Source organism: Somniosus microcephalus, chromosome 9 (assembly GCF_052327205.1).
Source record: "Somniosus microcephalus isolate GS21.2 chromosome 9, FLI_Smic_1.0, whole genome shotgun sequence".
Taxonomy (NCBI): domain Eukaryota; kingdom Metazoa; phylum Chordata; class Chondrichthyes; order Squaliformes; family Somniosidae; genus Somniosus; species Somniosus microcephalus.
Window position 1 is genome coordinate 30,085,774 of NC_140995.1, and position 72,089 is coordinate 30,157,862.

The window sequence follows — 72,089 nt, forward strand, 5'->3', positions numbered from 1 at the left end:
CACCTTAAAGTCCCCACAGATGCGAATTTTTTTCTGTTCCTCACAGTTATTTTTCAATGTTTTTTTCATGATTGGAACGATGGGTGTTGCCCATTCGCTCCAACCTATTTTGGATAATACGCCTGCCTTTTCCAAATTCTTCAGCTCTGCCTCGACTGCCGGACGTATTGCGTATGGCACCGGTCTTGCCTTAAAAAATTTTGGAATTGCTGTATCTTCCACTTTTATTGAGGCGGTGATGCCTTTCAAGGTTCCTAGTTTCTCTTGAAACACTTCTTTGGCGTTGGCCAAGATGTCTTTTAATTGTTCAGGTATGATGTCATCATTGTTTTTTTCCTTACTGGTCACCGTCAGTGCCTGAATGGAGTGCCAGTCTAAACGTATCTTCCTTATCCATTCACGTCCCAACAACGGTGGACCACCATCTTGTAGAATTTATAAATACAACTTTTGTATTTCTTTGCCGTTGTATACCACAGGCACCCTTATTTTTCCTTTGGGGTAGACTTTCTGCCCCGTATATGTTTTTAAGATAATGGATGTGTCTTTTAGAGGTATATGCGAAAATAGCCTCTCGTAATCTCGTCGATTTATTACGGTTAGAGCTGATCCTGTATCTAGCTCCATTTTAACTGGGGACCCTGCTATTGTGAGGGTAACCCAAATGGTTTGGTAATCCTCTTTGGCAAGTACATTATGTAGTTTGAGACAGCTTAGTCTCTTGTTTCCGGAGTCGCTATCGCTATTCTGGTCTTCGGAGCTATTGTCCGTCATCATTTGTACCTTCCTGTACTTTTCTTTATTGATTTTTTGTTTTCTGTCAGTGGATTTATTTTGTCCAGATTGGCATACCCGTGCAATGTGTCCAATCTTACCACATTGCCTGCATGCTTTGCCCTTGAACCAGCAGTCCCTCTTGTTATGGGTGGATCTGCCGCAGCGATAACATCTTCCGAACTCCTGTGTCATTTTATGGGTGCCGAAGTCCTGTGTCTCTTGTTGTATCTCTGCAGCTCCTTTTGCTGCTGCTTCGTATGATACAGCCATACTGAAAGCTTTGTCCAATGTTAAATCTTTTTCAGAAAGCAGTCTTTTTTGTGTTCCTTCACTTAAGAGACCGCAAACAAATTTGTCTCGAAGATAATCCAATAGTCCTGCTCTGAATTGGCAGTACTTTGATAGCTTTCTTAATTCGGTTAGGTAATCAGCATTACTTTCATTCTTGTGTTGATTTCTCTTGAAGAACTTGAATCGTTCCGCTATCAGCAGCGGTGTTGGGTTTAAATGCTCCTGCAGGGTATCAACAATTTCTTTAAAAGTCTTGTCCTTTGGTTTGGCTGGAGTGATTAAATTTTGTAACAGCCCGTATGTCTTCGCGCCCATTAAGTTCAGAAGTACTGAAGCTTTTTTTTCATCTGTTATTCCATTTGCAGTGCAATAAACCTCTACTCTTTCCATGTATGTGGTCCAATCTTCTATTTCGCCATCAAAAGCCTCAATATTACCAGATTTAGGCATTTCAGAAAAGATATGGCACTTCCCGCGCTTTTTTTTTCTCCCTGTAGCAACGATATGGCGCTTCCCGCGCTTTCCCGCCGCTGCTACCGATAACAACGCTGTTTTACTGTGGTTTCCGTTTATTCACTGTTGGAGACTCGTTCCCGACGGAGGTCTAAACGCTGACCTGCTTGCCGCGCCGGCCATCTCTCGAGTGCACCCTCCCAGTCCGTTATTGCTTGCCTCCGATTTCGCTGCCTGTCTCAGCTGTAGAGCCCGCCGCTGGAGCTCCAGCCTGACACCCAGGAAGGATTAGCGCAGTACCTGTCACCAGCTTGGCCAGCTGGTGAAACCACAGTTTCTCTTACTTCCTTGAGTCTTCTGGACGCTGGAGGAATCGATGTCCTTGAGGTGCTGCCGAATTGCAGGTAAGTCCGTTTCCACTTCGTCGCCACTGTAGTGTCCGTGTGTAGATAAAGACACTGAAGACAGGAATTGGTTCATAGGTATTTACTAAGCAAGTCTGGGGGGGGGTTTCTAAAGGATATACACAATACACAGGCTTATATAGCCCAAGTGGCAATTACCGGCATTACGCACACCTGGGGCTCTTAAAGGCACATACACCATAATTGCTCTTAAAGGCACATACACCACACACGGGTTTCCCAGGTTTCCTGAAACTCGCCAGTGAAAGTAAGGAGAGTACACAATGGCAATTGAGGGGGTTAATTCATCTCTTGGAAATAAGGCAATAAATACTCAGTACTCACAGCTACTTTCTAACCTGTTAGTGGGGAAGGTACTTTTGCTGAGAGTTTAATTTCTACACTTTGGAGATTTGTGCCATCGTATCAGGATGGGTGGCGCTTTGGCTGTCTTAGATTGGACCTCAGATGAGGAACAGCATGACCAGCACCAGCACCAGCAGCCTGCTGGTCATAGTCCTGTGGCTGCACCACATAGAAGGAAGAAGCAGAGAGGGAAGCAGTAGAGGGGTGCAGATCGCAGGAGGCACTACCCGTGAAACAGGGTCTACAGGCAGAGGCTGAATTTCCTTGACATGTCTGAACAGCAGCATCTCAGGAGGCTCAGGTTGTTGCATCAGGTGGTGGCAGATATCTGCAGCCCCCTAGAAGTAGACCTGCTCCCTGCTGGACCTGGTGGCCAAGTGTTGCCAGTGATACACACTTCAATCTTGGCTGATGGCACCCATCGGAAACCTGACCAATACAACGCAACAGCGCTGCAATGAATTCCATATGACCACCTGATGTGTGATCAAACAAGCCATCGGCATGCTGAAAATGTGCTTCAGGTGCCTAGGCAGATCTGGAGGTGCCCTACAGTACACATCAGCCAGGGTCACCAGAATGGTTGTGGTTTGCTGTGCTCTGCTCAATATTGCCCAGCTGTGAGGTTTGGACCTGCAGGAGGAGCAAGGCGAAGAGAGAAAATCCTCTTCGGATGATTCAGAGGGTGGAGGGTGAGGAGGAGAAAGACGAGGAGGAGGAAGATAATGAGGGCAATGCACCCGCAGCTGTTCATATTGCTGCCCGGGATGCCAAGGATCACTTATTCATGCAAGGTTCACTAAGGTTGCACCAGTGGACCCATGTCACAAGCACATGCAACAACCACTCTTCCTGCTCCCCCCACCCATCCCCCACCCATTCCCCCCCCTCAAATGCCACTGACACAAAGCGGTCCTGAAAACAACCAGCCACCCCTTCAACGTCCCCACCCCTACCCTTCCACATTGGTCCCCATCAATTCATGTCTTCCCATTCATCATCAAACAAGTTAAAAAAGCAACATGCCACTGAACACCCATGAATGGCCAAGACAAGAAAGTGCTGCAAAAGAATAATATTTATGTGATCTAACTAAAGAACAGAAACTTAACAATACAACATTTTCTCATACACCCATGTCCATACCCTTGTGCAACTACAAAGCCTTAATCTTCCTTTTCCTACAACTCCTACGTGGTGCAACCTCTGAGCAGAGCTTGGAGAGGGCTGCGCCCTCCGACACTGTCTCTCCACAGCTGCCCCAGCCGCCGCCTGCTCTTGCTCACTTGTGAAGTGTGAGACACCAGGTGAAAACCCAAATATCTGTATATGAGCTCCCACCGAAGTGCGAGTATCTGAACTGGTACACAGTATGCATGAGGCTTGTGACAGCACATCCTCAGAAGGACTCTGCTGCTCTGAGGAATTGTCAACTGTGACCTTCAGCAATGAACTCTGCATACGTGAAGGCCCTATGGGAGATAAAAGACATGAATTAGTCCTGGCAAGGTAGTTATCATTATGAAGATTATCATATTTCACTCACTGTTGAAATCAAGTCAACATGACTGAGTGTTGTATGACATGTGGATGGCTGATATTTAATTCTGTCACCAGGTAGCTGGAAGGTCCCAATCTCCCCATCTCCAAGGCCAGGCACACCAAGACTCCACTGATTTCCAACGCCTCCTCATCTATGCTTGTAAATTGGGAAATGTGTAGACGGCCACCTCCAGTTCACCCCATCTCCCTGGTGTTCTGTACTCTCTTCTCCTGTAAAGAGGGAAAGAAAAGACCTATGAGTGGGTGTAATGGCATGTGTTCATCCGATGAATGGGCTGCATTTGTTGAGGGTGAATATGAGGGAGAGGCATGAAATTGCATGCGGGTGAGTGGGAGTGGTGGATGGATAGATGGGGATTTGAGGAAATGCATAGAAAGAGAAGGATGGGTGGGTGTGCAAAGTAAGTGGGTGTGAGGAGTAATGTGATGGAGTAGGCTTGAGATGGCAGAGTGAACAGTTGGAGTGATGCACACCGCAGGATGTAGGTGAATGTGCAAGTGTACTCACCTTTACTGACCTGGTGAGGTCATTAAAACACTTCCTGCACTGAATTCAGGAGTGTGGCAACTTGGTGTCAGCAGTAGGTTTCTTCCTCCTGTTGCTGGTGAATAGTATCCCTCTCCAACTCCTCACTGTCCCCCGCAGCACATCAAGGGGGGCATCATTAAAGAGGGGCACAGCCTTTGAGCATCCTGATTCCATACTGATACTGCCTCCTCTGTTACTCCCATCTCCAAGCTCCTGAAAATTGCATCTTTGGATTGGCCATTTAAATACTGGACTTGAGATCACGTCATGCGGGTCCTCATCACGCCTGCTGTTGCTGATTGGACGGGAAATTAAAAGTAAAATGGTAATGAAGTGGCTGCATTAAAAAGCCATTGACAGACGCACTGAACATACTTCCGGGTTTTCCACGCGATATCGGAACCATCCTCCCGTCTGCTCCAAGCGCGTCTCCCAGTTAATATTGGGGCCGTAAAATCTGTAACAAAAACCAATCAAAGGAGATACAGCTATCACTAAAGATCCCCAGCTACCTGACATAGCTAGCAAAGTAATGCTCAATTAGATGATGCACACTATCCTTACAGATACAAGGGTAACTGGCCATATAATTGGTGGTTTCTTAATTAGAGCGACAATTTAGTTAATTATTCCCCGACTAATGCTGTAAAATTGTAAGTGATGTGCTGCAGTTATATTTAACATGCCTAGTGAATGTTTACAACATGTGTAGAAATGTGACGCAATGAACTTGGTAGATCAAACCAATTTTATCAGAGTACAGGGTATTATAAATATGCCGGAATATAATTACTGCAGGTATTTTTCAAGGGAGTAGAAAAATGAGGGCTTTGCACCAAGGCAAGAAAGTAAAAATGGACTAAATTAATTCTGTACAGAGACATAAACAGTAGGTAAGCTGAGAGGACTGGACTGCCCTTTCTCAGTCCCACCTTTTTATGGCCTTACACCCAATTGGCTTGAAAACTGTAATGATGCATTATGATGATTAATTGCACGAAGTGTTAGCAAAATTGTTGTATTTCTAATGCAGCTGTAGGTTATACTAGTGCAACTGAGCCAGACATTTGGGCTTGACACAACAGCAATGAGGCATTGGGCTCAGGCACCATAGGTAGGCTGTTACTAAGCTCTGCAATTTGACTGCACCATTTCACCACAGCTAAGGAGCAAGAGCCGACAGAAGAGCTGGTGTGAGAGGAGCCAATGGATTCCTGGAAGTTACATTGCTGGATATAACTAGCTCGTGGGACATGTTTGTACAAACTTGAAAACATGAACTGTATCTGTTCCTTTGATGGAGTGAACTGCATTTATACTTCAAGCTGTACATCACATAGATTTACATAGAATTTTACAGTGCAGAAACAGGCCATTCTGTAAGCCTTTCTCTTACTGCTGTTTGGACTTCGAGAATTACGAATAAGCGTAACAATGACAGACAAGTATGTGATCAATAAAATTGGTCTTTATTCACACTATAGTTCAATATTCAAGTGTATAATCACAATCAATATGCGCCCAATTTACCCGTACGTAAAAGTACCCCCAGTAACTCATATGCTACCCCCTGGCAATTTATATCCCAAGTCAACTGTACATAAAAGTACCCTTTTAACAATATCTAAGCTTTATGTCCGACTTTCATACCTACTCCTTTATCTCTGGGCGATCGGTCCAGGGAGAGTTGCAAGTTGAAACATAGACGGGCCAGCTTTCTCTGTTTGTCTATTCTTCCATTCTGTCTCCTTTGTTCCTTCTGTGTTCTGAATTTACCGCCCCTGGGTCACTCTTTATAGTGCCTTTCTGCCGGCCTCCCTCGTATATCACTGTCTGCCTCCCTCTGATAGGTCAGTTCCACTCCAAACCTTCCCTGATTGGAGTTCCTTCCGCATGACACATTCATGTTCCTGTGAGGGGGCAGGACTTCCTTGTCACTCCTGTTCCTTCCTGTCCATGTGGCCTTTCAAACAAAGGACCATATTCTGACCACCAGGCAAAGGACCCCCTGCTGACTTCCACCATTTTATGTCTTCACAAACAAAGGACCATGCTGATCACCAGGCAAAGGACCCCCTGTTGACTTCCACCATTTTGTGTCTTCACAAAGAAAGAACACATGCTGATTTCCTACATTTTGAATCCGTCTGTAACCATATCACAATGCATTCTGAACTTCGATCTCCACATGGTAGCAGCGATTTTATTACAATTTTGAGAATCTTACAATTCGATCCAACAGATCTGTGCGGGGGTTTATGCTCCACACGAGCCTCCTCCCATCTTATTTCATCTAACCCTATCAACATAACCTTCTATTCATTTCTCCCTCATCTACTTATCGAGCTGCCCCTTAAATGCATCTATGCTATTCACCTCAACCTCTCCATGTGGTAGCGAGTTCTGCATTCTCACCACTCTCTGAGTAAAATGTTTCTCCTGAATTCCCTATTGGATTTATTAGTGACTATCTTATATTTATGGCCCCTAATTTTGGACTCCCCACAAGTGGAAACATCTTCTCCACCTCTACCCTATCGAAACGCTTCATAATTGTAAAGACCACTATCAGGTCACCTCACAGTCTTCACTTTTCTAGAGAAAAAAATTGCAGTTCAATTTTTGCCCCTGATTTTGGACAATGATCACACAAGCTTATTGGCCTGGATGTTAATGTGCAGGAGCACGTGGGTTTGGGAGTGGGTGGGTGGTTAAAACCAGCGAAATTGACAGAATGTCGGGAAGCCGGTTCCAACCCGTTGACTTCCACATTTGATTGCAGTGCGTTAGGCTGCATGCGAGCAACCCTCTCGGGAGAGGCGGGTTGCCAACTAACATATGATAATCGCTTAATTAGAGCGATATTGACATTGATTTTACAGTATAACTTTGGGTCTCACAGGTTTCCTGGGCTTCCTGGAACTCGCCAGTGAAAGCAAGGTGAGTGCACCGCAGCAGTTGGGGGGCTGAAGCAATATGCCAGGGAAATATGCCAATAAATACTCAGTGCACACAGCTGCTTTCTCACCTGCTTGTGGGAAAGGGTTTGTTCACAGTGCTTGAGCTGAGAGGTTACTTTACACACTTTGGAGGTTTCTTCAACAATTTGGAGGATTGGAGGTCTGACCTGTACTTTGGCGCTCTGATCTATCAGATCAGCATCGGTGCTGCTAATACTGCCTTAGATTGGAAGTCAGATGAGGACCAAGATGACCAGCAACCGCAGCAGCAGCAGTTTGCTGCTCACAGACCTGAAGCTCCACATGAGAGAGGGAATCAGCGGAGAGGTGCAGCTCGCAGGAGGCCATACCTGTCACACAGGGTCTACAGGCAGAGGATACGCTTCCTCGACATGTCTGAACAACAGTGTCTCAGGAGGCTCAGGGTGTCCAGTCAGGTGGCGGCAGGCATTTGCAGCCTGCTGGAACAAGACCTGCTGCCAGCTGGACCTGGTGACCATGCTTTACCAGTGGCTGCCAAAGACACCACCTCCCTCAACTCTTTTGCCTCTGGATCCTTGCAAGGCTCTGCCGGAGATATTTGCAGGATCTCCCAGTCGGCGGCACACAAACGAATAAGGCAGGTGACTGATGGCTTGTTTGCCAGGGCCACCAATTATGTAAACTTTGCCTGTGATGATGCCAGTCAGAATGAGCTGGAGCTTATCTTTGCAGCTCTGGCTGGTTTCCCACAGGTGCAGGTATCATCGACTATACACACGTGGCAATTAAGGTACCCATAGATCATCCAGGAGTGTTTGTCAACCGCAAGGGCTTCCACTCCATCAATGTGCAGCTGGTGTGCAACCACAAAAAGATCTTTATGCAGGTGCGCTCAAGATTCCTGGGCAGCTGCCATGATGCTTTCACCCTGCGGTAGTCCACCCTCCCAGACGTCTTAGCTCCTGTGACGGTGCACCCTCAGAGGGATTGAACTCTGAGGAGAATGCTTGCTGCATGCGTGAGGGTCCTGTGGGAGATAAAAGGCATGAATGAACTGGCAAGGTAAGAATGTTGCAAGTTATCATTATGAAGATGATCATATTTCTCTCGCTGTTGACTGTCTGATATTTAATTCTGTCACCAGGTAGCTGGGAGGCCCCCATCTCCCCATCTCTGATTGCCAGGCACGTAGAGACTCTGCTGATCTCCAGTGCCTCCTCCTCTGTAGTTGTTAATTGTGAGATGGCTGGAGGGCCACCTCTGATTCTCTCCCTCTCCCTGATGTTCTCTGCTCTCTTATCCTGCAAGGAGGGAAGGAAGAGACTTATGAGTAAGAGTAATGGCATGTATTCCCCCGATGAATGGAGAGCATTTGTTGAAGGTGACTATGAGGGAGAGGCATGTCATTGCATAAGGACCAGGGTGAGTGTTAGTGGTGGATGGATAGATGGGGATGTGAGGAAGTGCATAGACAGAGAGATGGGTGCACCTGCAAGGTAAGTTGGTGAGAGGAGTGATGTGCTGCAGTAAGCTTGAGAAGGCAGAGTGAGGAGGTTGGGGTGATACGCACATCAGGATATAGGTGAATGTGCCACCTTTCCTGCCCTGGTTAGGTCATTGAACCATTTCCTGCATTGGATCCAGGAGAGTGGCACCACACTCCTGCTGTTGACCTCTTCTGCCACCACCAACCACACCTTCTTGGTTTCCCCAGCAGGCTTCTTCCTCCCGTTGCTAGGGAAGAGTATCTCCCTCTGGGTCCTCACATCCCCCAGCAGTACATCCAGGGAGGTGTCTGTGAAGTGGGGAACAGCCTTTGGATGTCTCACTACTTCCATTTCTGACTTTCCTTCTCTTTCTTGCCAATTCCAACTCCTTCAATTCGAATGTTTGGATTGTCCCTTTAAATACTGGAGTTGAGATCGCGTAATGTGGGTCGTCATCACGTCCACTGATGCTGATTGGACAGGAAACTTGGAAATAAAATGCTAATGGAGTGACTGCGTGAAAAGTCCACCGACAGACGCGCTTAACATATTTCTGGGTTTCCCACGAGCTATCCACCCTTTCCGCCCCGCCCCCTCCCAAACGCTTGCACATTCAAATCCAGCCCATTGTTCAGAAGTGATTATATGTTAATTATTTAATCTCTGTGTGAGTGTGCTTGGTGTTCAGTGACGTTGTCCAGCCATAGAGTCAGGTCTATCAGTGTACACAAATGTGTATAATGTTGATTCTCTATTGCAGATCTAAGGCATAAATGATAAAGAATGAAATAACTTGCAGCTACAGAACACCTTTCATACCTCAGTATGTCCCGAGGTTATTCACACCCAATTCATTACTTTTGAAGTGTAGCCACTGTTTCAAAGTAGGGTAACACTGCAGCCAATTTGTGCACAGGAAGATTCCACAAACAGCAACGAGATAAATGATCAGTGTAAGAAGTCACACAACACCAGGTTATAGTCCAACAGCTTTATTTGAAATCACAAGCTTGCGGAGCGCTGCTCCTTCTTCAGGTGAAGTGGAGAAATGCATAAAGACACTGGATATGTCGAGGGCATCCTGAAACCCATCGTACAGGGAACCCCCAGCTTCTGTCGCGACACTACAGACTTCTTACAGAAGCTCAGCACCCACGGACCAGTTGAACCAGGAACACTCCTCGCCACGATGGACGTCTCGGCACTCTACACCAGTATCCCCCACGATGACGGCATCGCTGCGACAGCCTCAGTACTCGACACCAACAACAGCCAATCTCCAGACGCCATCCTACAACTCATCCGCTTCATCCTTGACCACAATGTCTTCACCTTCGACAACCAGTTCTTTACCCAAACACACGGAACAGCCATGGGGACCAAATTCGCACCCCAATACGCAAACATCTTCATGCACAAGTTCGAGCAAGACTTCTTCGCTGCACAGGATCTCCAACCAACACTATACACCAGATACATCGACGACATTTTCTTCCTATGGACCCACGGCGAAGAATCACTGAAAAGACTACACGATAACATCAACAAGTTCCATCCCATCATCAAACTCACCATGGACTACTCCTCAGAATCAGTCTCATTCCTGGACACACGAATCTCCATCAAAGACGGACACCTCAGCACTTCACTCTACCGCAAGCCCACGGACAACCTCACGATGCTTCACTTCTCCAGCTTCCACCCTAACCACGTTAAAGAAGCCATCCCCTATGGACAAGCCCTGCGAATACACAGGATCTGCTCAGACGAGGAGGAACGCGATGGACACCTACAGACACTGAAAGACGCCCTTGTAAGAACGGGATATGACGCTCGACTCGTCGATCGACAGTTCCGACGGGCCACAGCGAAAAATTGCATAGACCTCCTCAGAAGACAAACACAGGACACAACCAACAGAGTACCCTTCGTCGTCCAGTACTTCCCTGGAGCGGAGAAACTACGCCATGTTCTTCGCAGCCTTCAACATGTCATCGATGACGACGAACACCTCGCTAAGGCCATCCCCACGCCTCCACTACTCGCTTTCAAACAGCCGCCTAACCTCAAACAGACCATCGTTCGCAGCAAATTACCCAGCCTTCAGGAGAACAGCGACCACGACACCACACAACCCTGCCACAGCAACCTTTGCAAGACATGCCAGATCATCAACACAGATACCATCATCACACGTGAGGACACCACCCACCAGGTACATGGTACATACTCATGTGACTCGGCCAACGTTGTCTACCTCATACGTTGCAGGAAAGGATGCCCCGGAGCATGGTACATCGGCGAGACCATGCAGACACTGCGACAACGGATGAACGGACACCGCGCAACAATCACCAGGCAGGAGTGTTCCCTCCCAGTCGGGGAACACTTCAGCAGTCAAGGACATTCAGCCTCCGATCTTCGGGTAAGCATTCTCCAAGGTGGCCTTCGAGACACACGACAACGCAAAATCGTCGAGCAGAAACTGATAGCTAAGTTCCGCACCCATGAGGACGGCCTAAACCGAGATCTTGGGTTCATGTCACGCTACATGTAACCCCACCTGATGCAGGGTCATCCAGACTCGAGTCGACATTGGCTTGTTCTCTCTACACAGATGCGGCCGGACCTGCTGTGATTTCCAGCCAAAAAAAATGTTTTTTGTCTGTTTTTTTGTTTTTCATACAGACCCCAGCATCTGCAATATTTGACCCCTTGTGACCCCACCTCATTGTTCTTTGATGTAATGTTTCCCTGACTGACCTGTTTGGACACCATTCACACCTTTGACTGCTGTGATTATCTCTCTGCCGAGGTGTGATAAATGGCAGTTGGAAAGGTTACCTGTAAACATCTGACATGATTCTCTGACTATATAAGCTGTGTCTTTATGCATTTCTCCACTTCACCTGAAGAAGGAGCAGCGCTCCGAAAGCTTGTGATTTCAAATAAAGCTGTTGGACTATAACCTGGTGTTGTGTGACTTCTTACATTTGTCCACCCCAGTCCAACTCCGGCATCTCCACACCATAAATGATCAGATAATGGGGGGGGCGGAATTTTAATGCCCCAAGAATGAGTGGGTTGGGAGCGGGTGGGGGTTGATTATTAGAGCAGGAGCGCAGCCCAGCTCCAATGTGCCCATATCTGGGTTTAACGGACGCACGTTTGGATGCCGGCGAGAAATCTACACGCCAAAGTCAGGGATTTCCTAATTGGATGCGGGCGGGAACCGATTGGCTCAATTAAAGTCCTTGGGAGGCATTAATGAGCTCTTTACAAATTGTTTTTAAATTGGCTCAAAGTTAACTTGAGCAGCATGTGATTCCCGGGGCTCAGGAAACTGAACAGGGAAATGGAGGCGAGTTTAAGCAGCAGTTCAAGTGAGTATTTAAACTTGCCATTGTCCCATCTGAATAAATGTTCACTTATTGCAGATGGTGCCTCAGTTCCCTCTTTCAAAAGTATGCCAGAGAGTGCTTGTGTGGATACAGTTGTTTTCAAATTGAGGATTTCAAATTGATAAAAGTAGGATGGGAGGCGCATTGGGTGCGTCTGACAGCACATCAGAAGAGGAAGACCATCACCATCCACGGCAGCAACGACATGCTATTGTGCGATCAGCATGTGAACAGGAGAGAGGTGCACAGGAGGGAGGGGCACAGGAGGGAGGGGCACAGGAGGGAGGAGCACAGAAAGGAAGTGCACAGGAGGGAGGGGCACAGGAGGGAGGTACACAGGAGGGAGGAGCACAGGAGGGAGGGGCACAGGAGGGAGGTGCAAAGGAGGGAGGAGCACAGAAAGGAAGTGCACAGGAGGGAGGTGCACAGGAGGGAGTGCACAGGAGGGAGGGGCACAGGAGAGAAGTGCACAGGAGGGAGGTGCACAGGAGGGAGTGCACAGGAAGGAGGGGCACAGGAGGGAGGGGCACAGGAGGGAGGGGCACAGGAGTGAGGGGCACAGGAGGGAGTGCACAGGAGGGCGTGCACAGGAGGGAGTGCACAGGAGGGAGTGCACAAGATGGAGGGGCACAAGAGGCCAGGAGGGAAGTGCACAGGAGGGAGTGCACAGGTGGGGGGTGCACAGGCAGGAGGGGCACAGGAGGGAGGGGCACAGGAGGGAGGGGCACAGGAGAGAGGTGTTATGTATTGTGTGTTCTCCTCCCACCTGTGGTGGCGCTGTCACAGGAGATAAATGGTTGGGTGTTCTCTGTTAAGTTTTAGCTCTCTTTGTTCGGAACTTTCCAGAACTTCCTTTCCTTCCAATAAAGCACTTCATGTTTGAATCTCTGAGTTCTGAGTCCTAAATTGTGTCTAGGTAGAAAGGTACCAACACAACAAGTGGCAACGAGGAGCGGATGAATCTGCGTACGTTACGGGTGCAATGAGTAAACAGAAAATTTAATTTGAAACGTGAGATGGCTACTATATTAGGAAACATCGGTGATTTTGATGAAAATGTGGAGCAATGGAGCGCATATACGGAACGTTTTGACTATTTTGTATTGGCGAATGCAGTGGCAAATGAAAAGGTCGTGCCTACCTTTTTGAGTGTAATCGGGCCGAAGACTTTCAATTTACTTCGCAGCCTCGTGCAGCCAGATAAGCCAGGAACTAAAACATATAAGCAACTAGTGGAAATTCTTGGAGCACATTTTTCACCAAAACCTCTGGTTATTGCTGAGAGATTTAGATTTCACAAACGGAATCAAGAGGAGGGGAATCAGTGACGATGTTTATTGCTGCTTTAAAAAGGTTGTCGGAACACTGCCAGTTCAAGGAGGTGCTGAAGGACACCATTAGAGACAGATTTGTGTGTGGTCTGCAAAATGCAGCCACACAGAAGCGCCTTCTTACTGAGGACAACTTTACTCTTGAAAAGGCCATTGAAGTTAGTGTCTCCATGGAGATGGCGGAAAAGGAGGCTCACCAGTTGAGTTCAACAGGGAGAGTTCACAAGGTGTCGTCTGAGCCTAAAGGTGTGCGGAACAGCACATGTTACCGTTGTGGGAAAACGGGCCATCACGCTAATGACTGCTGGTGTACGGAGCTGGAATGCCGAAATTGTGGCAAAAAGGGTCACATTGAATGTGCCTGTAGAGGTAAAAAAAAGAACAGACAGAGCTGGGAAGCATGGAAGCAAAATGTCTGTATTTGGACAAGAGAGGAAAAAGAGTGTTCATTCAGTGCAGTATGATGGAACAAGCAAAACAGAGGGGAGCGACACCTCTGAGGAGGAAGAGGTGCACATACTGACGGTTGCAGGTGGTTCAAATGGCTACTGGGTGTCACCACTGGTGGAGGGACAATCAGTGCGGATGGAGGTGGACACAGGTGCGGCTGTGTCCCTTGTTTCAGACACTGTCTACAACAAAATGCTAAAGCATCTTACCCTTCAGCCAACAAACATTGTGCTAAAGACGTATACCGGCGAACCTGTGGCCATGAGAGGCGTCATTGAGGTGACAGTTAAATTGAACGGACAGACTGCAAAACTGCCACTATATGTGGTAAAGGGAAATTACCCATCGCTACTGGGACGTGCGTGGCTAGAGAGAATCACGCTGGACTGGCCTGCAGTCCGCATGATGTCAAAAGGGGAGTCAGGTCTGACTGCAGTGTTAAACAAACATGCAGAACTCTTCAATGGGGAACTTGGGAGCATGAAAAAGATCAGCGTGAGACTGGACATTAAACCTGACAGCAAGCCGAAGTTTCACAAAGCCCGACCTGTACCCTATGCAATTAGACCAAAAGTTGAGGCTAACTTGGAGGCCTTAGTCGAGAATGGAGTCCTGGAGCCTGTGAGCGTGAGCAAATGGGCCACACCCATTGTTCCTGTCCTGAAAAAGGATGGATCTGTTCGAATCTGCGGGGATTTTAAAGTGACTATTAACCCGGTGCTGTCTGTGGAACAGTACCCTCTTCCCCTCATTGATCTTTTTACGGGCCTGGACGGAGGGCAAAAGTTCAGCAAAATAGACTTATGCTAGGCTTATCTACAAATGCATGTCGATGACAAATCAAAGGAGCTGCTGACAATTGTGACACACAAGGGGCTATACAGGTACTGCCGCCTTCCGTTTGGAATTACTTCGGCCCCTGCTCTATTCCATAGGGCAATGGATCAGATTTTGAGTGGACTGCCAGAAGTCCAGTGCTACCTGGACGACATCCTTGTCACTGGGACAAATGAGGAGAATCATCTTCTGAACTTGGATGCGACACTACAACGACTGAAAGAGTACGGACTCAGAGTTCGTAAAGACAAATGTGAATTCTTTCAGTCTTCAGTTGAGTACCTGGGGCATGTGATTGACGCTACTGGCCTGCATAAGGCGCCGCCAAAGGTCAAGGCGATCGTGGAGGCCCCAGCACCCCAGAATGTGAGCCAGTTACGTTCATTTCTGGGGCTACTTAACTACTATGGGAAGTTTATTCCAGACTTAGCAACATTGCTGAAGCCGTTACATCAGTTGCTATGTCAAGGCAAAACATGGAAATGGACTGAACTGTGCAACGAAGCTTTCGCCCAAGCAAAGAAAGCATTGCTGAATTCGGAGGTCCTGACACACTTCGACCCAAAGCTACCCATGCAGCTAGCATGTGATGCATCACCATATGGTGTGGGAGCAGTCATATCCCACATCATGCCTTCGGGTGAAGAGAAACCTATCGCCTTCGCATCACGCACCTTGAACAAGGCCGAGAGTAACTATGCGCAGATCGAGCACGAGGCCTTGGGAATCGTTTTTGGAATTCGAAAATTTCATCAGTACCTGTTTGGGAGAAGGTTCACACTCCTGACGGACCACCGTCCGTTGACTTCAATCTTCGGGCCCCACACCGGAATTCCATCTCTCGCTGCAAGCAGGATGCAAAGGTGGGCTTTACTGTTGTCAGGACACACATACGACATCAAATATCGCAAATCAGACTTGCACGGCAACGCAGACGGTCTCTCGAGGCTACTCTTGCCTGTTACTCCCCCAGAGCCTTGTCAGATAGACATCTTCTACTTTAGACAATTGGAGGGAGCACCTGTCACTGCAGTTCAGGTGTGAAGGTACACCCGCAACGATCCAGTCCTGTCTGAGGTAATGGACGATGTCATTCGAGGGAGAGCGATAGGAGATTCTCCTAGTTTGAAACCTTACGTTTCAAAAAGAAGTGAGCTCTCTGTCCAGGCAGGTTGTCTTCTTTGGGGACGCTGTGTCATCATTCCGCCACCTCTGAGGGAACCTATACTGCAACAACTTCATACAGGCCACAGTGGAATGGTTCGGATGAAGGAAATGGCAAGAAGCTACTTCTGGTGGCCAGGTCTCGATGGGAATATTGAGGAGAAAGCCAAAACATGTTCCCCATGTCAAAGGGTCCGGAATGTTCCACAGCTGGCAACCCTACACCCCTGGGATTGGCCTGCAGAAGTGTGGCAGCGAGTACATGTGGACTTCGCCGGTCCTTTCGAAGGGAAGATATTTATGGTGGTTGTGGACGCTCGTAGCAAGTGGCCGGAGGTCGCTGTGATGAGGCCTACCACGGCAGAGAAAACAGTTGAGAAACTTGGTGAGATGTTCAGCCGTTATGGCTCACCAGAACAACTCGTAAGTGACAACGGTCCACAATTTGTGTCACAGGAGTTTGCCACCTTCCTGCATGTGAATCGTGTCCAACACATCAGGTCTGCGCCCTATCATCCCTCTACTAACGGCCTGGCAGAAAGGTTTGTGCAAACTTTGAAGCATGCCTTGAAGGCATCGCAAGGTCAGGGCTCAATCCACCAATGTCTGAACAGCTTCCTGTTGTCCTACAGGAACGAGCCGCATGCCACAACCAAAACTGCCCCCGCTTCGGTCATGATGAAGAGGCAGTTGCGGACAAGTTTTGACTTACTCAAACCTCCAAGGGCAGAACAGGTTGTCCATTGTCAACAACAAGCTCAAGTTGAAAAGAGAGAGAAAAGAGCCATGGAGAGACGGTTTCATCCGGGAGAGCACGTCCTAGCTCGAAACTACAACACTGGACCGAAATGGGTTCCTGCTACAGTGATCGCGCAGACGGGCCCTGTGTCTTACACGGTTGAGACTGCTGAGGACGTCGTCTGGAGAAGACACACAGATCAACTGTTGCTAGGAGCAGAGACAGCCACAGAGGCTCCAACGGCTGGTTGGCCTGAACTGTTTCCGGATGATACCGCAAACCAGCATCCTTTGCCACAGTGCTCTTCTCCAACACAGGAAGTCAAAGAGACTGTTCCACCTGTGCAAACTGCTGACTTTCAACTGACACAGGCACCTTCTCCATCCAGGCCTGTGTCAATGCCTACTGCTGTGGAAGCCAGCGATGACCGCCGGTATCCTGTCAGAGAGCGGCGGCCTCCAAGACACTTGGATCTGTAGGCTTAGTGACTTACCCACAAGACTGGGGCAGAATAAACCCCAAGGTAAAGTCAGGGTTTGAGGCAGTCTACCTCTACCCTAGGTTCGTTGAGTGCATTGAAAGTAACTTACCTGTTGAGGAATAATGTGGACCTTCCATTTAAGAGGGTAGGAAATGTTATGTATTGTGTGTTCTCCTCCCACCTGTGGTAGCGCTGTCACAGGAGATAAATGGTTGGGTGTTCTCTGTTAAGTTTTAGCTCTCTTTGTTCGGAACTTTCCAGAACTTCCTTTCCTTCCAATAAAGCACTTCATGTTTGAATCTCTGAGTTCTGAGTCCTAAATTGTGTCTAGGTAGAAAGGTACCAACACAACAAGAGGGGCACAGGAGGGAGCTGCACAGGAGGGAGATACACAGTAGAGGGGTGCACAGGCGGGAGGGGCACAGGCGGGAGGGGCACAGGAAAGAGGTGAACAGGAGGGAGGTAAACAGGAGGGAGGTGAACAGGAGGGAGATACACAGTAGAGGGGTGCACAGGAGGGAGGTGCACAGGAGAGAGGTGCACAGGAGAGAGGTGCACAGGAGGGAGGTGCACAGGAGGGGCACAGGAGAGAGGTGCACAGGAGAGAGGTGCACAGGAGGGAGGTGCACAGGAGAGAGGTGCACAGGAGGGAGGTGCACAGGAGAGAGGTGCACAGGAGGGAGGTGCACAGGAGGGAGGTGCACAGGAGAGAGGTGCACAGGAGAGAGGTGCACAGGAGAGAGGTGCACAGAAGGGAGGTGCACAGGAGAGAGGTGCACAGGAGAGAGGTGCACAGGAGGGAGGTGCACAGGAGAGAGGTGCACAGGAGGGAGGTGCACAGGAGGGAGGGGCACAGGAGGGAGGGGCACAGGAGAGAGGGGCACAGGAGAGAGGTGCACAGGAGTGAGGTGCACAGGAGAGAGGGGCACAGGAGAGAGGGGCACAGGAGAGAGGGGCACAGGAGGGAGGTGAACAGGAGGGAGATACACAGAAGAGAGGTGCACAGGAGGGAGGTACACAGAAGGGAGTTGCACATTAGAGAGGTGAACAGAAGAGGGGCGAAGTCACAGGAGGCCCTACCCATGTCACAGTGTTTACAGACAACAGGTGAGAAGTGGGACCGCTTTGAGTGGAGTTCCCACTCTCATATTTCCTTTTGCTATCATTCCTCTGCTGGGTCAGCGCCACATCACTTTTCCCACACTGCTGCTGACCATTTGGTGTACAGTGACGCATTGCAAGTTATTTGTCATCCTGTTTAAGACGGCAGACAAGTTGGTCGTGGTTATGGCCTGCATGGAATCATTTGAGAGCTGTGCTTAAAGCTCCATGGAGGCAGCTATTCTCTCCATGGCAGACAATCTCGCAATTCTCTGCAAGTTGGACTCCTCCATCCGCTCCACTTTGTAGTGAGTATGCGTGGCACCTCTGTCAGAACCTGACTAATTTGCTGATGCATCTCTAGCATTCTCCTTCTCAATCTTTTGCCCCTGGGGTTCAGCATCTGTGTCCAGCTGAGCAGAGCTTGGAGAGGATTTCTCACCCCCTGATGGGGACTCTCCACAGCTGTCCCTGCCACCAGTGTCTGCTCCTGCTCACTTCTGAGGTGTGAATCTCCAGATGAAAACCCAACTAACTCTCTAACTGAACCCACCAAAGTGTGAGTATCTGGACTGGTGCATAGCTGTACGTCCTGTGATGGTGCACCCTCAGAGGGAATGAGCTCCTCTGAGGAATCATCCTCATGGATGTCCTGTGACACTTGCTGTACATGTGACGGCCCTAGAAGACAAAAGAAAAGAAAGGGGCATGATTTTGCCATGGCAAAGTCACAATCTTTACAATCACCATACTCAGTCTTCTCATAGTTCAGTCATTGATGAAATAAAGTCAGCATATGTGCATCAGAGATATTTGTAATTCTGTCACCGGCTATCATGTAAGATCCCTGTCTCTCCATTTCTGATGTGTCATTTATCCCAGGGTGTTCTCCTCTGCATCGGTGAGCTGGACTATTTGTGATGGGCCACCTCCAGTCCTGTCCCGCTCCCTTGCATTTTGCTCTCTCTTCTCCTACAAGGGGCAAAAAAAAGACCTGTGAGTGAGTGAAGGTCGTGTATTCACCCAATGGATGCAATGCATTCGGTGACGGTGACTATGAGACACATCCATAAGGATTGGGGCGAGTGTCAATGGTGGATGGATAAATGAGGAAGTGATGAAGTGCATAGGAAGTGAAGGCTGGATGCTGCTGAAAGTTGAGTAGGTGTGAGGAGTGATGTGATGGAGAATGCTTAGCAAGACAGAATGAAAGGGGACAGGGGCTTAAATCACAGGATGTAGGTGAATCAGCAAATGCACTCACTTTTCCTGACCTGGTTAGGTCATTAAACCAGTTTCTACATTGCATCCAAGGTCGGGGCACAATGCTCCTGTTGCTGACCTTCTCAGCCTCCTCCAGCCACGCCTTCTTGGTGAGAGCTGCAGGTTTCTTCCTCCCATTGCTGGGGATTCTTATATCCCTCCTCCTCCCCCTACTGCGGCCAGCAATAATTCCAGGGAAGCATCATTGAATCTGGGTGCTGCCCTTGCTCTCTGTCCACCATCCATCCTGAGCCCCTCCAATCTCCATTTGTGCACAATCCCTTTAAATACATCTGAGATTGCATCATGTGGGTGCGCATGACGCCCACTGCGAAGCTTGGAGACGCAAAACCCGGAATTCAAAATTAATTGGCACAATTCAGTTGCAATCTCAAATTCTGTCCTGCTCAGTTGACTTCTGGGTTTCACACACAGAATCACACAGAAACCCCACAGTGCAGATAGAGGCCATTTCGGCCCATCGAGCCCGCACCGACACATATCCCACCCGATCCCCGTAACCCCTACACCAACACATATCCCACCCTATCCCTGTAACCCCACATATTTTAATCCCCCTAACACTAAGGGTCAATTTATCATAGCCAATCATCCTAACCCGCACATCTTTGGACTGTGGGAGGAAACCGGAGCACCCGGAGGAAACCCACGCAAACACGGGGAGAATGTGCAAACTCCACACAGACAGTCACCCGAGGCCGGATTCGAACCCGGGTCCCTGGCGCTGTGAGGCAACAGTGCTAACCACTATGCCACCGTGCTGCCCAAGCAATTCTCCCAAGCAATTCCATCCCACTGCTCAGAAGTCGCCTTCATATTAATATCAGGGCCAATCTCGCTCTAATGTTGCTGCTTGAGCGAAAGTGATGGTGTTCCCCTGCACCTGCTGCTCTTGTCCTTCTAGGTTGATGGGTTTTGGAGGTGCTGCCAAAGAAGTCTTGGCAATATGCTGCTGTGCATTTTATAAATGGTACACGCTGCAGCCACAGTGCAGCAGTAGTGGAGGGAGTGAATGTTTAAGCTGGTGGATGATGTGCCGATCAAGCGGACTACTTTGTCCTGGATTATGTTGAGCTTCTTCAGTATTGTTGCAACTGCAACCATTCAGGCAAGTGGAGGGTATTCCATCACACTCCTGCGCATTCTGGGAGTTTATTTTTGGAATATAAGGAGGAAATGTTGGCTTAAGCACCATGGTACCATTTTTCTTTTGAATTGCATCAGGCTGCAGCTTCTTCCTAGGATTGGATTCTGTTCTGCAACTGGTAATTCCTGGTCTTGCTATAAATCAGAAATTCTATGGCATCGAACCAGATCCTGAAGTGAAACTAATGTAAAGTGGCAGATAATTTTCCAAGAAAGAAACTTTAAATCACATAAGCTCATACTTTTAAAATGGGTATTCATTAAGTTTTATTAAACAATACTAAACTCCCAATTTGGAATCAATGTGGATCTAATTTGACTTAATTTCTAGCTGGCCTTCCTGAAACAAGACACCAGTGACTAAGCTCCGAATGATGTGGGGCATAAAGGTTGATGAAGAATCAAAATATTGGCAACCATAACTCCAGTAGAACCCCTCTCATGTGCTAAAAGGCCCTGAGCATCCACCCCCCCACACCACTCCACCCAGTGCAATGTTGCTCGCATCAGTTTTATTTTCCCTCATCCCTTTCCCTGCTCCTTATGCCAGGATTGTTTATTAAAGTAGCCTATCTTTATTACATACTATGTCAGACAGAAAAAGAGTATCATTGGTTTATTTATACAAGCGCAGTGCAAAAGGAAAGCATTTACACTTCAGTGTTTGCAGGTAGATCTTTTATGAATTTATTTCTAAATTCTTTTACTGCAGATATCCATCCCCCTCCCACTTCCACACAGCAGCTAGCCAACCCCCATGAAACATTTGACTCGCAGTGGACAATGACATGAATAGTCACTACTTTCACTGTTGTAATAGAAATTAAACAATGGTAAAATTTCAACGTGCAGAGGTTCTTTTGTCACACATATAACATGCTTTATTTTCTAAATAAACAATCCCTTGGACATAGAAACCTACATTTTCTTCAGCAAAGTTAGCAACATAGGAACAGCAGTAAGCCATTCAGCCCCTCGAGCCTGTTTCGCCATTCAATTAGATCATGGCTGATCTGTATCTTAACTCCATTTACCCACTTCATATCCCTTGATACCTTTACCTAACAAAAATTTATCGATCTCAGACTTGAAAATTTCAATTGACCCAACATCCATAGCCTTTTGGGGGAGAGAGTTTCAGATTTTTACTACCCTTTGTATAACAAAGTGCTTCCTGATTTCAGTTGCCTGGCTCTATTTTTAAGATTATGGCCTCTTGTTCTGGATTCTCCCACCAGAGGAAATAGTTTCTCTTTCTACCCTATCAAATCCTTTTATCACTTTGAACACCTTGATTAGAATCACCCTTCAATCTTCTATACTCAAGGGAATGCATGCCAAGTTTATGCAAACTGTCTTCCTAATTTAACCCTTTAAGATCTGGTATCATTCTGGTGAATTTATGCTGCACCCCATCCAAGGCCAGTATATCCTTCCTGAGGTGCGGTGCCTAGAACTGAGCGCAGTGCTCCAGGTGGGGTCTGACCAAGGCTCTATACAACTGAAGAATAACTCTTTCCTCTTTGTAATCCAGCATTCGTGAGATAAAGGCCAACATTCCATCAGTCTTTTTGATTTACTTTTAGTACCTGTCTACTTGCTTTTAGTTACTTCAGAAAAATGTTATGGATTTTGGCCCTGAAATTCGGCAGAAACAGTGTACTGTATTTGGCCATTTTAGTCATTTTAGTAATTTATGTAATTTCTTTGCGGACTCCTCTGGTCTCCCGTCAATATTATGGCAGGAGGTCAGGAGAACTCCAGTGGAATTTCAGGGCCTGTATGTTTTACCTTGTTTCGAACAAATTTTCCACCCTCCTCAAATGGTTTTATCCGTTTGCTATTGCGATCAGTGTTTTTACATTGCTGGATGGGGAGAGCATCAAACAAATCCTGGCCAGTCTTGAATAACCAGTCTTACTGTCATTTGTTTTAAAAATAATCTGTGGGCATACGTATATAGTGGGAGTTGCAGCTTGCTACCTTGTTGAATTTCTTCAGCTGACGGTGATAACACTGGCAACCCCCATTAACTCAAGCCTCAGGCTTCCTCAGTGAAACACAAGCCTGAGATAGAAACTGTCAGAAAGTGCAATTGTATAGATTAGTTTAATAATCTTCTGACCTTATTATGCTACAAACCTTATTTCCAGCTCTAAAACCTCAAGACAAAGCAAGATGGCAGCTAAAAGGATTTTCAAAATATTTATTCTTTTTTTCTTATTGGTAATTTTTGCTGACTGCCCATTGTTGGTTATTTTTACATGCTCATAATCACTTTTCATTGGAAGTTTATGTGCTTACTTTTGATTGGTGTCTGATTGGATTGGTAAATTCCTAACCATTCAGTTGTGATTTACTGCAGTTTTATAAACATGAAATGTGAAATTAACTGCAACTGTGATGCCTGAAGTGTAATCGACCCAAAATGACACTAGTTTGAAGACTTTTATATACAACAAGAACAACCTGCATTTATATAGTGTAGGATAGAGGTGTACCTGTAGGATTTAGCAAACATTATTAAGATTCTATAACCATTTTTACATAACTATAATATGTGAAATTGTATGTTAAAAACCTAAAAGCCTGTATAAAATGGTGAATGGCAGAGAGCAAAGCAGGATGGGAAATTATGCCAACCTGACTAAAACCCTCTGTTTTAGATTACTGAAGTAATGAAAAGTTGTGCTGGATCAACATGGGGACTAGCGAAGGTGAGGAATTCGGCAATATTTTGTTTAAAGAGACAAGAACTAGAGAGAGAGATAGGAGTTGGAGAAATCCTTCATTGGTACAGCTGTGGGATGGACAGACTGTTTAGGAAACATTTTAGGAAATGTTCTGTGAAAAGTGAACATCTAAGATAAGAGTACTTTGTTGTGCACAGAAAGAGACCTAGTGGGATTAACACTTTCTTAAGATGGCTAACGAGGGAAGCAAGACTTTTTACCAGGTGTCAGAGGGTTAATTACTGCCATGTAGGCAAAACAAGAGGATAAAGGGTATAAAGATACATGTTTTGAACACCGAAAGTAGCGCACCACGTAACCAGAGTTTGAGAAGCTTCAGTCAACAGAACACAGCAGGAACCCAGAGAAGCGAGCTTCAATCAACAGAACACAGCAAGACAAATAAGGAGACTGCGCCACAGTCACTCGGGAGGAACGCTGGGGTTTGAACGAACAGACTGTTAAGTATTACTTCTTTGTACTGGATATTTAATGCTGAATAAACCTGTTTTACTTATACACAATATACCTATACCCAGAATGGTTTGTGTAGTCACGGACAAATTATTGGCCCAGAAATTTGGGTCCGTGGCTTCCGGCGGGTGCAAGCCCCCGATCTGCACTTACCTTGCGCGCCGGCCATTGAGCTGTGGGCCCCCATGGAATTCCGATCCTGGGCCTCCTCCAACTGCCGGCATGCAGTGCTTGCGTATCCCAGGGGCGCAGTTAGTTCGATGCATCCCTGGGATCACGTGGGCCATGGGCAGCCAATCGGAGCAGGGAATGCTCCATTCATAAGTCTGACAGGAAGTGCTGTCAAGACTTATAAATACTACGGCCCCAAAATAGCACTAAATCTTCAAATACATTTTTTAAAAATCACATTTTTAAATAAACTATAAATTACATGAAATAACTATTTTAAACAATAATTTAAATTATTGAGAAAAATAATTTTATTTTCTAACGGGTCTAAAAATCAACTTACCTTGCTTTAAAGTATTTAAAAATAATAAACCTGTGGAAAAAATGTTTTAATTTTAATTAATTCACCACTTACCTTGTAAAAAGCAGGCCTTACGCCTGCTTTTTACATTTCTAAATTCTGCAGGCTTATCCTCCCGGTATATGGACTGCAGCGGTTCAAGAAGGCGGCTCACCACCATCTCCTCAAGGGCAATTAGGGATGGGCACTGTATTGATTTCTTTGTGGGTTCAATGATGAGACATTTGTGAAAGAGAATGTCTTTTAATCTAAAGCTTGTTCAGTAAATTAACTGCATCACAGGAGACATCATCTTAGTGATCCATCTAAAATGAAAGTGAAACTAAACTGCTTGTCTCTCACATGCCCTCTGCTGGTCAGGCATAAGTAATCAATCAGGCAAACATGCTGGTAAGGCATCATAATCAAACAGGCAAATACCATCACTATTTGCTGATATCATTACATCTCCCTTTCTTAAAACAAAAGTATTTTACTTTTAACTAACAACATGTTTTCTTTGTATTAACCTTCATATTAACTGTAACACTTAATGAACTTACATTATCATTATCATTATCAAGGTTTTTTAACCTTGCTTTGTGTGTTCACATGAAATATGTAAATACACTAGAACTTGAAGAAAGAATAAGATAACATTACTTCCTTCTATAACAATAGTCCTTAAATTTGCTCAATGAGTCTCTCAGGAGGCTTCACGTGTCTTGAGGATTTTCTGATTGATTGTCCTTGCATCTGAGTTGTTGCCTCAGATGATGTGTTCTCAGCTGTGTGATCAGGTTGTTCAACAGTATCAGTCTTTTGACCTGCTGTGGCTGGTCCCATGAGAAGATCTTGACGATTTCTTCGCAGAACAGCACCCTCATCTGTCTGAATGGTGTATGATCTTGGTTGAACTTCACTCAGGACAGTTCCCTTCTGAGTCCATATGTTTGTTTTGTCTTTGAACCTTACTTGGTCACCAGTGTGGAGTTCAGGTAGGTTTTGTGTTCCTCTGTCATAGTAGTACTTTTGCTTTTCTTTCTGTTGTTCTTTGAACTTCCTCACTTTCTCCCCCTCTTTTGTTTTCAGGAGGTTCTCCGGGATGGGTAGGTTTGACCTTAGCATACGTCCCATAAGGAGTTGGGCTGGTGACATACCACACTCGAGCGGCGTTGTGCAGTGTACAAGCATGCTCTGGTAGAAGTCAGTTCCACTGTCTTTTGCCTTGTACATCAGTCTTTTCACTGTCTGGACCGATTTTTCCACGAGTCCATTGGACTGTGGAAAGTGAGGACTTGACGTTGTGTGGACAAAGTCCCACTCTTTGGCAAAGTGTCGGAAACTTGCATTGTAAAACTGGGGTCCGTTGTCTGTGAAGACATCGCTCGCCACGCCATGTCTGGAGAATATGGCTTTCATACATCTTATCACAGCATCTGCTGTGGTGGTGTACAGTCTACAAACCTCTGGATACAGGGAGTAATAGTCTGTGACTACAAGATAGTCCTTCCCTTGACATACGAATTGGTCAGCGCCTACCTTCTGGTAAGGTCTGTCTGGCGCTGGGTGTGGCTTTAGTGGTTCTACAGGATTGCTTGCTTGATATTTCAGGCATATTGTGCAGTTTGACACCTCATTTGTCACATCTTGGTTGATTCGTGGCCAGTACATCACCTCTCGTGCTCTTTTCTTACACTTTTCGATTCCCAGATGTCCTCCATGGATCCTTTTTAGCATCTCTTTTCTCAGACTCTTTGGGATAACTATTTTACTTCCTTTGTAGATGATGTCTTCGACCACTGAGAGTTCCGCCCTGCAGTTCCAGTACTCTGCCACGTCAGGTGAGCAGTCTTGCTTCATGTTGGGCCATCCATCCAAGATGCTTTTCCTCAGTCGTCTCAGTGTTTCATCTTTGTTTGTCTCAGTCTTTATGAGCTCCATTTTTGCATCTGCTATGGGCAGTGCACTTGTGATCATGTCCACGTAGGCGTTCACTTTTTCATCCATTTTGGTGTTTGCGGGCTCACTTGGGTCAACAGCTCTGGACAACGTGTCTGCTGTATACATCAGTTTACCCAGTGTGTACGCAATATTCAGTGTATAGCGTTGCAGCCTGATCATCATTCTTTGTATTCTAAGCGGACACCCATTTAGTGGCTTTTGGAACAATGCAATCAAGGGCTTATGGTCAGTCTCTACACTGATTGCTTGTCCTGCCACAAACTGGTGAAATCTTTCACAGGCGTATGTGATGCTGAGCAGCTCCTTTTCTATTTGAGCATATCGCGTCTCCGCGTCTGTCATTGAGCGCGATGCATATGCAATAGGTTGCCAGTAGTCATATTTTTGCAGAAGAACGGCACCGAGCCCACTCTGTGATGCATCTGATGATATCTTGATGGGTCTCGCTGGGTCATAAAACCTCAGAACTGGTTCCTCTGTGAGCAGTTTCTTTAGATCGCTCCATGACTTCTCATGCTCATGATTCCATTCCCATTCTATGTTCTTTTCAGTTAGTTGTCTCAGTGGCGCCATCTTTTCTGAGAGGTTGGATATGAATTTACCCATGTAGTTGATCATTCCATTAAACCTCTGCACGTCCTTTTTGCATTGTGGCTTTGACATATTCTCTATGGCGGACACCTTTCTGGGATCTGGTCTGATGCCCTCACTGCTAAGGATATCTCCCACGAATGTCAGTTCTGTCACCCCGAGCTGGCATTTCTCTCTATTCAGCTTCAGGTTTGTTTTCCTTGTTGCTTCCAGCACTTTTTTCAGTCTCTCGTCATGCTCAGTTCTCATGGTTCCCCATACTATGATGTCATCCATTGATGTATCAACTCCCTCCAGGTGCTCATAGATCATATGGATAGTTTTGTGATACACTTCAGGAGCTGAGGCAATGCCAAATGGTAACCTTAGTAATCTGTATCTGCCAAATGGACTGTTGAACGTGCACAGTCTTGAACTTGCTTTGTCCAGTTTCATCTGCCAAAATCCTGATGATGCATCTAACTTGCTGAAATACTTTGCATTTGCAAACTGTGACATGATTTCCTCACGTGTAGGAAGCTTGAAGTGCTCTCTCTTTATTGCTCTGTTTAGATCTCTTGGATCCAGGCAAATTCTGAGCTTTCCATTCTTTTTGTCCACAACGACGAGGGAACTCACCCACTCAGTTGGCTCATCTATCTTCTGAATCACGTTCAGGCTTTCCATCCTGTCCAACTCTGCCTTCAGTTGCTTTTGAAGAGCAAACGGAACTTTTCTGCATGGATGTATGACCGTTGGCATACTTTTATCTACTCTGATCGTGTGTTCTCCTGGAAGGCAGCCTAGACCCTGAAATAGGTCTTTGTACTCTTTCATGAGTTCATCATAGACTGTCTCTCCTTCGCTTTCCACAATGAGGACTCTCTTTACCAGGTTCAGTCTCTCACAGGCTTTTAAACCTAGTATGGCCTGCACATCCTTTGGCACCACGATTAATGCTAGCGTGTGCTCTCTGTCCTTGTGTGTCACTTTGACAATGCATCTTCCTTTCACTGGTATATCAGTACCTGAGTATCCTGTCACTTTCACTTTGATTCCATGTATCTTTGGTCTGGGTCTAATTTTCTTAAAATCAGTCTCTGATATCACATTAACTTGTGCTCCAGTATCCAATTTAAATGGAATGTGTATGTCATTCACTTTTAGTGTCAACATCCAGTCTCTTTTTTCTTCTTTGTTTTCAGACACAACATCTACATTGAACTTCTCTATCTCGCTTTCATCTACTGTATGGACCTTGCTTTGTTGCGCTTGGTTCTTGCAGCAACGGGCATAATGGTTGTTTTTGTTGCAACTATTGCATGTTTTACCATATGCTGGACACTTTCTTGGTGGATGCTGTGTACCGCATCGACTACATGAGTTTCGATTGTCCCTTTCATTTTCGTTCGCTGGCCACGCCTCTTTTTTCACATTGGCGCTCTTTTTGTTAAACGGTTTGTGTCCGTTCTTACTCACTGCATCCACGTTGCAGCTATTGTCACTGAACAGCTCCTTTGCCTGCGACTTCACAGTCTCTGTAGCCCTACACAGTGCTATGGCTTTTCCCAGGTCTAGATTTTGCTCTCTTAGCAGACTTTCCCTTAGACCATTATCTGGAATACCACACAGCAGTCTGTCTTTTATCAGCGAGTCTGTCAGTCCCCCAAATTCACATGTTTTGCTTCGGTTTCTCAGTTCAGTCACACACTGATCAATAGTCTCACCCGTTTTCTGTACACATGTGAAAAATCTGTGCCTCTCAAATGTCACGTTACGTTTAGGTATGCAGTAGGCCTCAAACTGTTCCATTATTTTATCTAGCTTCATTTTGTCTCCATCAGCAGCGAATGGGAAATTATTATACACCTCCAGCGCTTCATCACCCACGACATGTAAGAACACTGACGATTTCTTTTTATCACTTTTCTCGTCAGCTCTGATTGCCGCTAAATACAAATCCACATGTTGTTTGAACCTCCTCCAATTTTCAGCCACATTACCTGTCAACTGAAGCTTTGCCGGTGGGTGTAAACCTTCCATTTTTTCACTTCGTTAGCTATTCTCCAATGGTAAGTAACGATGTTCTCTTTTGGCTTGCTAATATGTGGAGAGCTGATTTAACTTCAGATTTTTCCTCTTCATCTCTTTCAATCACTTCTGACACCATGTATTGATTTCTATGTGGGTTCAATGATGACACATTTATGAAAGAGAATGGCCTAGAAATTGAGTTGACGCCGCGCCAGGGCTTTAGCGCCGGAAATTTAGCGCCAGCGCTAATTCCCTTGCGCGCGCCAAAAATTCAGTAGCGCCGCGCCCAGACGGCTGCCGGCGCTACTGGCGGGCGTGAGCGCCTCCCAATGGGCGCTGAGTGCCGAATTGCGGTGCTAATCCGGCGCTGCGGCACCCGATGCGGTGCGGCAGGCTGGGGAAGTGCAGGCCTCCTCCTTCAGTTAAGGAGGAGCTGCCTGCACCCGCCCGCTGTCCGTTCAAATATTGAAAAAATGAGCCCGGCACCTCGGACAAGTGCCGGGCTTGCAGGCCAGACGCATCTGTTCCGCGGGGGGGGTGGTGGAGGAGTCCGGGGAGGGAGGTGCGGGCAGGCAGCCGACGGGAAAGCGGCCGGCCGCCGCGCGACCTTAATGCGCCGGCGCTAACTCGGGGAAGACTCGGTTGCCAGAGTCTTAGTTGCGGCTGCCACGGGCGAGGCGGCCGCAACTGAATTTCGGCGCTGGGGCCCGTCGGCATGGCAACCGGGACGCTGCGCACACCGATGACGTCATCGGTGCCGGCGCAGCGCTACCGGCTTAACGCCGACGGAAGGGCCCCACTCAATTTCCCAACTGGCCATAACTCCGGCGCTAGGCCCTCTAGCACCTCAAATGCGGCGCTAAGGCTACTCAATTTCTAGGCCAATGCCTTTTAATCTAAAGCTTGTTCAGTAAATTAACTGCATCACAGGAGACACCATCTTAGTGATCCATCTAAAATGAAAGTAAAACTAAACTGCTTGTCTTTCACATGCCCTCTGCTGCTCAGGCATAAGTAATCAATCAGGCAAACATGCTGGTAAGACATCATAATCAAACAGGCAAATACCATCACTATTTGCTGATATCATTACAGGCACTAAATGCAGGCCTAGCCAGCCAGTGACGCCCACATCCCATCAATGAATAAAAATTTAAAAAAAGACCTGTAAAGAAAAAACGAAGTTCGATGCGCATGCGCTGCCTCCCCCGCACACGCGTACGACCTCTGAACCTCTTCATTCAGAGGAACGGAAGTGCCGGTTTCCCACGTATGCGCAGTGCATGCATGAAACCGGCACTTCCATCGGGCCTACGGGTGAGTACCCCGTGCGTACTCACCCGTGGAGACCCGAATTTCTAGGCCATTATAAAGAGCTTTTAAAAGCTACAATAGCGCCTTTAACATAGTAAAACATCCCAAGGTGCTTCACAGGAGCGTTATCAAATACATTTGACACTGAGTCACATACAGAGCTATTTGTTCAAAGAGGTAGGTCTTAAGGAGGAGAGAGAGATAAGAGAGGTGGGGAGGTTTAAGGAGGGAATGCCAAGGCTTAGCGCCTAGGCAGCTGAAGGCACGCCTGGCAATGGTGGGGTGATTAAAATCGGGGAGGCACAAGAGGTCAGAATTGGAAGAGCACAGAGACCTTGGAGGGTTGAATGGCTGGAGGAGGTTACAGAGATAGAGCGGGACAAGCATGAGAATTTTAAAATCGAGGCGTTGCCGGACTGGGATCCAATTTAGGTCATCGAGGACAGGGGTGTTGGGTGAATGGGACTTGGTGCGAGTTAAGACACGGGCAACAGAGTTTGGATGACCTCAAGTTTACGTAGGGTAGAACATGGCAGGCCAGTCAGAGAGCATTGGAATAGTCAAGTCTCGAGATAACAAAGGCATGGATGAGGGTTTCAGCAGCAGATGGGCTGAGGCAGGGGTGGAAACGGGCAATGTTATGGAGGTTGAAGTAGGCGGTCTTGGTGATAGAAATGATATGCAGTTGGAAGCTCAGCTCAGGGTCAAATAGAACCCAAGGTTGCAAAAGTCCTGGTTCAGCCTCAGACAGTGGCCAGGGAGAGCGATGGAGTTGATGGTTATGAAACATTGTTTGTGGCGGTGACCGAAGGCAATGGCTTCCGTCTTCTAATATTTAATAGGAGGATATGTCGAACTATAACTAAATAGATCTGTGACTGTTGCTTTCTGAACAGTTGATATTCTAGCTGGCAGTATTGGCTTGGTTTCAATAAAACCACTTATGTGGCTGGAGAAAAGTTGCTATTTTACCCAGTCTGATTGACTCCTACAACTGACTGAGTGTGTGAAAGAGAGTGAGAGTGAGGGAGAAATGGCATGGGTGTATATACCAAGAAAAGGCAAATAAAAGGGCAGAAATACAAAACAATACATGTGGAAGGCCAAGTTGTTTCATTGCTAAAAGCAAACGTGCCTTCTCTTCCTGTCCCTAATGTGAACAATCGGGAATTCCATTCATCGATAGATATAAACGGCTTTCTTCCGTGTTTCCACGTATCTTCCGCTGAAGTTACAGCAGACAAACGGGAGAAACCCCTGTGGAAATTCAACCACTCTGCCTTTTCCTTAGAAAGTCATTAAAATATTTGTTACTTCGGTGCTTCTCTTCAAATCTTGTATCTTATTCCTGGCTTCAAGTGAGAAAGTTTATCTGGATAGAGTTTATATATTGGCACTGCTTTTACATATTACATATATGGAGTCTACAGCACAGAAACAGGCCATTCGGCCCAACTGGTCCATGCCGGTGTTTATGCTCCATGCGCGCCTTCTCCAACCCCTCTTCATCTAAGCCTATCAGCATAATCTTCTACGTCTCCAGAAACAGATTAACTGGTCATTCATCTCATTTGCTGTGTGCAAATTGGCTGCCGTTTTTGACAACAAAATGATAATGACTGAACTTCAAACGTATTTCCTTGGTTGTAAAGCACTGTAGGATGATGATGATGGGGATAACAACAAGCATTTATATAGTACCTTTAATGTTCAAAAATATTCTAAATTGCCTCACATAGACATAGTCAAAAAATCAACACTGAGCCAAACAGCCCCAGGACATCGCTGCAGGAGTTCCTCAGGGCAGTGTCCTAGGCCCAACCATCTTCAGCTGCTTCATCAATGACCTTCCCTCCAACATAAAGTCAGAAATGGGGATGCTCGCTGATGACTGCACAGTGTTCAGTTCCATTCACAACTCCTCAGATAATATGGAAACATAGAAACATAGAAGATAGGAGCAGGAGTAGGTCATTCGGCCCCTCGAGCCTGCTCCACCATTCAATGCGATCATGGCTGATCATCCAAATTCAGTACCCTGTCCCTGTTATCTCCCCATATCCCTTGATCCCCTTAGCCTTAAGAAATATATCTAACTCCTTCTTGAATATATTTAATGAATTGGCCTCAACTGCCTTCTGCGGTAGAGAATTCCACAGGTTCACCACTCTGGGTGAAGAAATTCCTCCTCATCTCAGTCCTAAATGGCTTACCCCTTATCCTTAGACTGTGACCCCTGGTTCTGGACTCCCCCGCCATCAGGAACAGCCTTCCTGCATCTAGTCTGTCTAGTCCTGTTAGAATTTTATAAGTTTCAATGAGATCCCGTCTCATTCTTCTAAACTCTAGCGAATATAAGCCTAATCGACCCAATCTCTCTTCATAATGAAGCAGTACATGCCCGCATGCAACAAGACCTGGATGACGTTCAGGCTTGGGCTGATAAGTGGCAGGTAACATTCGCACCACAGAAGTGCCAGGCAATGACTAGCTCCAACAAGCGAGAGGCTAACCACCGCCCCTTGATATTCAACGGCATTACCATCACCGAATCCCCCACCATCAACATCCTGGGGGGTCACCATTGACCAGAAACTTAACTGGACCAGCCACATAAATACTGTGGCAACAAGAGCAGATCAGAGGCTAGGTATTCTGTGGCAAGTGTCTCACCTTCTGACGCCCCAAAACCTTTCCACGACCTACAAGGCATGAGTAAGGAGTGTAATGGAATACTTTCCACTTGCCTGGATGAGTGCAGCTCCAACAACTCTCAAGAAGCTCGACATCATCCAGGACAAAGCAGCCCATTTGATTGGCACCCCATCCACCACCTTAAACATTCACTCCCTCCACCACCGGCATACCATGGCTGCAGTGTGTACCATCTACAAGATGCTCTGCAGCAACTCGCCAAGGCTTCTTCGGCAGCACCTCCCAAACCCGCGACATCTTCCACCTAGAAGGACAAGGGCAGCAGGCGCATGGGAACACCACCACCTCTTAGTTCCCCTCCAAGTTACACACCATCCTGACTTAGAAGTATATCGCCGATCCTTCATTGTTGCTGAGTCAAAATCCTGGAACTCCCTCCCTAACAGCACTGTGAGAGTACTATCACCACACGGACTGCAGCAGTTCAAGAAGGCGGCTCAACACCACCTTCTCAAAGGCAAATAGGGATGGGTAATAAATGCTGGCCTTGCCAGTGACGCCCACATCCTATAAAGAAATTTAAAAAAAACAAGGGAGGGTGTGGGGGGTGCTGATTAAATGCTTGGTCAAAGAGATGGGTTTTAAGGAGGAGAGGGAGGTGGAGAGGGGAGGAGTTTAAGGAGGAAATTCCAGAGCTTGTGGCTGAAGACGCAGGCACCAATAATGGGACAAGGAGAGCGGGGAATGTCCTGAGGAAGTGAAAGGAGCTGTATTGATACAAGTTCTTTCTTTAACTCAACAGGAAAATTGACCCTTCAGTGTTCACATCACAAAGTAAATGCACATTTATTGAATAAAATTCCTTTTCTGTTTCACAATACTGATTAATTCCTATAAAGGTTGTAAGGGCGTGATAGATATTTGAAATTACTCTGTTATACTTAGATTTTTTTCAACTATTAGGGGTAGGATTTTCATTGGGCTGTGGAGGCAGGATTGGAGGCGTGTGGGGGGTTAAAATCCCAAAATCGGGCATCCCGACACCATCGTGCCCCCAACCCGCCTCCATGCCAGTTTCAAAGGAGACAGGTACCCGCCCCGCACTGGGACCCGCCTCCCCGAGGCTCAGAGGGGATTAGTGCCAATTAACTGCCTGTTAACAGGTAGTTAACAGGCAGTTTTTAGCCTAATCCTTATTTTTAAGGTTGAAGTGTGGGATTCCCGATGGCTCCAAACCACGCCAAGTTAGAGGAGGCGGACCGTCGGGATGAAGGGCTTGGAGGGGTCGAGATGTCCGGTGTTCAGGTGAGTGATGGGTGCATGAGTGCAGAGGTAAGTGTGTTTGGTGTGTGTAAAGTGCCTAAAGAAGTTTTACATACCTTTACTTACTTTTCCAGCCTTCCTTCCTTCATTCCTCAGGAGTCCCTCATCTCACTGGCACAGAAAGCAGAATGGTGCGAGATGTCAAAAATGGCATAATTCAGCTTTCTGTTCCAGGGAGATCTCTAAATCATCCTGACAGGAAGGAATTAACTTGGAGTACAGATTGTCAGTGTTTGACAGCTTCAAACAGCTGTGAAACACTGCTATTTCATCTGTCAAAAGGTCTTGACAGATGAAATTTCAATCTGTGACATCACCTGTTGCCGGGTGGCCCTTAATTGGCCTGCTGAGCCCGCTGGGCGGGCTCAACAAGGTCAATCAAGTCAAATTCACGTGGGTTGGCTAGAACGCGATGGAGGCGGGACTACAACCCCGAAAGTTGTAGTCCCGCCTCCAACCCGACGCCTCAATGAAAATCCAGTCCTAGGAGTCTATAGGTCAATAAACAGAAGGATATTATTGGCCCAGAAATTCAGGTCGGGGGCTTCCCGCGGGTGCAAGCCCCCGACCTGCACTTACCTAGCGCGCCAGCCGTTGACGCCTGGGCCTGCGTGCATTTCCAGTCTGTGGCCTGCTGCAGCTCCCAGCATGCTGTGCTTGCATGATCCAGCGGCGTAGTTAGTTCGATGAGCCGGCTGGGAACACGTGAGCACTGGGCAACCAATCGGAGGTTGCAAAAGTTCATTCTTGAGTTTGATAGTAAGAACTGTCAAACTCATGAAAACTCCGGGCGCCCAAAACAGTACTTAAACTTCAAATAAAAGTTTTAAAAAAAATCCCACTAATTAAATGAACTATTAATAACTGTAAAAAACTAATTTAAACAATTAATCAAATTTTTGAAAAAAATAATTTAAAAAAAAATCGGGTCTGTAAAGTCTTTAAAAATAATAAACCTGTGGAAAAAATGTTCTAACTTTAATTAATAGACCACTTACCTTTTAAAACTAAGTACTTACGTCTGTTTTTTAAATGTGCAAAAAGTGCAGGCCTTCACGCACGGGCAAACCTGTCAAAAAACCAGAAGTTCAACGCGCAAGCGCTGCCTCATACGTCGCACGCGTTTCACCTCTTAACTCCTTCGTTCAGGGGACCGGAAGTGCTGATTTCCCGCGCATGCGCTGTGCATGCAAGAAACCGGCACTTCCATCGGGTCCACGCGTGGGTACTCCGTCCGTACTCACGCGTTGGGACCCGAATTTCTGGGCCAAGTAGAACTATTGAGGTGAGATTCCAGCCAAAGTTAAATGCAAGAGATGAACTTTCTTTGAACTTCTGCAATGCGGTTGCAGTTATCAGGAAGCCTTGCTCTTGGCTGGATGACTTTACTAACTATAGTGACAGACATATGTCCTCAGTGTCACAGAGGTTGATTATAAAAGCCCACAACTCATTATAACTATGGTAATAGAGTTAATTAACTGTGAGAAACACTCCTGTGCTAAATGACTATTAATGAACCTCAAAGGAGGAGGCCAGGAAAAATGGTTGAATTAGTTGTAGGAGATGAGTGCGGAGAAATTGAAGATTTGAGCCATGCTGCAAGAGTACAATGTAAGAATCAAACCTCCTTTCTTACAATGAATTATTGTTTAAAGACATAGGGGGAAAATTCAGTATCGCCCTATTTGGAGCGCGATTATCGGCCGTGCGCAAAGTTTAGCGCCTGGCGCTAATTATCGCCTCTGACTGCAAACTTGGCTTTTATCGCCCCCGGAGTTGATTGGAGCGCTAAATCAGGCGCTTCACACCTCTTTTAAGGTGCAAAGGCCGAGGAGCGAGGCGCTAACTCAGAGCACGGGCGCAGCGCAGGTGCTGTCAGTTAGCGATGGAACACAGACACACTGGCGCCAGACAGTTCTTAAAAGGGAGGGTCGATCTTGCTCTCCAGCCACACCCTGCTCATTGGAGCCTTGAATCTCGGCCTGGAGAGACCTGTGCCTAAATCTTGCAGCCAACGACTATGGAGAGGGCCAGGGAGCAAGCACAGCGCTTTAGCGAGCAGGCCTGTGGAGGCTCTGGTTGGCGCGGTGGAGCGCAGAAGATCAATACTGTACCCAGAGAATGGCAGGAGGCCTTTGCCGTGCGATTACAGAAGAGTGTGGAGGGAGGTGGCACAGAGCATCTCCTCAAGGAGCATGGTGCCCATGACCCATATACAATGTAGAAAAATGTTCAACGACCTCACTCAGGTTGTCAGGGTGAGTGACTTTTTTTCAATACCTCTCCATCCCTCCATCTCAACCTCACTCTATGGCCAGAGGGTCTTAAAACCCCAATGCCCAACACTCATCCAACACCTATGGCCCTCTCATGAAACACACACACACATTCCACACTTTGCATACAGTAAGGGCTATTCACCTATGGGAGGCACATCAGGCAGGACCATGGCTGTATACAGTAAGGGCTGTTCACCTATGGGAGGCACATCAGGCAGGACCATGGCTGTATACAGTAAGGGCTATTCACCTATGGGAGGCACATCAGGCAAGACAATGGCTGTATATTTACTCAGACGCCGTCCTTTTTCTTGCAGGCCACGCTATCTCATAATAGGAGACAGCAGCAATGGACGGGTGGAGGGCAGCCTCAGCTGCAACCCCTCAGCGATCTTGAGAAGCACGTCCAGAGGATTGTGGCAAGCCGGGTGATTGGTCCCGTCACCCCTGGAGAGGCCGACCCCGTTCTGGACAGCAATGGTAAGGTCAACACCTTTTTTTCCTCTCTCCTTTCACTTGTTCCTCACAACACCAGCCTTTGACACTTTCAATCCAAATGACTAAATCGCTGCACTCATTCCTCCCTTACTGCCCCCCTGTCCTCACGCTAAAGCCACTCTTGTACCTCCCTGCTTTCAGATGGTGATTCGCCAGCTGAGGAGACGGGCCCTCAAGCTGCCAGTGGGAGTGAAGCTGCAGGCGAGGAGGAAGAGGAAGCCGAAGCATCAGCGCCACCCTCTCCCGAGGAAGCCCATGCCCACACTGTGACCATGTCTTCCCTGGAGGGGAGCAGGGGGGAAGGGTCCGATGAGGGTGAAGCTCCAGGACCCAGCGGGCTGCAGCAACGCAATGGGGGTAGGGAAGCTCGGGGGCCTTATCCCCGGAGGGAGAGTATGCCAGCGAGTCCTACTGCACCGGACGCAGAGGAGGAGCGGCTGATCACTGAAATGACCACCCAGGTGGTGGACATGCACACTGAGCTGATGGGTGCAGTGGGAAGGGTGCCCAAATGCATTGAATCACTGGCAAGGAGTGTGGAGCACTTCGCTGTAGCACAGGCAGATGCCACACAAATGTTTAGTGCTGCAATTCAGTCACTGGCTGCCATGACCCCATTTCTGACTGCTCTCATGCAGACTCAGATTGAGGCCACGCGAGCATTGACTGCTGCCATCCTCGCTGGTTTGGACACATTTCCCCGGGGCTCTCACCGCGCCACAGCAGGCCAACAGATTGCTCCAGATGCTGAAGTGATGCCCCGTGGGAGTGCCAGTGTGTCGGTCAAGCAGGGAGTTGCTGTCTTCTCTCAAGATGACAGCATTCCTGCTGCCACCACTGTCACTTCTCCACTGCACTTGCCACCACCTGTAGGACAGACTGCTGCCGCCCATGCAGAGTTGGTGCAGTCTGCAGCCGGGCCCTCCAGGCCCAGAGCTGGTCGAGGCCATCCTTCAAGGGCATCTGCTTTCTCAGGTTCTGACAATCAGCAGCCTTCCACCAGCCTTGCTGCAGCCACTGGGGTCCCATTACGGAGGAGCAGTAGGGTGGGAAGGGGGTAAGTGCACAAGGGAAGGAGATCACCCTCGAAGGGCAAAAAGTAGGAGGTGTGACAAAATGTTGGTCATTTTTTTTATTAAAGGTCGAGGTTCATGGTCAAACTTTTGTTTAGTGTTTTGGACATTATCTCCAGGTTGTGAGAACCAGTTATGTTAATGACTGTTTTTTTGTGTTTCTTTCTATTAGTTTGTCATGAGGAAATGACACACACAGAGTTTGTAAAATAAATACGTTTTTGTATTCAAAATGTACATGTTTGGTCTTTGCAATCATTGCTGCCTTGGCCCGCTTAGAGGTTGTGGGTTGGTTTCATTCATGTTGTTCTCAATGGCAGAAGCCATTTCCTCAGCAGGGGCCTAGAAACAGCTTGCTATCAGCCGTTGATGGACGGCCCTTCCAGTTTCTACATTGTGGGCCTCCCTCCCACCTTGGTGCTGCTGATGATCATTCTCCTCCTCTTCTTCCTCCTCTTCCTCCTCCTCCTCTGGTGTGCTCCAAGGCCTGGTGGCATTGCCTGGGTCCTGAGGATTGCCAGGTTATGCAGCATGCAGCACATAACAACGAAGAGGGAGACTCACTCAGGCGAGTACTGCAGGGCTCCTCCAGAATGGTCCAGACAGCGGAACCGTTGCGTGACCACGCCGATTGTGAGCTCAACGATGTTCCTGGTAGCTAGATGGCTCTCGTTGTACTGCAGCTTAGCAGGGGTGTTGGGCGCACAGAGTGGCGTCATCAGCCAGGTGCACAGTGGATATTCCTTGTCGACGAGAAGCCAACCACCTGGGTGATGCGGTGCCAGGAAAAGTTCTGCCACAGTAGTTTGGCGCAGGATGTATGCACCGTGGCTGCTGCCAGGATAACAGGCATTGACAGCGAGAATCAGCTGTCTGTGGTCACAGACCAACTGAAGGTTTAAGGAATGGAAGCCCTTTCGGTTGTGGAAATCCTCTGCATTCTGATGTGGAGCATGCAAAGCCACATGCATGCAGTCAATGGCGCCCTGCACCATGGGGAAGCCCGCTGTCCTCGCAAAGCCCATAGCGCGCTCATGCTGCTTGTTCAGGGTCATGGGGAAAGAGATGTACTCTTGTCTCCTTTTATAGAGGGCATTTGTGACCTGACGGATGCAGCAATGGACCGCGAACTGGGAGATATTGGCGATGTCCCCAGTAGCTGATTGAAATGAGCCGCTGGCATAAAAGTTGAGAGCCACTGTTATCTTCACTGCCACCGACAGAGACGTCCTGCTCCTCAGTTGAGGCTGCAGATCTGGCTGCAGCAGGTGGCAGAGCTCAGTGACCACCTCCTTGCTGAAGCGCAGCCTTCGCAAACATTGCTCCTCAGACATATTAATGTATGAGAATTGTTGGCGAAATACCCTGGGAGGGTAAAGTCTCCTGTACAGAGGCCTGTTGGCCCTCCTCCATCTGGCCATGATTGCCACTCTCTCTCTGCGTCTCTGTGGCCTCCGATTCTGCTGGCGCAGGACATCGCCCCCAATTAGTGCAGCCCCCATAGTCTCTTGGCAATCAAGTAATGATGGTCAAAAACCAAAGTGCCAGCAAATTTATGCTCAGTAGCTAAAACTACTTCACACAGCGCTAACTCAATGCAGAAGTCTCTCTTTGTCTCTCTCAAAATCTCTCTCTCTCTCAGAACGAGTGGTGCAAAAATGTCTACCACAGAAAAAGCCAGGAAGAGGCCCCCTTTAAATAGCGCCACCCCAGCCCCACAGTGACTGGGAAGCGTTCCAGTCTACCTGTCATTGGTTGCACCAGGCGGAAAGGAGGGGGACGTCACTCAATTTTCATTCCGGGGCACCCCAAGGGCGTTGCACGCTCGAATAACGTCAAGATCTGCGTGCACAGGAGATCGGGCGGTATTGTTTAGCGCCGCCGCAAAATGTCCGGTCAATTTCGCGAGAGTCGCAGTTATCGCCGCGTCCGAGCGCTAGTTGTTTTGTGCCCCATTTGCGCCCTCTTACGGTGCTAACGGGAGGCACAAACTAACTGAATTTTTCCCCCATACACATCAACACATTGCTGTTATTTTTAATGTTACGACTCTAATAATAGATGGTTTACTATTAGGGTTTATATAATATATAGGCGTAGAAATTCAGTGGGCTGCACCACCAGTTAGCGCCTAAAGAGGGCACTCAATGGCTTTAGCGCCACTGGCCACGCCTCCCGCGATATTTAGCGGGGCGCTAATGGCGGCGTTAGCCTGTAGCGCTGCACCGCCACCGATGACATCATCGGTGTGCGCAGCGCCCCGCTACCGCCTCGATCGTGATATTTGGTCGCGCCCGCCTCTGTAACGCCAGTCGCAAATCGCAGCCAGTTCACGGCGCCTACCTGTGGCGGTAGTGGCGCAAATTAAGGTGGAGGTGCAGGGCGGCCATTTTTTTCGGTGGCCGCCTGCCAGCACCTCCGTCCCCGGCCTCCTGATCCCCCCCTGGGTACTGCCGGCTGTGTCCTGAGAGCCCGGCACTTCTCCTCGGTGCCGGGCTCTTTTGCTGGCACTCGCGATCGGTCATCGCGCTGGTGCAGGCCCCTCCCCCTTAAGAAGGGGAGGAAGGCCTGCAGTACTGCAGCACGCGCGCTGCAGCACGTTGCGCTGCGATATTCAGTTTCAGCGCCCCAAGAGGGACGTGGGGCGCTCAAGCTGAATTTCCGGCGGGCTCAACGGCTCCGATCGCAGCGGTAATTCCGGCGCCACCGAATTTCTAGGCCATAGTGTTAAAGAGGAATGCATTTTTTTCTGGGGAAAAAAACCTGATGTCAGCTGTTGTATCTTCCGACATCACGACTGTGTATAGCACTGGGCTGGGATTTTCCCATAGCCTGCTGCCCATTATTGTGGTGCAAATCAGATGGCTGGTAGCAGAAAATGAGCAAGAGTGCTGTCCACTGATTTCCCCAGTGTAGTATGCAAGGATTGGACGAGTGGCATTGGAGGCACCCACCTGAAACAGGAGAGTGCTTCATAGAAACATAGAAACATAGAAGATAGGAGCAGGAGTAGGCCATTCGGCCCCTCGAGCCTGCTCCGCCATTCAATGAGATCATGGCTGATCATCCAGATTCAGTACCCTGTCCCTGCCTTCTCCCCATATCCCTTGATCCCTTTAGCCTTAAGAAATATATCCAAATCTTTCTTGAATATACTTAATGAACTGGCCTTCACCGCCCTCTGTGGCAGAGAATTCCACAGGTTCACCACTCTCTGGGTGAAGAAATTCCTCCTCATTTCAGTCCTAAATGGCTTACCCCTTATCCTTAGACTCTGACCCCTGGTTCTGGACTCCCCGGCCATCAGAAACATCCTTCCTGCATCTAGTCTGTCCAGGCCTGACAGAATTTTATAGGTTTCGATGAGATCCCCTCTCAATCTTCTAAACTCCAGTGAGTATAAGCCCAATCGACACAATCTCTCCTCATACGTCATTCCTGCCATCCCAGGTATCAGCCTGGTGAATCTTCGCTGCACTCCTTCCATGGCAAGATCGTCCTTCCTCAGGTAAGGCGACCAAAACTGCACACAATACTCAAGGTGTGGTCTCACCAAGGCCCTGTACAACTGCAGCAAGACATCCTTGTTCTTGTACTCGAACCCTCTTGCTACGAAGGCCAACATACCATTTGCCTTCTTAACCGCCTGCTGCACCTGCATGCTTACCTTCAGCGACTGGTGTACAAGAACACCCAGGTCTCTTTGCACTTCCCCTTCTCCCAATCTATTGCCATTCAAATAATAATCTGCCTTCCTGTTTTTGCCACCAAAGTGGATAACCTCACATTTATCCACATTATACTGCATTTGCCATGTTTCTGCCCAATCACCCAACCTGTCCAAATCGTGCTGGAGTTTCACGACATCCTCCTCACAGCATACCCTCCCACCCAGCTTTGTGTCGTCTGCAAATTTGGAGATATTACATCCAATTCCCTCGTCCAGATCATTAATATATATTGTGAACAGCTGGGGTCCTAGGACCGATCATTGCGGTACCCCACTAGTCACTGCCTGCCACTCGGAAAATGACCCGTTTATTCCAACTCTTTGCTTTCTGTCTGCCAACCAGTTCTCTATCCAAGTCAATACCTTGCCCCCAATCCCATGTGCCTTAATTTTGCATGCTAATCTCTTATGCGGGACCTTATCGAAAGCCTTCTGAAAGTCCAAATACATCACATCCACTGGTTCTCCCTTATCTATTTTACCAGTTACATCCTCAAAAAATTCCAGTAGATTAGTCAAGCATGATTTACCTTTTGTAAATCCATGTTGACTTTGTCCGATCCAGTCACTGCTTTCCAAGTGCTCTGCTATTACATCTTTCATAATGGACTCTAGCATTTTCCCCACTACCGATGTCAAGCTTACCGGTCTATAATTCCCTGCCTTTTCTCTACCACCTTTTTTGAATAGTGGGGTAACATTAGCTACCCACCAATCCATGGGTACCATTCCAGAGTCTATCGCGTTCTGGAAGATGACCAGCAATGCATCTACTATTTCTAGGGCCACTTCCTTAAGTACCCTGGGATGTAGATTATCAGGCCCTGGGGACTTATTGGCCTTCAGTCCCATCAATTTTCCTAACACCATTTCCCTACAAATACTGATTTCTTTCAGTTCCACCCTTTCATCAGACCCTATGTTCCCCGACATCTGTGGGAGGTTATTTGTGTCCTCCTTTGTGAAGACAGAACCAAAATATGTATTTAGTTGGTCCGCCATTTCTTTGTTCCCCATTATAAATTCCCCCGATTCTGACTGCAAGGGACCTACGCTTGACTTCACCAATCTCTTTCTCTTCACATATCTATAAAAGCTTTTACAGTCAGTTTTTATGTTCTCTGCAAGCTTACTCTCATATTCTATTTTCCCTTTCTTAATTAATCCCTTTGTCCTCCTTTGTTGAATCCTAAACTGCTCCCAATCCTCAGGATTATTGCTTTTTCTGGCCAATTTATATGCCCTCTCCTTGGACCTTATGCTATCCCTAATTTCCCTTGTTAGCCACAGTTGGGTCACCTTTTTTTGTTTTATTTTTATGCCAAACTGGGATGAACAAATTCTGTAGTTCATCCATTCGGCCTTTGAATGTCTGCCATTGCCTATCGGCCGTCAACTCTTTGAGTGCCATTCCCCAATCAATCCTACCCAACTCGCTCCTCAGACCATCGTAGTTTCCTTTATTTAAATTGAGGACCCTAGTCTCCGAGTCAACGACTTCATTCTCCATCTTAATGAAGAATTCGATCATATTATGATCGTTCCGACCCAAGGGGCCTCGTACAACAAGATTGCTAATTAATCCTTTCTCGTTACATAATACCCAGTCTAAGATGGCCTGATCTCTGGTTGGTTCCTCGACATATTGGTCCAGGAAACCATCCCGTAAACAATGCAGGAATTCCTCCTCCACAGTATTGTTACGCATTTGGTTGGCCCAATCTATATGTAGATTGAAGTCACCCATGATGACTGCTGTGCCCTTATTGCACGCTTCTTTAATTTCTCTTTTAATGCCATCCCCAACCTCCGCCTTACTGTTTGGAGGTCTATAAACCACTCCCACGAACGTTTTTTTCCCCTTAGTATTTCTCAATTCTACCCATACAGATTCCACCTCATCAGAGCTAATATGCTTCATTACAATTGTGTTAATCCCTTCTTTAACCAGTAATGCTACCCCACCTCCCTTTCCTTTTTGCCTATCTTTCCTGAATATCGAATACCCCTGGATGTTGAGTTCCCAGTCTTGGCCTTCCTTGAGCCACGTTTCCGTAATCCCAACCAAATCGTATTTGTTTACTTCTATTTGCGCAGCCAATTCATCCACCTTATTACAAATGCTCCTCGCGTTAAGACACAAAGCCTTCAGGCTTGTTTTTTTAACGCTCTTAGACCTATTAGAATTATTATTTACTGTGGCCATGTTTGATTTAAACCGTTGATTTCTCTGACTGCCACTTTTGTTTTTCTCCTTCCTATCTTTTGCTTTTATCCTTGTTTCCCTTTCCTCTGTCTCCCTGCTCAGGTTCCCAACCCCCTGCCATTTTAGTTTAAACCCTCCCCCACAGCACTAGCAAACACTCCCCCTAAGACATTGGTTCCAGCCCTGCCCAGGTGCAAACCGTCCGGTTTGAACTGGTCCCACCTCCCCCAGAGCCGGTTCTAATGTCCCAGGAACTTGAAGCCCTCCCCCAGGCACCATTCCTCTAGCCACGTATTCATCTGAAGTATCCTTCTATTTCTACTCTGACTAGCACGTGGCACTGGTAGCAATCCTGAGATTACTACCTTTGAGGTCCTGTTTTTTAATTTATCTCCTAACTCCCTATACTCCGCTTTTAGGACATCATCCCGCTTTTTACCTATATCGTTGGTACCTATATGCACCACGACAACTGGCTGTTCACCCTCCCCTTCCAAGATGTTCTGCAGCCGCTCGGAGACATCCTTGACCCTTGCACCAGGGAGGCAACACACCATCCTGGAGTCTCGTTTGCGGCCGCAGAAACGCCTATCTATTCCCCTTACAATTGAATCCCCTATTACTATAGCTCTACCCCTCTTTTTCCTCCCATTCTGTGCAGCAGAGCCACCCCTGGTGCCAGGAAGTTGGCTGCTGCTGCCTTCCTCTGATAAGCCATCCCCCCCAACAGTACTCAAAGTGGTGTATCTGTTGGAGAGGGGGATGGCCACAGGGGACCCCTGCACTACCTGCCTGCGCCTAGTACTCTGCCTGTTGGTCACCCGTTCCCTTTCTTCCTGTCCAACCTCTACCTGCGGTGTGTCCAACTCCGTAAATGTGCTATTCACGATGTCCTGAGCATCATGAACACTCCAGTATGCATCCAATCGCAGCTCCAGCGCCGCAATGCGGTCTGTCAGTAGCTGCAGCTGGATGCACTTCCTGCACATGTAGTTGTCAGGGACACAGGAAGTGTCCCTGATTTCCCACATATCGCAGGAGGAGCAGATCACGGGGCTCAGCTGTCCTGCCATGACTTACCCTTTAATTAATTGAATTTAAATTAAATCAATCAATCCCACTAATTACACTACAGTTAACTGGTTTACCAACAGTCCCTGCTGCACCAGAGAGACCTTAGAAACTATAAACCAGAGTTAAAGTTTAAAAAAAAGAGAGAAATACTCACCAACGAATCACTTACCTGCTTCCTGGTGACGTCACACTTTATTACTTTTTACCTCTCTCCCCTGCTGTTGAACTGGTCGGGCTGCTCCTCACACACTGTCGCTGGTTTTAACTGCCGCCGATGCTCAGTGTTCCCACGCAGGCCCGCTCTGGTCGGGCTGCTCCTCACTCACTGCCGCCGGTTTTAACTGCCACCGATGCTCAGTGTTCCCACGCAGGCCCACTCTGGTCGGGCCGCTCCTCACTCACTGCCGCCGAGTTTAAACTGCCGCCGATGCTCAGTGTTCCCACGCAGGCCCGCTCTGGTCGGGCTGCTCCTGACTCACTGCCGCCGAGTTTAAACTGCCGCCGATGCTCAGTGTTCCCACGCAGGCCCGCTCTGGTCTCCCCATATCCCTTTAGCCTTAAGAAATATATCTAACTCCTTCTTGAATATATTTCATGATAGAATGAATATATTTAATGATAGAAATATCATTCAGCTGAATAAGTGTTTGGGAAAGTGTCTATCCTGCACACCAGGCTGACAGCAAATGGCCATGTTGGACATCTTGGGGTGAACTTTCACTCTCGTTTTACACCCTGCCCGATTTTGACTGTGTCGCTCTGTCTGTGGGGAATAAGTTGTAGGTGTTCCTCTTGGGGTAGAGAGTCTTGGTGACTTCCCTGATACAGCAGTGGACTGTGATATGTCACTGACGTCACCTGCTACAGCCAGGAAGGAGCCCGTGGCATAAAGGTTAAAGGCCACGGTGACCATGACAGCCACAGGCAGTGCTGACCATGTCCTGATTCGAGACTCGAGCTGTGGCTGTAGCAAGTGACATAACTCAGTGATAAACTCCTTTGTGAAGAGAAGGCATCTCACACATTGCTCCTCAGAGATGTTCAGGTCGGAGAAGTGCTCCCTGAAGACCCACTGTGGATCTGGCCTCCTGTGCAGTGACCTCATCCTCCCTCTTCACCTAGTTGCTCCTGCTCTCTGCTGTCTTCTTTGCTGTTCCCCTCCTCATCCAACCAAAAAAGGCAGCCCTACCAGACCACCCATATTTGCAGTCAAACTGGTTATAAAGCAGTCAAAACAATGCAGCACCAGCAACGTCTTCACAGCAGTCAGAATTCCATTTTCCATCAGAAAACAGGCCAAGAAACAGCAGCCTCAAATGACAAACCAGCAACTAATCTGCAATACTGTATGAGCCCTTTAAGTAGAGCAGCTAAAGGATCCTTCCTGTCTGTTAGTATCACGAGTTGCTGGATGAGTTAATCACGGGGCGAATCCAGCACTGGGGCAGGCCAATATCAGAAAAGGGTCTTCCATAAAGCAAAGGACCCTACTTCGATTATAGGTTATTATTTGAATGGCAATAGATTGGGAGAAGGGGAAGTGCAAAGAGACCTGGGTGTTCTTGTGCAAAAGTCCATGAAGGTAAGCATGCAGGTGCAGCAGGCGGTTAATAAGGCAAATGGTATGTTGGCCTTTGTAGCGAGAGGGTTCGAGTACAGGAACAAGGATGTCTTGCTGCAGTTGTACAGGGCCTTGGTGAGACCGCACCTTGAGTATTGTGTGCAGTTTTGGTCACCTTATCTGAGGAAGGATGTTCTTGCCATGGAAGGAGTGCAGCGAAGATTCACCAGGCTGATGCCTGGGATGGCAGGAATGACGTATGAGGAGAGATTGTGTCGATTGGGCTTATACTCACTGGAGTTTAGAAGATTGAGAGGGGATCTCATCGAAACCTATAAAATTCTGTCAGGCCTGGACAGACTAGATGCAGGAAGGATGTTCCCGATGGCGGGGAGTCCAGAACTAGGGGTCATAATCTAAGGATAAGGGGTAAACCATTTAGGACTGAGATGAGGAGGAATTTCTTCACCCAGAGAGTGGTGAACCTGTGGAATTCTCTGCCACAGAGCGCGGTGGAGGCCAGTTCATTAAATATATTCAAGAAGGAGTTGGATATATTTCTTAAGGCTAAAGGGATCAAGGGATATGGGGAGAAGGCAGGGACAGGGTACTGAATTTGGATGATCAGCCATGATCTCATTGAATGGCGGAGCAGGCTCGAGGGGCAGAATGGCCTACTCTTGCTCCTATCTTCTTTGTTTCTATGTGTATGATTCAGTGTTTTCCATAGGAACATATGAACATAGGAACAGGAGTCGGCCATTCTGCCCCTCAAGCCTGTCCTGCCACTCAATTGGATCATTGCTGATCTGTATCTTTACTCCATCTACCCGCCCTGGTTCCATGGCCCTTTATACATTTGCCCAACAAAAATATTTATCAATCTCAGTTTTGAAATTTTCAAATGACCCCACCTCAATAGCTTCTTTGGGGGAGAGTTCCAGATTTCCACTAATACAAAAGCAAAATACTGTGGATGCTGGAAATCTGAAATAAAAACATAAAATGCTGGAAATACTCAGCAGGTCAGGCAGCATCTGTGGAGAGGGAAAAAGAGTTAATGGGCTGGATTTTGTCAATGGGGACATGATGGAGGCAGGACTCCCACTTTTTGGGTTGTAGTCCCACCTCCATCGATTTGTGGCCAACCCACGCGATTTTCCCTTGATTGACCTTGTTGAGTCCACCCAGCGAGCTCAGCAGGCCAATTAAGGGACACCCAGTTACAGGGGATGTCAGGGATTGACATTTCATCTGTCAAGAGGTTTTGACAGATGAAATATCAGCGTTTGAGAGCTCTGTGAAGCTGTCAAACACTGACAATCTGACTTCTAACTTGAGTCCTTCTCCACAGACGCAGTTAGAAATCTCTCCAGAACAGAAAGCAGAATGCTGCAACTTTTGACAGCTCGCGGCCATTCTGCTTTCTGTGCCGGTGAGATGAGGGACTCCCGAGACCTGAAGGAAGGAAGCCTGCATTAGTAAGTAAAGGTAAGTAAAACTTATTTAAACACTTTACACACACCAAACACACTTACCTCTGCACTCATGCACTCACCACTCACCTGAACACCGGACATCTCAAACCCTCCAAGCCCTTCAGCCCAAAGGTCCGCCTTGCTAACTTGGCGTGGTTTGGAGCTGTCGGGCAGCCCACACTTCAGGGCTAAAAATAGGGTTAGGCCAAAAACTGCCCGTTAACTACCTGTTAACAGGCAGTTAATTGGCACTAATCCCCTTCCCACCTCGGGGAGGTGGCTCCCAGCACAGGTCGGGTACCCACCTCCTGGGAAACGGGCCTGGAGGCGGGTTGGGGGCGGGAAGGGTTTGTGTCCCCCTGTTGGGGTAAAAGAGAAGTCTTCCCTCCTCTCAAGCGGACCCCCTGAGATAAGTGGTCGACACTTGCCCTATAGCAACCACAAATTCACCAGACGGACACCTTGGATAAGTTTCATGATCTTTATTCAAGCATATTGTGGTAAACCACTGTTTTTATTCCACTGTGTACATGCCTGGACATGCCTCGGCTGACTCCTCCCACAAGTCCTAGAATAAAGGTGAGTGCTCCCCAGCCCTTTGTATTTCTGGACCGGTCGACCACTCGAGGCAGACCTTCATTCTTTTGTTAATAAAAGCCTTTAGTTACTCTCTTAACTCTCAGTCTTTTATGAGTAATTGATAGCGCATCAATTTTATTAACAAAATTTTTATAATGGAGAAGATCCTCACACCAGCATGCCTGGACTTAGATCATCGGGAGGCGGACTCATCCACCAAGTTTACTCACTGGCTTAAGTGTTTCGAAAAATTCCTGACCGCCTCCGCAGCAATCAAATCGGACGAGGACAAACTGGATGTCCTGACCTCCAAAGTGAACCACCGAGTGTACTCGGTCATCCAAGACGCGACCTCATACGCGGACGCTATCAAGCTCCTCAAGGACCAGTACACGCGCCCAGTGAACGAAGTGTACGCCAGGCACCTTCTGGGGAGTCATAAACAACAACCTGGGGAATCGACCGTGGAATACCTTCAGGCACTGTCTGTGCTTGGCCGGGCCTGTGGTTGTAAGGATGTAAAGGCCGCCGTGTACACAGAGGAACTTATCCGGGACGCTTTTGTAGCGGGCCACAGATCCAATTACACCCGACAGCGACTGTTGGAGCAGAGTGACCTCGACCTCAACAAGGCCTCTGAACTCGCACTATCATTGGATGCAGCCTACCGGGGCATGGATGCCTACTCCTCTGCACCGTGGACGCCGCGGGGAATGACAGCCTGGGACACGGTAGGACCGCCTCATAGCGCCGTGCCACCCCAGCCACACCCCAGCAACGGCCCAACTACCGCAGCAGTGTCCCAAGGCCAGACAGCAGTGCCACAAGGCCAGAAATGCTACTTCTGTGGCCAGGCAAAACACCCCAGAGCACACTGCCCGGCGAAAAACGCGATCTGCTCGGGCTGCGGGAAGAAGGGACACTACGCTAACGTCTGCAGGGCCAAAGCCACCCCGAACCCCAGCAGCGCCGCATGTGGGCCATGCGGGCCGCCATCTTGGGCCTCCCCGGCCATGTGCGAACCACCGGTACAGCAGCCATTTTGGACGCCTCCAGCCACATGGGGATCATGGACGCCGCCATCTTGGACGACAGCCGGAACGCAGCAGGCCCCCAACACCGCCTCATCTGATACCCGCAGCGACACACCGACCCCTACGCTGGCATCCGTTACGCTGGACCAAGCGAGACCGCACCAGCTGGCCAGTTCCACAATGGACATTAAGGTAAATGGCCACGATACAATCTGCCTTTTTGACTCTGGGAGCACGGAGAGCTTCATCCACCCTGACACGGTGCGGCGTTGCTCTCTCCCAGTCCTGCCTGCGCACCAGCGGATTTCTATGGCCTCCGAGTCCCAGTCGGCGGACATCGGTGGCTACTGCGTAGTGACACTCGCAGTAGACGGGACCGTGTACGATCATTTTAAACTTCTGGTCCTGCCCGACCTCTGCGCTGCCGTCCTGCTGGGGTTAGATTTTCAGTGCCACCTTAAAAGTGTTACGATGGCGTACGGTGGACCCCTACCCCCACTCACAGTCCGCAGCCAGCAGCTCCCAAATTGCCCGCTGCGCACCAGGTGCAACCTCTCCACACTCAGAGTCACCCCCCCCCCACTGTTTGCTAACCTCACCCCCGACTGTAAGCCCATCGCCACAAAGAGCAGGCGATACAGTGCCGGGGACAGGGTTTTCATTAAAACCGAAGTGGAGTGGCTCCTGAAGGAAGGGATTATTGAGGGCAGCACCAGCCCCTGGCGAGCCCAGATTGTGGTCGTTAAGACCGGCGAGAAGCAGCGCCTGGTCATCGACTACAGCCAGACAATAAATCGCTACACCCTGCTGGACGCCTACCCACTCCCCCGCATAGCTGATATGGTCAACCAGATCGCGCAGTACCGCGTCTTCTCGACCATTGACCTGAAATCAGCGTACCACCAGCTCCCTATCCGCCCTGAGGACCGCCAGTATACTGCCTTTGAGGCAAACGGCCGCCTCTACCACTTCCTTAGGGTTCCCTTTGGCGTCACCAACGGGGTCTCCGTCTTCCAAAGGGAGATGGACCGGATGGTAGATCAAAATGCGTTGCAGGCCACTTTCCCATATCTGGACAATGTGACCATCTGCGGCCGTGACTTGCAGGACCATGACGCAAACCTCGAAAAATTCCTCCGCACCGCCCAACTCCTGAACCTGACATATAACAAGGAGAAGTGCATATTCCGCACAAACCGCCTCGCCATCCTTGGCTGTGTTGTGGAACACGGAGTCATCGGCCCCGACCCCGACCGGATGCGTCCCCTTATGGAACTTCCACTGCCCCACTGCCTCAAGGCCCTGAAGAGGTGCCTAGGGTTTTTCTCCTATTATGCCCAGTGGGTCCCCTACTATGCGGACAAGGCCCATCCGCTGATCAAGTCCACCTCTTTTCCCTTGACGGCAGAGGCCCGCTTAGCCTTCCACCGTATCAAGGAAGACATTGCCAAAGCCACCATGCACGCAGTGGACGAATCCATCCCCTTCCAGGTGGAAAGCGACGCGTCCGACTTTGCCCTGGCCGCTACCCTCAATCAGGCGGGGAGACCCGTGGCCTTCTTTTCACGAACCCTCCAAGGCCCGGAGACCAGACACTCCGCTGTTGAGAAGGAGGCCCAGGCGATTGTGGAGGCTGTGCGTCATTGGAGGCACTACCTGGCCGGAAAACGATTTACCCTGCTCACTGACCAACATTCAGTTGCTTTCATGTTTAACAACAAGCAGAGGGGCAAAATCAAAAATGACAAGATCTTGAGGTGGAGAATCAAACTTTCCACCTACAATTACGAGATCTTGTACCGGCCCGGGAAGCTCAATGAACCCCCGGATGCGCTATCGCGTGGCACCTGCGCCAGCGTGCAGATCGATAGACTGCGGGCCCTCCACAATGACCTCTGCCACCCGGGGGTCACCAGGTTCTTCCACTTCATTAAGGCCCGCAACCTGCCTTACTCTATTGAGGAGGTCAGGACCATGACCAGGAACTGCCAAGTCTGCGCTGAGTGCAAACCGTACTTTTATAGACCAGACAGGGCCCACCTGATAAAAGCCACTCGCCCCTTCGAGCGCCTGAGCGTTGATTTTAAAGGGCCTTTCCCCTCCTCCGACCGCAATGTGTACTTCCTCAATATTATTGATGAGTACTCCCGTTTCCCGTTCGCCATCCCCTGCCCGGACATGACCAGTGCCACGGTCATTAAATGTCTGAACGACCTCTTCACCCTGTTCGGTTTCCCCAGCTATATCCATAGTGACCGGGGCTCATCGTTTATGAGCGACGAACTCCGTCAGTACCTGCTAACTAGGGGTATTGCCACAAGCAGGACCACCAGTTACAACCCCCGGGGGAACGGACAGGTGGAAAGAGAAAATGCGACAGTTTGGAAGGCCGCCCTGCTAGCCTTAAAGTCTAGGGGCCTTCCAACCTCCCGCTGGCAGGATGTGCTCCCCGATGCGCTCCACTCTATTCGGTCACTGCTCTGCACTGCCACTAACGCCACCCCTCATGAGAAAATGTTTGTCTTCCCAAGGAAGTCCACATCGGGGACATCGCTACCACCATGGCTGACGTCCCCAGGGCCGGTCCTACTGAGAAGGCACGTGAGGACCCATAAAACGGACCCCCTGGTCGAGAGGGTCGACCTCCTCCACGCCAACCCCCAATATGCTTACATTGCATACCCGGACGGGCGGGAGGACACAGTCTCCATAAGAGACCTTGCACCCTCGGGGGCCACAGTAACCCACTACTCACTACCACCCCCCCCTACGATCCGATATCCAGCCCCAGCAGACGGCAGGCCTGGGCCCCGCGACCCGCTCGACATCTACGAGGACGACACGCCTGTGCCACAGCCCACGCAGGACTCGACGCCGGAAGCTCCACTACCCCTGCCGTCGCCACGCCGATCACAGCGGCAGACAAGACCTCCAGAGAGACTCCAATACACTAACTTTTAATACACTTCACCCCGCCGGACTCAATTTTAAACAAGGGGTGAATGTGGTAAACCACTGTTTGTATTCCACTGTGTACATGCCTGGACATGCCTCGGCTGACTCCTCCCACAAGTCCTAGTATAAAGGTGACTGCTCCCCAGCCCTTTGTATTTCTGGACGGGTCGACCACTCGAGGCAGACCTTCATTCTTTTGTTAATAAAAGCCTTTAGTTACTCTCTTAACTCTCAGTCTTTTATGAGTAATTGATAGCGCATCACATATGCAAGGGGAAAATCTCAGTCCCATCCCAGAGAAAGGATTCTTCCACCGAGTATCAAATACGTACAGCAATTATACCCTAACTTGAGGCGTGAACCCCTCATACACCCCCCTTGCACGATCATTGATTGGTCTACCAAATAGGCGAAGGGCTGTGTCCATTCGATGCCCCTTATCAGGGAGGTTGCTGAATGGTTCACAGAAACCCATCTTTACAGCATTCGCGGGCTAATTTATCTGTTCCTGCTCTGGACAGGAGTGCTTACATCATGCTTTGAGAATCTGTATGTCCTGCCTTATCTTAAGCAAGGACAAAAGACCAGCTTATTAGCTTTACAGTTCCTGTCTTATCTGGGTCCAAGATTCCTAAGCAAGGATAGGAGACAAACTTATTTTCCACTAATTTTAATTCTAAGACGTTATAGTTACTTCTAACTTTTAATTCTAAGAAGTAATTTTTGTCCCCTTACAATCCCCCCCTATGGCCCTTGGCTATATGCCCAAGCCAGGCCATTTCCCTATTACTTTCTCGTGAGTGAGCCCCGGGTTTGTCCCTCCGTTTGGGCAGCTACTTCCCAAACTGCAGGATCTGCCTGTTGACTTTCCCATCGAGGTTACATAAGATAAGTCCTTTCTGCCGGACTTTTAAAATTTTCCTTATCCAGTTTTTTACGTATTGCTCTCACTATGGCTTGTCTCTTATTCCTGCTACATTTTTGACAGGATAACAACAACAAGATCGCCAATACAATGCCTTGTACGACAACCAATACATGTGATATTATCCTTATCTGGGGGTGTATTTGCACATTGAGTCCAGCATTCCAAAACTTAGTATACCAAGGCCGACTAGCCAACATTTCTTCAGTGTCCTTTTGTAGCTTATCCATTTCTTCCATCAAAATAACATACTTTTGTCTCTGCTTCTGAGTGTCATGCTCCAGTTGGATCTGTTCTTCGTTCAGTTCGGGTATCGGTTTTCCTTGTGGTCTTATTGCCTTTGTATATCCTTCTCGGATAATGTTCGTCGCTGTCCCATTAATAGTTTCTTCTTTTAGTTCAGGGTATATGATATACCTGTTTATATGTGTCTCTTCTTGTGGGGTAAAGCAGAAGTCAGTATCCGTGATGGCACAGGAGGTGGCCCCTCCCTTATTCGTAACTGTCATATTGGGTGCCTTGGTGCTCACACACCATTCTCCATTCCCTCACGGGGCGGCGGTTGTTTCGGAATCCCATGTCATTGGCGTGATACTCAATGTGCACCCTTCCGTTCGGCCATAACCACAGTCATCCTTGGTCATTCTTGGTGGATCTCGGCATAAAACAACTTGGTTATTTCTATAACAATCATCTATGTTAATATCCCTCGTACTGTTGTTCTCTTTAATCACATGTCTGGACAAGTCATGGTAGCGCAAGTGAGTTTGATTCCTTATCTCCCTTATATTGTTTGTTTGGTATAAGGCATCTCCTTTTGTTACATCATACTGCGGTATTGATAGTACAAATCCTATTATATTTAAATGTCCAGTTATGCATCTAGCTTTTGGTATCCAGGCATGACTATTCCACCGTACCTCACACTTATGAGTCATGTTTTTATCTAAGGTCCAATTGGTAAATACATCATTCGGTATCCAATCCGGCACTTCTCCATTTTGGAGTTGCTCTCGGTTATGTTGTACTTCTCTAAATATCCATGCTCCATACCCTGCGCAAACTATTTCCATCTGAAGTTGCCGGCTCACGTCTTCCCCCGGTTTGGTTATCAAATTCATAGTTCTGGCGTGGTCCCGCAACGTGTGGGCCACTTGTAGCAATTCTCCCTCCGTACCATCACCTAGCTGTGCCTGCAGTCTTTGGTTATCCCCTTCCCTACCCAACAATTCTTGTAAGATTCGGATTAGGGCATCAACCCGATCGTCTATGGTGTGCAGGACTATAGTGTGCACCGTCGCAACCCCTGCCACGTATCACATGATTGCCGTTTCTTGTATCTCTCTTTTCTCCCGGTCCCCTTTTCTACTTGTCCTGCTTTTCACATTAAATGTCATGGTTCTTGATTCAGGGCCTTCAAGAGCTCATAGGGTCAAGTTATTGTAGAGGCTTATTGTTTCCTTTCCACAAAAGCTGGGAATGGTTATATCCGTTAGGTTTAGGAACACCGTAATTATTTGTTGGCGTACCCCAAAGTGTATTTTATCCTTGGTTTTCTTTATTACCAATCCCCTTTTTGCTCCAGATTTCAAAGCTATCATCGCTCGAGTTTTTGTAGTACAAGCCTTGTTGGTTCTTTTGGCCGGCCTGCACAGCTTCTCCCGTGGCTCCCCCTATAAGGGATAAGAACCTGTAAAGCATAATATTTCCCAGTCGTCACCGGTTAGTTAGGGTCCATGTCTTTTCAACTGGGTCCAGTGTTTCCAGTTGTCGGTGCCCCTTTTATCTAAACATGCGCATGTGTCACTTACCATTATTACCTGACGGGGGCCAGTCAAATTTGGCGCGAACCCGGGTTTCTCTGGGTTATCTTTACCATTACCTGACTGCCTACCTGGGGTATTTGGACTTTCTGTTCCTTGGTAACGTTCTCCTAAGTCTTTAATTACTTGCTGGTCTCTAGCCTGTGCTTTCAGGTCATGTAATTGCTTACAGAGTTCCATCACAAACATCCGTATTCTGTCTTTATATGGTCCTATGTCCTTACTTCCTGTGACCAGTACCTCGGGCAGTCTCATTGCTCTCCCTGTCATTAACTCAAAGGGCGTCAGTCCTGTAGTCCGACTAGGGGTTGCCCTTAATTTCATCAGGGCTTGAGGTAACATGACCACCCATCCCTGTCCCGCGGGGTGGCTTCTTCCTGTACCTTAAGCATGTTCACCTCCTCGGGCCCAATTGCACACGCACTGACTTGGGCTTCATTAGTCAGATTCCCTTTCTCAGCTGCCTGCTTGGCTGCTTCGTCTGCCCATGCATTGCCCTGTTAGTGTCAGTCAGTAATCTTCTTGTGTGCTTTAATTTTTATTATTGTGCACTCTTGGGGTAGGAGGGTGGCTCCCACTAATTCCTTAATTATATTCTCGTGTCTTATGGGTCCCCCTCCTGATGTCATATATCCTCGCCTACTCCAGGCTACCATGTAATCATGCACGACCCCAAAGGCATATCGACTATCTATATATATGTTTATCCTTTTTCCTTCGGCTAACCTCAGGGCTTCGGTGAGAGCCACCAATTCTGCTACCTGAGCCGATAGGCTTCCTTCTGGTCGACCTTCCCTTTTAACCTGTCCATTGCCATCTACCACTGCCCATCCTGTTCGTGGTGTCCTGTCTATATTTCCGCTTCCTCGAGCGGGGCTTCACTAACATGACTATTTTCCCCTTCACTTCCTGTTGGGTTACACTGATGTTCCTCTCCTTCTGTTATAATCCACCCTGCGGGATTGTTACTGTTGTCTTTAACTATTGTTACTGTGCCATTGGGGGGGTATGAGCATTGCCTCCCATGTGGCTCTACGCGCATCTGATACAGTTCTTGGCCTTCCTGTGTTAAGCAACTCTACTAGGGTTTGCTGGGTATGTAGGATAATTTGTCCTGACATCACTATTGATTCACTAACTCTGATGGCCCAGGTAGCACAGTCGAGGGTAGCAACGCATCTGGACAATCCTGCAGCTACAGGCTGCTGCTTAGTGGAGTAGTACGCTACCGGCCTTTGTCTATCCCCATGTACCCGGGTTACTACCGCATTGTAATGATCCTTACTGTGGAAGTTATAGATGTGGAATGGCTTATTCTGGTCTGGTAATCCCAGGGCAGGAGCAATTACGAGGCCTTGTTTAACTTTACAAACGCTGTTTCTTGGTCGGGGCCCCAGTCCACTGTCTCCTGGGATAGTTTCCCTCCTTTGATCAAATCCTTTGTAGGCTGGGCCATTTCTGCATATTCTGGGATAAAGTTCCAGCAATAATTAAATAGCCCAATACCGGCCTGACCCCTTTCACAGTTCCTGGCCTCGGCATCGTTCTAATAGCCTCCTTTCTGTCTTCGGGCATTTGTCTCTTCCCTTGTGTTATTATCTACCCTAGATAGGTTACTTCCTCCTTCCCTACCTGTACCTTTCTAGGGTTTACCTTTAGTCCCGCATTCTGTAGGGCTCCCAGTACCGTAGTCAATTGAATATTGTAGAGGGACCTGTCACTATTGGATGTTGTCGTGGAGTTATCTTATTCAATTCAGACTGCACAAATTTACACCAACCAGAATTTCACCGTGGCCACAATGTAAGTCTGGTTTTAATAGGTTAATTAACCTCATAACTCAAATTTAATTCAGATCAACTTTTTTTAAACTAACCAGTATCACTTGGAAAAGAAAGAAAGAAGCCACATTAACAACGAAACAATCACCCATGCCTTGCAAACATTCAAATTTTCTTCCAGGCACATTGGCAACTGTAACTTCAAGACTGAAGCTTATCTTTTGTAAAACAATTAATAAACTTAAAACAACACACACTTGTCCATCATTCAAGAAAAGTCTTCAAAGGGTTAACCAGCTTTTAGCTCTCTGTACAAAAAAGTGGGTGGAGCTAAAACAAACACAACAGACACTTTCTTTCAAAGACAGAAGACTTCCACACTTTTAACACACACTTTCACACAAACTGAGATTCCAGCATTCCTTTTAAGATTCCTTTCACTCAGCAAATCCTGTATTTTACTTGTTTTGGACAGAAACTGATAGCTTCTGTGTTGATAAAACCCTAATTTTTTTTCCTTATTCCCTTTCTTAAATTACTGGTACTCGGGTACAATTTTGGCACCCATTTTTGGTCCAAATTCGAATACGTCTACTCAACTCATAATATGCACGAGCCACTAAAATGATGAGCTTTTCTTCCTTTAATTTTGTATCCTTAGCCTACCATTCTCTTTGTTTTACCGGTGGGTCATTCGGTTGCCAATCATTCTTGTTCATCATATCTATTAGTTTCACATTCTTTTCCACTAACAGTTTTACTAGGGACCCCTCCGGTCCCCAGTCATACCCATTGGCCATCCTTTAAGATCGCTGGGGTCGGTACGTCACCCCTAGGTTATTCTTGTATTCTTTCTTGTCTGCGCCAGCCGTATACGACCAATACCGGTTCGCTGGTATTGCCTCGCTGGCCGTGCTTCAGGACCTACTCTTAACCTGTAAAATGCTGGGGTCGGTACGTCGCCCCTAGGTTATTCTTGTATTCCTTCTTGTTTGCCCCGGCCATATACGACCAATACTGGTTCGCTGGTATTAACTCATTGGCCATGCTTCAGGACCTACTCATAACCCATATCGTGCTTATTCCTCAGTTCCCGTCAGTTCGTGCTTTGCTATACTTCGTTCTTTTATACAGACTATCTCCCCTTCCATCCACAATGTATCAGCTCTAACTTGTAGGTGGTATTTAAAAGATATTCACCCTAACAGCTGCCACATTGTTCGGGTCGGAGAGTCTGTAACCTGCCGACTACGCCAATTGTCAGGGTAAAAGAGAAGTCTTCCCTCCTCTCAAGCGGACCCCCTGAGATAAGGGGTCGATACTTGCCTTATAGCAACCACGAATTCACCAGACGGACACCTTGGATAAGTTTCACAATCTTAATTCAAGCATATGCAAGGGGAAAATCTGTCTCATCCCAGAGAAAGGATTCTTCCACCGAGTATCAAATACGTACAGCAATTATACCCTAACTTGAGGCGTGCACCCTTTGTGCACCCCCTTCCACGATCATTGATTGGTCTACTGAATAGGCAAAGGGCTGTGTCCATTCGATGCCCCTTATCAGGGGGATTGCTGAACGGTTCACAGAAACCCATCCTTATAGCATTCGCGGGCTAATTTATCTGTTCCTGTTCTGGCCAGGAGGTGCTTACATCATGCTTTGAGAATCTGTATGTCCCGCCTTATCTTAAGCAAGGACAAAAGACCAGCTTATTAGCTTTACAGTTCCGGTCTTATCAGGGTCCTACATTCCTAAGCAAGGATAGGAGACAAACTTACTTTCCACTAATTTTAATTCTAAGAAATTATAGTTACTTCTAACTTTTAATTCTAAGAATTCATTTTTGTCCTCTTACACCCCCGATTCTGCAATTCCCCCCCCCCCACTCGCGCCGCCAATCCCGCCTCCACGGGGCTTGGAAATTCGAGCCCAACATTTCAGGTCGATGACCCTTTGTCAGAAGTTCTCCAAGACCAATATATAATTCCTGAGGTGCAGCGTCCAGAAGCCCATAGTCTAGCCTGCACCCTGGATGCCTACAGAGCAGCCCGATCCAATATGGTGGACTATGTATATCCGGCTCGGAATGTGCGCATGCTTCCTGCCCATCATATTGGATGCTTAGGCACTTGTTTGGGCTTGAAGAAAGGGCGTGGCGCAATCGAATTTCCCAGAAAGCCATAGAAGAAGTTTGTGTGCAGTGTTATTCAGGAACAGAATGTGAATTAAAGTTTAACGCACATTTTTTTCTCCGTGTTGTAGCTGTATTTTGGACACTGTTTTGGACCAGGCCAGAAGAAAATTGACCCTATAGATTCTGCTAAAATTCCAATGGGGAAAGTTTCAAAAAAGGTACCAAAACACACTGGCCTAGAACTTCGGGAGCACTGGGAAGCTACCCCCATGCTGGATCAGTGCGCTGCGCTAGAATGGATAAGTCTGAGGACCCCCGGATATTGGGCCTCGGACCTCATGACCATAAGCCCAGTGTTGCTGGAGGAGACCTAGGGCAATGGAACAAAGAGCGGGCCGTAGTTAACTAGTTAACACCACAGCAGCCTCCAGGTAAGTGAAGGATCGCAGGCCTGGGGGGGGGGGGGTGGGGGGGGCGGGAGAGATCAGTGGCCGGGGTGGGGGGAGGAGCGATTGGTCGCCAGGGGAGCGAGAGAGCTCAGGGGTTGGAGATTCTTGTGGCCGGGTCCAGGGTGGGAGATCGGAGGCCAAGGCCAGGGCCTGTAGCTCAGGGGTTCGGGATCTCGGGGCTGGGGTAGACATCAGCAGCAGCGATCAGGGTGGTACTTTACAGGTAAGTAACTTACCTTTATTTTGCAGGTTATCTTTAGGGTAAATTGCCCAGACAGCAGCCAGTGCTGGCGCTGGCTGCCTCGGGCAAACTAGTGTTACAGTGGGGACCTGAAGCAGGCATTAGGCCTCTTATTTGCATATGCAAATGGTCTAACGCCTGCTTCACGTATGGGTAAAGGACACCTCTTGCTCATCCGTACCCAATATAACGGGTGGTGCACTTCCAGTCAGAAGTGTGCATGCACTTCCAGTCCACCATTTTGGGGCCTTAGATGGCCGCATAGCGCCTGAAAAACAGGTGCTACACATCCCAATTTCTAGGCCACTATGTTTGGAATTGCTTCTGCTTCACTCATCTTGCTCATGACATCATCCAACAACCATTTTGCTGTCTTGGAGTGCACTTCCAACCATGACCACATTCTCTATATAATCTGAGCAATTTAGCAGCATCTCAGCTGGTATCTCCTCCCACCAAAGTGCAGTATGAGTACATAGGGAGAAGCAGGTAACACAGAGCAAAAGATTAATTTGGTACTCAGTGCAATATAAACCACAATTTAAAAGAATTCCTGGAATAAAAACTATCTTCCAGCTAGAAAACAGACACATTCAAGTTATTTATGAAGGCTATGTTGGCCTTCATAGCGAGAGGATTTGAGTATAGGAGCAAGGATGTCATGCTGCAGTTGTACAGGGCCTTGGTGAGGCCACACCTTGAGTGTTGTGTGCAGTTTTGGTCACCTTATCTGAGGAAGGATGTTCTTGCCATGGAGAGAGTGCAGCGAAGATTCACCAGATTGATACCTGGGATGGCAGGAATGACGTATGAGGAGAGATTGGGTCGATTAGGCTTATATTCGCTAGGGTTTAGAAGAATGAGAGGGGATCTCATTGAAACTTATAAAATTCTAACAGGACTAGACAGACTAGATGCAGGAAGGCTGTTCCCGATGGCGGGGGAGTCCAGAACCAGGGGTCAGAGTCTAAGGATAAGGGGTAAGCCATTTCGGACTGAGCTGAGGAGGAATTTCTTCACCCAGAGAGTGGTGAACCTGTGGAATTGTCTACTACACAAGGCAGTTGAGGCCAATTCATTAAATATATTCAAGAAGGAGTTAGATATATTTCTTAAGGCTAAAGGGATCAAGGGATATGGGGAGAAGGCAGGGACAGGGTACTGAATTTGGATGATCAGCCATGATCTCATTAAATGGCGGAACAAGCTCGAGGGGCCGAATGGCCTACTCCTGCTCCTATCTTCTATGTTTCTATGTGGATGCACCAGTTGAAACAAATTATAACTTCAGATTGCAGTACACCCTTATAGAGCTGAAACTAGGTAATGTGAAACAAGTTAAAATGAAAGGATCGTGCTGTGGCAATAATGCATCTTGCAAAACACAGCAACACGTTTTATGGAAGAGCAGACAATAACATGATCAATAATTGCAATGACTGGTAAAGAAGGAATAAAGGTGCATAGCGAATTTACAGAGGTTGCTGAAAAGGAGATAATTGGAATTATTGACCCTACAGAAAAAAATGACTTAAATTGGATTTCAAGAAAGTTGAAAAGAACAATAAGGAAACCACAAACAAAAACAGAAAATGCCGAAACACTCAGCAGGCCGACGGCATCTGGAACCATGGTGATTTAGCTGGAGAATACTTCAAAAGTTTCAGCGTGTTACTCCAGTTTTGCATATTAATACAGTCCTCTGCACTGCTTCAGTGCAAGAACTGCTGTAAGCTGCTGCCACTCTGTGAGCACAGCAGTAAGTGGGACATTGCGTGGGAGAGGGAGCCCAGCAGTTCAGCTAATTACAGCTGGTTCACAGTAGACTTTTTAAACTTAAGGTTTACAAAACTTTCAGGCAGCTGACTGCACTACGATATCATTTCCAATGACTCAGAAGAACCAACTATCCTGTTAACTCCTTTCCATCATTAGAACTTTCACTGGCAACTGGAAACTAATGTTTCTTCCGTGTATGTTTTGCACAGAGCTGTGCCTTTCCCTCAGCGTGATCACGCGGCAGGACTATAGCCATCTGCTCACTCTTCTGGTAAACATGCTATCGATACCACATAACTGGGTGAGGTGCAGTTGGGTGATTCATGTATTTGGAAGTGACAGTATAATTAGGGTGGTTCATCAGATGAACTGGAATAATTGTCAGATTTTTGCTTTCCGCCTACCTGGGAAGAAGTTGAAAACTGTTCCACTGAATGCTTCCCAAAAGTTTGTTTTCAGTCAAGTTAGACAATGGGCGGGAGTTTTCACATTGAAGAACACATGGGTTTAGGTGCGGGCGGGAGGTTAAATTTGACAAAAATGACAGCACGTCCGGAAGCCGGCTACAAAACGCAGACATCCGGGTTTAACTCAGGCACGTTATGCTGGGTGTGCTTAACCCCCTCCGGAGAAGTGGGTTAGTAATTTTAACACTTAAATGAGTGTATTCTAACGATATTTTAACTGCCATTTAAATTAAACAGCATATGCACGGGTTTCCCGGGGTTCTTGAAACTGGCCATTGAAACAAAGGCAAGAAGGCTGAAAGGCAATTCATGGGGCTCATTAAAAGTCAGGCATACGGACATCAATAAATGCTCAGGGCTGCTTTCTTACTTCCCACTGGGAAAGGTTTGTTGAGAGGCTAATTTCTGGACTTTGGAGGTAATTTGAGACTCAAGATCAGGATGGGTGGCACGAGAGGTGCCTTACATTGGACCCAAGGACGAGGAACAAGGTGACCAGCAGCAGCCCCACTGTGGAAAAACCTACAGGTGGTCAGTACAGAGGGAAGCAGCAAAGAGGCTGAGCTTGGAGGAGGCACTATCCGCATAGCAGGGTGTACAGGCAGAGGCTCAGTTTCTTTGACCTCTCGGAAGAGCTGTGTCTCTGGAGGCTGCGATTGTCATGTCAGGTGGTGGCAGCCATCTGCAGCCTCATAGAAGAAGATCTGCTCCCTGCTGGACCTGATGGCCATGCTTTGCCAGTGACTGTGAAAGTCACCACCACCCTCAACTTTGTTGCCTCTGATTCTTCCAAAGCATTGCTGGAGACATCCAGGATCTCCCAGTCGACAATCCACAAATGCATAGGCCAAGTCATTGATGGATTGTTTGCCAGGGCTGGCAATTATGTCAACTTCACCTATGTTGATGCTAGTTAGAATGGGCGGGCGTCTCGAGCTGGCATCCCACAGGTGCAGGGCATCATCGAATGGACACACATGGCAATCCACAGCTCCCCCAGATCAACTAGGATTATTTGTAAATTGTAAGGGATTCCATTCCATCAATGTGCAGTTGGTGTGCATCCACAAGAACAGTTTAATGCAGGTGTGCACCAGATTCCCGGGAGCTGCCATGATGCTTTCATCCTGCGGCAGTCCAACATCCCCAACCTCTCTGGACCTGCAAACAGACTTAAGGGATGGCTGCTAGGAGGCAAAGGATACCCCCTTCAAACTTGGCTGATAACACCTGTGAGGAACACAGCCATGAAGCCCAAAAGCCTTACAACGGCAGCCATATGGCCACCAGATGTGTCACTGAGCAAGCGACCAGCATGGGGGTTGGAGCTTGGGAGGGCCCGGACTAAGAATGCTCCACCTCAACTTATGCAGAGGCAGAGCAATGAGGCAGCATGTTGGGTATTGACTGAGGGAGGGGGGGGGCAAAGGGTGAGAAGTGGAAGAGCTTTGAGTGGAGGTCCCAGTACTATGCCCCCTTTTGCCATCATCCCCAGCCGTTCTTCACTCCTACCACTCTGCTGGAGAGCAGCTTGGTGCAGATCAGTGACACACTGTAAGGCCATGGCTAAGGTATCGGTCATTCTATTTAAGGCACCACACATGTTGGTACCCAGAGTTTGCACAGTCATGTTCAAGGCCTGCATGGGCTCATTTGATGACCATGATTGATGTTCTACGGAGTTGGCCAATGGAAGAAGACATCCTCGTAATGCCCTGCGACATCAACACACTCATGCTTGAGTTGGACTCCTCCATTCTCCCTGAAATTGAAAACAGTATGCGTGGAAGGCCTGCCAGTACGTCGCAGATTTTCTGCTGCTCCTCAATGATTATCCTTTTCATCGATGGCCCCCGGGGTACAGCACCTGGGTCCAGCTGAGTAGAGCTTGAAGAGGGCTGCACCCTCCGACAGGGACTCTCCACAGCGGACCCTACCAGGTGATTTCAATTTCAATTTTTTTTTATTGGTCACATAACTAAATACAAGAAGTGTAATCTAGTCAGTGAAATGTTTTTTTCTTGACGAGCCGAGAGCACCAAGCAGCAAGAACACTTAGCTGCCTGGTACGCACGGAGCTCGCAAGGACGGCAGCCATCTTCATCGGCGCCATCACAAAAAAACACATACCGACATATACACGCATACATACTTTAAAATATAAATAAAGCAGACATACAATAAATAAAAGACATAAAAAGACAGCACATAAAATGAACAAGCAATAATGTAAAAAAAGTAATTTCTACAGTAATTACATTGATATTTCTACCCAGGCTTCTAGAATAATCTCTGGTTACAGGGTGGCCGCACTGGGAGAGCATCGTGAGGAACTCACAACTTATAATTAAATAAATTTAATTAATTAATTAATAAATTAATAAAATTAAATAAATAAAGTGCCCCCTCAGTCTTTCTCGATGTTTCCATCTTGGTCTCTCTCGATGTTTCCCCACTCTCTCTCTCTCGATGTTTCCTCTGTCTTTCTCGATGTTCCCTCTCAGTTTTTCTCGATGTTTCCCCTCGGTTTCCTCCACACATCTGCCCTGCACATTACCCCTGGCTGTCCAACTTGGCGTCCTGGTAACCGGGTTCCGCTCCAGCTCTCGACCTTCAAGCTGTCACTCCAGCTCTCGACCTTCAAACTGTCTCTCCAGCTCTCGAACTTCAAACTGTCGCTCCAGCTCTCGACCTTCAAACTGTCTCTCCAGCTCTCGACCTTCAAACTGTCACTCCAGCTCTCAACCTTCAAACTGTCTCTCCAGCTCTCGACCTTCAAACTGTCTCTCCAGCTCGCGACCTTCAAACTGTCCTCTCTCCAGCTCTCGACCTTCAAAGGTGATGTGCGAGTATCTGAGCTCGTGCATGGTAAGCATGAGTCCTGTGATGGTGCACCCTCAGAAGGAATCAGCTCCTCTGAGGACTCGGCATCCGGGAAGTCCACCGACTGCTGCTGTACGCGTGAAGGCCCTGGCAGAGAGAAAAGACATTAATTAGTACTGGCAAGGTAAGAATGTTGCAAATTGGCATTATGAAAATGATCATATTTCACTCGCTGCTGAAATCAAGTCAACATGACTGTGTTGTATGACATGTGGGTCGCTGATATTTAATTCTGTCACCAGGTAACTGGGATATTCCAATCTCTCCATCTCTGATGGCCAGGGACAGTGAAACGCCACTGATCTCCAGCGCGTCCTCCTCTGCAGCTGTCAACTATGAGGTCTGTGGAGGACCACATCAAGTCCGCTCCCTCTCCCTAGTGTTTTGTGCTCTCTTCTCCTGCAACAGGGGAAAGCACAGACTGATGAGTGAGTGCAATGGCATGTATTTACCTGATGAATGGAGTGCATTTAGTGAGGGTGACCATCAGAGAGAGGCATGAAATTGCATAAGGATGGGGGTGAGTGGCAGTGGTGGATGGATAGATGGAGATGTGAGGAAGTGCATAGAAAGAGAAGGATGCATCCATTTGCAAGGTAAGTGGGTGCTAGGAGTGATGTGATGGAATAGGCTTGACAAGGCAGAGGGGGGGGGGGAGGTGATGCACACAGCAGGATATAGGTGAATATGCAACTGTACTCACCTTTCCTGACCTGGTTAGGTCATTAGAGCACTTCCTGCACTGAATCCAGGAATGTAGCACAATGCTCCTGCTACTGACCTCCTGGGTCACATCCAGCCACCCCTTCTTTGTAAAAGCAGCAGGTTTCTTCCTCCCATTGCTGGGGAAGAGCATCTCTCTCCGGCTCCTCACAGACCCCAGCAGCGATGTATCGCTAGATCGAGCCGCAGCTCTTGGCCATCCTGAATCCATTCTGAGACTTTGCCTTCTCTTGGTTCAAACTCCTAACTCTTTCAAATTCCATCTTTGGATTGGCCATCAAATACTCCAGTTGAGATCACGTCATTGGGTCTGCGCCACGTCCGCTGCCATGCATTCAATGCCAAACCCGGAAGTAATATCGCAAAGAGGAGACTGCGTTCAAATGACACACTGAAACTTCTTACAGGTTTTGTACCCGATACCGCACACCCCCCTGCCCCCGCTCCGAACATGCCTTGGTGTTATTATCGGGGCCAATGTTTCATACCCCAAGTGTAATCATATTTGCATAATGCACAGCTTGGAGTGGTGAAACATCTGGGATCATTAATAATCTTTGCTGCTGGTGGAGTCTCCACAACTCTCCAGGCACACTGTTAAGGTTGTGTTTTTCATGAAGCAGAAATGAAGGGATGAATTTTAACCCCCAAGGCCAGGGGGGAGGCATGTAGGGGGTTAAAAAAATTTAAATGGCAAACCAGTGGCGGGTCGGTCATTAAAATGTTTTAATAAGGCTGTGTGTCTCAGATTTAACCTGTTACACATTTAGCTCCTGGGGGCTGGGTTTCCCAGGCCTCAAGAAACCCGGCAACTGAAGGGAGTTGAGAACGGCAGGATGAAACATGTTAAGTGCTTCTCCAGCGCTGCTTGTGGGCCAGGAGAAGCAGGAGTGTTTCCCCTGGCCCCCAAGCTACCCTGTAAACCACCTTGCGATCCGACCCCTTTGATCGCCCGACAACCCCCGAGATCGGACAGCCTCCCCCCATGATCGGAGCCCCACTTCCAACCTCCAACATCCAACTCCCAACTCCTCCCTGACCTCCGATATCCAACTCCCCCTCCTCCGATGCCCAATGTCCAATTCCCACCCCGGCCTCCGATGTCCCAATCCCCCCCCCCCCGACCCCCAATATTCAATTCCCCCCCACCCCAGCCTCCGATGTCCAACTCCTCCCCACCCCCCCGATCTCCGATATTCAACTCCCCCCCCCCTCCCCCGATGCTCGATGTCTAACTTCCCCCCCCCACTTCCAATACCCAACTCCCCTCTCGACCTCCCCCCCATTTGTAACTCACCTCTGCTCCACTCCCAGGCTGCTTACCCACCAGACAACCTCTCAATTTGCCTGGCTGCAACCAGGAAACCGAGTCAAAAAATTTAAATCTGATCCTGTCGTTAAATTCAGCAGGACCTCTGGGAAACTCATATTTCCTGCAAGTTACGCTATTCAATTAGATCATGGCTGATCTGTATCTTAACTCCATCTATTTGGAGCCCTACCCCTTAATGCCTTTGCCTAACAAAAATCGATCAATCTCAGTTTTGAAATTTTCAATTGACCTTCAGCCTCAACAACTTTTTGGGGGAGAGAGTTCCAGATTTCCACTACCCTTTGTGTGCAGGGGTGCTTCCTGACATGACCCCAAAACAGCCTAGCTCTAATTGTAAGGTTAGTCCCCTTGTTCTAGACTCCCCACCAGAGGAAATAGTCTCTCTTGGCTATAAATTCATCTACTTACCGCCACTTCGCAGCACCATGAAATGGCGATATAATGGTGGCCGCCGCTCTTCCACTAGCTGGTGGTGGGTCCCATGGCAGCTGCCATATTCGTGTTCCCCTTTGAGTTGTCGGTAACTGGTAGCGCCCTGAAAGAAATAACGCCGACTTAAGGGGCTAGATTTTCAGTATAGGCAGTTTTGGGGCGCTAACCTTAGCGCCCGCCCGAAGTTAGCGCCCGCCCCAAAGTAGCGCCCCGTTGCCGGGAATTCAGTGGCTTCGCCCTAAGAGGTTGGTGGAGCGCTAAAAGAGGCGTTCCACTACTCTCTTTAGGCGCTAAGCCGGCGGTCCAGAGGGATAGCGCCCAGGCGGGGCGCAGCACGGGTGCGGTCATTTTTGCACTGACAGCAGACCCCGTGGTGCCGACCAGCTCTTAAAGGGGGAAGGGACGAATTGGTCTGCTGCCACGCCCTGCACACTGCAGCCTTGCAAAGAGGCCTCAACACTACTGCTCAGCCCCAGGGAGTCATGGCAACGCCAGAGAAGGCCCGTCAGCGTGCCCTGCGCTTCTCAGAGGGTGATCTGGACATAATGGTCACAGCTCTGGAGGTGAGGCGCAAGATCTTGTTTCCAGACAGTGGGAGGAATCCAACCCACCACGACTACACCAAAGCCTGGAAGCAGATCGCCCAGAGGGTGACATTCACCGGCGAGGCCCCCAGGACCCACACACAATGCCGTAAGAAATACAACGATCTGACCAGGATTGTGAGGGTGAGTAGCCTTTCCAGTCTCCTCCTCATTCTTGCATGTACACCTGACATGATGGGCAAAGGGACCTGAAAGTCCTTTTGGCCAGCCCTCAGCCAGCAGCATTGGGACAGTCATGAGCATCAAATGGCCATTCGGCACTCTACACTTTGGCCCAGCTATTCCACCATGGGAGGCAGTGGACAGTACATCAGGGCTTCACTCTGTCCAAGCTATTCCACCATGGGAGGCAGTGCACACTACATCAGGGCTTCACTGCGCACTTACAGCCCGTCCTTTCTCTTGCAGGCTAAAGTAGCGTTTAATCGCCAGGCCCGTGCCAGGGGTGGCCGCGCCAAGCTGCAGAAGCTCACTCGGCTGGAGGAGCGCGTGTGTGTGCTCATGGGAGCCCGTGTGATTGTCCCCACAGCGTGCAGTGTATCCGACCCTCCACTGCCCGGCAATGGTAAGGACCTCGCCTTTTGGCCCTCTCGCGTCGCACTGGCCCATCCGAGCTACCTCCTTTGCCACTGTCCCACCAATGCGCTGAATCCCACCAGTCCTAACTCCCTCGTTGACGCCGTCTCCTCACTCTGAAGCTACTCTTGTGCATTCCTGCTTTCAGCTGGTGACGACCAGGACCCTGAGGCTGCCAGTGACAGCACCTCCAACCAGGAGGAGGAGGAGGAGCAAGCCGGACCTTCGGGGGAACAGTCACGTCCCGCAGGAGAGGAGGAAATGCTCGACACCTCCTCACTGGACGAGTGCCTGGAGGAACTGTCGCAGGGCAATGCAGCTTCTGGGACCAGTGGCGTCCAGCCACCCAGCAGCCGTGCGCGTGGCCCGCGGCCTTCCCCCCAAAGGGGGGAAGGATCAGAGGGGAGTGCTGCTGCTCGGCACACTCGCCGTCACCAACGCGGCAAGGGTCCCCTAGTTCGGCCCCCTCCTCCCCAGCGGGAGAGTCGCGACTCCAGTCCGGACACCTTCACTTCGGAGGAGGTGCGGAAGCTCGATCAGATGGCCGACGACTCGGACCGGCGCCACACGGAGCTCATGAGCGTGGTGGGGCGCATGCCTGAGGCCATCGAGTCGCTGGCGACCAGTGTGCGCGAGTTCGGGGCAGCAACTGCCGCGACTGGCCGCATGCTAACTGATGCCGTCAAGACCCTGGCGGATGTGATGCGCGCGCACACCAGGACCACAGGGCCACTCACTGCTGCCACACGCGCTGTCTCAGGCAGGCATCGCCAGGGCAGGCGCCGCGCTGGACCATCCCAGCAAGCCGGCCGTCGGCTGATTGCTGCGGATCCTGCAGTGCGGGCCCGGCCGAGTGCCACCGCGCCACAGCACCAGCCAGCGCATCCCAGACGCCAGCTGGCCCACATTGCGCCATCCGTCGCCGCCATTCCCCCTCTGGGGCGTCAAGGGCAAGCGGCTGCAGCTGATGTTGGCCAGGCTCAGGTGCGCCACTCAGGAGACGGCCCCTCGAGGCCCAAACGCCGTGTAGGCCGCCCCCCAGCGGCATCTGGCGGAAGGGCATCTGAGCCTCAGGCGCCTTCCCCCAGCCTCGCAGCAGCCACTGGGCAGAGCTTGCGAAGGAGCAGCAGGCAGGGCAGGGGAGGCAAAATGCTGGCCAAGGTCTCGCCCTCGCGGGCCACTCAGTAGAGGGTGTGGCCAGCTTTCCTTTAATATGGCGGTGGCCATCTTTATTTTGCCCATGGTTGTGCTTTTGGAGGGCTTTTTTTTTGCGTTAGGCCGACGTTGAGGCCCGGTTTCAATAAAGGTGGAGTGGCTCCTCCCCAGTTTGTGGGAGTGAGTCGTTTGTTGGGCTTTTTGTGGGGCCCGTTTATTGTTTTTGGGGATTCATGTGGGAAGGGCTTTTCATTTTTGTGTAATAAAAAATGATCTTTATTCATGCAGTCTCCATGGTTGTTCTTCTTAGTGTTTGTTGGCTTCGCCGGCTGAGGGCTTGCGGAGCGGCTGCATTCATCTTCCCTCATGGCCCCTGGCCATTCCCTGACAGGGGGCTTAGAAGTACCGTGTAATAAGGTGGCGTCGTGCGGCCCTTGGCCCTGGTCGCTCCCTCCTGGGAACGTACTCCTGCTCCTCCTCCTCCTCCTCCTCCTCATGCTCCTCCTGCTCCTCCTCCTGAGGTGCTGGTCCAACGTCAGGTGGCAGTGCCTGAGTCCTGCGGATAGCCAGGTTGTGTAGCATGCAGCAAACCACCACAAATTGGGAGACCCGGTCCGGCGAATACTGGAGAGCTCCTCCGGAGCGATCAAGGCAGCGGAACCGCTGCTTGAGGACCCCAATAGTTAGCTCGATGATGTTGCGGGTGGTTTGATGGCTCTCGTTGTAGGCCTCTTCAGCAGCGGTCCTGGGCGCGCGGAGCGGGGTCATGAGCCAGGTGCACAAAGGATAGCCTTTGTCCCCGAGTAGCCATCCTCTTGGGGGAGGCTGTGCCTGGAACATGTCATGCACAGTACTCTGCCGCAGGATAAAGGCATCGTGGCTGCTGCCTGGGAAGCTGGCATTGACTGCCATGATGCGCTGCTTGTGGTCACAGACCAGCTGCACATTCAGAGAATGGTAGCCCTTCCTGTTGCGATACTGCTCGCCATGCTCCAGAGGGGCCCGCAAAGCCACATGCGTACAGTCAATGGCGCCCTGCACCAAGGGGAATTCCCCGAGTCTGGAAAATCCCAATGCGCGCTGATGCTGGCTCTCCAGGGCCATGGGGAAGGAGATGAATTGGCTTCTCCTTCTGAACAGTGCTTCGGTCACCTGGCGGATGCAGCGATGCGCGCCGTACTGGGAGATGTTTGCTATGTCCCCAGCAGCGTATTGGAAGGAGCCGGTGGCATAGAAGTTCAATGCCACCGTCACCTTCACTTCCACCGACAGAGACATCCTGCACCTGAGCTTTGGCCGCAGATCTCGGCGAAGCAGGTGGCAGATCTCTGCAATCACCCCCTTTCGGAATCGGAGCCTTTTAACACATCGCGCGGCACTCATGTTTAGGTAGGAGCACTGCTGGCGGTATAGCCTGACTGGGTAAGGCCTACGTGGCCGACGCCTGTAGCCCCCTCTGCCTCTAGCCAGGGCTGCCCCTCTCACAATGCGTCTGCGAGCCCTACGGACATGGAGCTGCAGCTCCGCGTTGGCACCCCATGCAACCCCCATCAAATCCTGGAAAACACTCTAATTTCCAAATGGCCACTTGCAGCGCTGTTGCCTGAGTCCAAAAATACCTGGCTCTTGCTGCTTGAAACCAGTTAGCTATCCTCCTTGTTGTGTCTCCAGAAATGCGTTGCACAAGACTGTTTTCTGAAAAAAGGATGGCCTTTATACTGGAGAGGACGTTCCCTTTAATTAGCGCCCCCCGGGGCCCGCGCTGGTTGTGTTGCGTTCCTTTTTCCAAACGCTCCGGCCGCCCGCCGCACAATGGGGCGGTCCGACTGAAGTTTGCAATCGGGGCGGCCAAAGGGCGTTGCACGAGGATGTGACGTCATTTTCTGCGCGCGCATCCGGGCGGGCGCTAAACTTTGCGCCGGCGCTAACGGGCAACTTAATTTGGGGCGGGGCGCAAACTGCGCTGCGCCCGGGCGCTACACGCA

The 72,089-nt window shown here is 48.6% G+C and overlaps 1 pseudogene; it reads right to left on the reverse strand.

Annotated features, from left to right (window-relative positions):
• Positions 1 to 2,852: 2,852 nt before the first annotated feature.
• Positions 2,853 to 58,123, reverse strand: LOC147112320 (uncharacterized; annotated as a pseudogene).
• Positions 58,124 to 72,089: the final 13,966 nt, after the last annotated feature.